General features: G+C 42.2%; 1 long non-coding RNA gene across 1 annotated transcript; it reads right to left on the reverse strand.

The window, feature by feature from the left end:
* Window positions 1-8625: 8625 nt before the first annotated feature.
* LOC107179940 lies at window positions 8626-54237 on the reverse strand. The gene is made up of 5 exons (XR_001510669.2): window positions 54206-54237; window positions 37450-37603; window positions 32116-32240; window positions 10099-10218; window positions 8626-8828 (listed from the first exon to the last, which is right to left on the reverse strand). It is a non-coding gene; the product is annotated as an uncharacterized LOC107179940 (long non-coding RNA).
* Between the last annotated feature and the right edge of the window lie 17852 nt (window positions 54238-72089).

Raw genomic sequence — 72089 nt, forward strand, 5'->3', positions numbered from 1 at the left:
AAATTCTAGTTGAGCGGAAGAAAAGAACAATGAATACCAGAAAACAGTTGACTGCCAGTTATTTGAAACTTTAGAAAATTACTTTAACTCTATCATATGCATATAGCAGATGGGGTAGTTAGCCGGTAGCCAGAGAAGTCCAGAAAATTGTTTCAATGTTCCATTTCACTTTGCTAATGTAATCCTGACTTTGCCACTATAAAAAAAAAATCACTTGCTCTTAAATCTATAACACAATTTGTATTACTTTGTGGGGGAAAACGTTGATTTCTATCAAAGTGGAAGATAAGACAAGTTTTCATAATGCAAATGTTTCTTCCTAATTTCCGTTATGAAATCAAAATACTTTCCTAAGGAGATATTCCCAATATGTAGAAGCCTCCAATGGAAAAGTTAGTGTCTGACCTTAGCATCTAGAAGGCTTTGGCACCATTTTCCCATTTTTAAATTTTTTTTAACGTTTATTTATTTTTGAGACAGAGACAGAGCATGAACGGGGGAGGGGCAGAGAGAGAGGGAGACACAGAATCGGAAGCAGGCTCCAGGCTCTGAGCCATCAGCCCAGAGCCCGAAGCGGGGCTCGAACTCACGGACCGCGAGATCGTGACCTGAGTTGAAGTCGGACGCTTAACCGACTGAGCCACCCAGGCACCCCTACCGTTTTCCCATTTTTATCATCTCCTTTCTTAGATTTTCCCTTCTCTTTTCTAGTCCATGTTAAATTCTTACTGTCTGGGTACCAGACCATAGGATCGTGTAGACCCTGGAAAGGGCTTAGCTTTCACTGAGTAATGTACTCAACATGACATAAAACTAGAGAGTATGTGCATGGGAATGTATGGAAAAAGAAATCTGAAAGATTTATAAACCCAGAAATGTGCATATCCTCCCTCCACGGAAGGAGTAGACATGGAAACCACACAGAGATACCAGTTTTCTTTTACAGAATTACATGTCTCAGAACATCTGTGTGGTGAGAATGGAGAGGGACGGTTACTGGTAGGCATTGCTGGTGGGAGTGTAAATTGTCCAACCCATAGGGAGAAAGACTTAGCAGAAACTACAGAATTTCAAAAATTCACATCACTTTAATTTACCAATTCCATTTCTAGGAATTTATCCTACAAAGATACTTATGCACGTAAAAAAAAAATATGTATGTGTGTGTTGAGATGATTTCCTGATGCCCATTTGTCAAAGGGAAAAAAGGAACCAACCTAACTCTTCATGAGCCAAAGGGGTTATTAAATAGAACACATCATGGGAGGGGCATCTGGGTGGCTCAGTCAGCTAAGTATCCGACTTCGGCTCAGGTCATGACCTCACGGTTCATGGGTTCGAGCCGTATCAGGCTCTGGGCTGACAGCTCAGCGCCTGGAGCCTGCTTCAGATTCTATGTCTCCCTCTCTCTGCCCTCCCTCCCTTGCTTGCGCACGCGCTCTTTCTCTCTCTCTCTCAAAAGTAAATAAACATTAAAAATAATATTAATAAAAAGAACACATCATGGAACAGGATATAGCTGTAAATGAGGAATATATATGGTAAATGATTACTGAAATACTGTACAAAATTTTAAAAAGCAGGGCACAAAGGCCTGGGATGTTATACAGAGTGCTGTCGTCTGTTTTTAAAGGAAAGAGATGTTGGTAAGTAATAAAGCCCTTAGCTGAAGAAAACAAGAGCTAGCCCCAGTGCTAACTTTTTGAGGGAAATGGGAACCAGGCTGATGTAGGATTGGGACAGGAAGGAGAAATTTCCCATAAATGTACTTTTACACTTGGTGGTATTTGAACCACGTGAAGACATTTCCTCTTCGAAGAAAAGGGTTTTGTTTGATTGTTTTAATGAAAAGTACCAGCAAACAATTACCTTTCTTGTTGGGGCCCCTGTGTATGAATGCAGCCTGAGATTACATTTCTTTACTCTTAATCATTACATCATCTTGAGATCTTGGTGATGCTCATCCTCTTGCTCCTGCAGGCACAGTGCCTCACTGCAGATGCATTTGGTTCTTTTGTGCCCTACCTTCCTCCAGGAGCAGTGTCTCCCTATTGCCAGATGCTCTTTCATTGCCCTTTTGTGCCCAAAATATGCTTTCCCCTTTGTTCCCAATATATCCCCCGTGCTCCCACTCCAAGCTCCGCCCCATCATGGCCCAACACAATCCCAGCTAACCTTTCTAGACTCAGCTCAGAACTTCACTCGTGGATGGAGCTTGACCTGACCGTCCCAGCAGAGTGAGTTTCTTTGGCCCCTTATTCTGAAGGCTCTGGGTTGTTATCTCCTTAAGGGCACTGTGTTCTTTGCTTTGCGATTTTTCTCTGAACAGTGGCTGTGGCCAATGGACCAAGGCAAGAGCTCCGCTGGGGCAGGACTCAGTCTTCTTCCCCACCGCACCCCCAGGACCCAGGCCGGTGCCCAACAGAGGGAAAATACGCAATGAATGTTTGCTGAAAGAATGAATGAACTCTATTACGTAAGTGAGGAAATCAAGGCTCAGTGAGATTAACTTGGTAAAGCGGCAATACCCCTTCACTCATACGGTCTTTTCAGTTAGAGAAATACTTCAACGCAAGTTGAATCTGTTAAAATAGGAATGAGAAAGAATGAAAAATACATTGAAAATGTGCGAAGGACGCAGCTTATAAATGGTGACCCAGGACCTGTAGCCACACTTTCTGACTACGAGCTCAGTGCTTTACCAAAAGTGAGTGTATGTCAGCTGGGCTGACTGGCAGAGGTTTATTTCTTATTTATTGTTTAGGTGACTTCAATCTCAAGGGTTGAACCAGAATACACTGGCAAAAAATACAATATTTTGCTCCAGACCCAGCCATGAAACCTATGGCTTCTGTCCAGTGAACCCCTCTGGTCACCACAATTGCACAACGAGGCAAATGCAACGTGTAAACAAAATGGCTTAAAACACAGAACGCAGGGAACTGACAGTTGCATAAAGTGGTAAGATACTTCAGTGAGTTTGTGCCCTTGACAGCCTTCTGAGGAAGCAGACCAGTGCATTTATCCGGTGGCCACTAGCCCCCAGAAAGCAGCTCGCGGACACAACTTGGCAGTGCTCCCTGGGGCTGTGCTCATTTCTGGTGGCATCGGGCAGGGTGCCAGGCATCACCCTCTGTATGTGAGACAGCAGGGCAAGGTGCCCGAGGGTTAGAGACAAAAACATCTGTTGGAGTCACCGAGTTGCTGGTCGCCTGAGTTCACCCGCGGAGAACGCGGGGGGAGCCAGCTGCCAGGCCATTTCCAGGATGTGTCTCGACCCCGTGAGGGACACTGCAAGCTCCAGAACCCAAGCTCAAAGGTCAGCCAACGTGGAAACACATGCAGAAGCCTCCCCATCAGCATCAGCGAGCAGACAAGGGTGGGGGTCAGAAACCAAGCCCCTTCTGACTCAGACTAAGATGCAGAACACCGGGTTTGATTGAGCCAAGCCAGCGACAGCCAAGCAATGGGTGACAAAGGAAAGAAAAAGTCCATCGCAGTTTTTAGTTTTTAAATTTTGTCTTTTTAACAAGAAACAACTTGACGAATTTTTTTTTCACAGAAAATATGGATTCTAAGAGTGGCTATTTTGTTTAATTTTGTTGGTGTCTATGGATTTAGAACGTTTCAGGGATGCAAGAGTCCATAAAGGTCATCTCCTCTGGCCCCTGACCCACGGAGATACTTCTGTCTTTCTGCTCAGTTGGTTGCTCCCCGCCCCCCTCGCCCATATAACAGAGCCATTGAGAGGTGCAAGAGTTGGTCACAACCCATGCCAGCTAAGGCAGATTAGCTCACTTTATTGGAAGGAGCCCACGGGTCAGAATCCCATTCCTCACCAGGGGACCACCCACAAGTCACTTTGCTCTTCAGTGCATTGTTTTGGTTTTTTAAATCAGGATTTATTCCTAATTCATGTAATGCCCATGCCTTCGTTATGATCTGTGGATATAATGTGATCATTTGGAGGGTAAAAACAATATGATCAATTTCTTTCCAAAATAACCTACTTGCTAATCAGCCGATGAATAAATATGTACCGAGTTTTCCTGGGTGGCTTACTTCACGTTGGCAAATCTAAATGCATTCACTGGTTCAATCAAGATATCTCAATGCCCACTGTTCGTGGGGGTATTGTCTTAGTCCATTTGGACTGCCGTAACAGAATACCATAGATCGGGTGCCTTATAAACCACAGAAATTCACTCCTCATTGTTCTGAAGGCTGGGAAGTCCAAGATCAAGGCGCCAGCAGATTTGGTCTGGTAAAGAACCCACTTCCTGGTTCATAGACCGGCCGTCTTCTGGCTGTGTCTCTTCTGGCTGTAATCCTCACATGGCAGAAAGGACAAAGGAGCTGTCTGGGGACCCTTTTATAAGGGCACTAACTCTATTCTTAAAGGTTCCACCCTCATGACCTAAGCACCTCTCAAAGTCTCCGCCTCCAGATACCGTCACATTGGGAATTAGGTTTCAACGTGTGAGTTTTGAGAGGACACAAACTTTCAGTCCAGAGCAGGCACCATGGTCGGCGTTAGGGCTATAATGCTGAATAAAAGCCTGTGCCACCTTCCAGAAAGCTTACAGGTTTGGCAGAAGATTCTTTATCCATCACGTCTAAGAGATCCAGAGATGGAGAAGGTATAGAAACTCTAATTTGGTGAAGTCTGGAGTGGGTAGGGCAGACCCCACGACCACACTGGCTACCAAGAAAGCCCAGCACTTGCCTTGGAGAACTCCGTGAAAACACTGATCTACATAACATGTGTCTTTAGTTGATTTTGTATTTTTAATCCCTCACCTTGAGTCAGGCTATAAATTCTCGAAGATTAAAGGTGTTAGCCCTCACAATGCAATAGCAAGGTTTTATTTACTGCGTAATTAAAACTTCTAAAGCTCCCCAGTAAAAGAGTACTATATGCAAATAGCACTCGGACCAGATGCCAAATCTGGAGCATAAGCCTGAGGCGGGCTGTATGTAAAGCTGGTTGCTGCAAATGTAACAATTGGAACCGGGTGCTGTGTAATTGTGACGGAAACCCAAAATGGGACTTGACTTGGCTAATGTAACTTTTATTCTAATTGCTCCCCAGCTCAGTAGGATCTCTAGATCATGCCGCTCAGCAACTCTTCCTCCCCGTTCTTTCATCTGTATAATTCAGCAGCTATTTTCCTAATGGGGATTTGGCTGTATGGTTCTCAGTATAGCATAACTAGGAAGAATGATCCTGAAAAATCTACATGTAGCCTACAGAGCCTACAGAGACATTCCACTCCGATTGACTGAGTTTCACAGGAAGCTAGCTGTTGGGTTAAGAAAACATATAGGCCAAACATCCAGTGACATCAGGCCTCCTTCCCTGACGCCAGCTGGGTGTTTGATGTGGTGACATCCTGCAGCCCTGTGATGCCAGCTTCAGCTGCATGATTCACGTTGTTAACCTTTGGAAATGCTGAACATAAGTGAATGACCCTCAATTCTACCCAGCTGTATGAGAAACACTCTTTGTAAATAGTCTCTTCCCTGTGGTAGTACTTTGACTTGCAGACAGTTACTCAGCAATTTCGGCAGCTACTTCAATGGTCCCGAAAGTCACCACGGTCACAGTGTGCAAGTGCCTCGGCTTACCTTTCTTGTTGCTGCTGAACCGTAGGCAGCATTTATCGTAATGTATCATTATTCTCCCATTCCTACTTAAAAGAAGCGAATCAGAGGCGATAGCTTCATGATTGGAAGGCCAACTTCCCCTCTCGTTACCACCTCATCAACCAGATGGAAGAAATGTTTAGTTCACGTGACTGAACATTCGCATTCTAACACACTCTTCAATCATGCAACCACAGAGAACATTTGGAATGGCAGGCCAGCACCCTCCTGAAACCATTTGCTGTCCTTTCCGAATACACTAGGAGAAATGCTACTATTGTTTCAATGCAGATTCGATTTTCAGTGACCTGTGTTCAGAAAAGTCACATGTGATAGCGTTGTTTTGAAAATCATTTTTTTTTACGTTTATTTATTTACTTATTTATTTATTCATTTATTTTGAGACAGAGAGAGAAAAAGAAAGAGCATGAGCAGGGGAGGGGCAGAGAGACGGAAAAAGACAGAATCGCAAGGAGGCTCTGCAGTGTCAGCTCAGCCCAGTGTGAGACTCAAACCCATGAACCGCGAGATCATGACCAGAGCCGAAATCAGGAGTCGGACGCTTAACTGACCAAGCCACCCAGGTGCCCCCAAAATCATTTTCTTATATAGATTCACAAAGTGAAAATGGTTTTGATAGTATCTATTTTATATTTATTTTTTGAATAATCTCTTCTTCATGGGGGGTTCGAACTCATGACCCCGTGATCAAGTCACAACCTGCACTGAGCCAGCCAGGCACCCAGGTAATATCTATTTTAAATTTAATTTTAGTACCATAGAATAATAACTAACAGACATGCATCATGCAGCACCCAAGAGTGTTCAGTGAGTCATTTTAATAGAGATAATAGCAGAGGTCAAAGTCCATAACAACACTTCTGAGGACCATTTATAGTCTAATTCTTTTATTACCACTTCTAGTCATAACTTCCTGAGAAGCAAGGCAGCAAGTAGTTTACCCAAATTAGTTCTTTATTGTCTTTCCCGCTCCATATCAATTATTCTCCAAAGACCAGTCAGCTCGATACTTAATTTTTCCCACGTTGAGACGCCTCTCATACACAAGCTTCATACAAAGTATCCAATTTTAAGCCTCTAAGAGACTTTCAGATGTGATCACAACTGCCTATGAAAATAGCCACCTGCTAGAGCCTGCTTTCTCTGTGACAGCCTTCGCATTTAGTGCTTTACAGACCAGATCTTTCAACCTCATACCAGGCCCTATTATTTTGTAGAGTATTGTATTATATACTGTAGCAGGTTCTCATTCTGTTATTCTTCCTGTTCCTCAGATGATGGGACTGAGTCACAGGGGTTATGACAAGCTCACCACAGCCTGACAGTAAGTATATGGCCGAGTTGGGGTTGAGACCCAGTTTTAAGTGGCCGTCAGGTGCCCAAACATTCAACCCCTACCCTGTCTGACATCTTGGTGAAGAGTTCACTTGGTAAAGCCCCTTCCATTGCCTTACCATTTCTTCTGGGGCAAAGAATACCATGCCACTCTGCCTAATTCGTCTCACGTTGGCTGAGAGATGAGGATTTGGTAGGAAAGACAAAGGACACTTACAAATCAGGAAAGCTAAGTTGGTGCTGCTGCCATGGTAACTGACCAGGAGAATTTCCTGATAGTTGGGAAACGACTGGAGGGAGAGAAAGGTCCCTGCTGGTTAGCAGGCTTGCTTAACGCGAAGAAAGATTTTTTTAAGACACAAAGTTGGAGCTACATCCTGATCACAGAGACCATTTTCGGGATGTTCAATATTCTGGTGCTTTCTGATTTTGATTAGATCACTGGTGGAGATAAGCTGTATAAGCTACATGAAAACTACATAGTAAGTGTGACTAAATTTTTAACTAATTGTCTTTATTTTTCAGATAAGAAGCAAGATATGAGTCCAAAGGTAAATTAAATAACACTGAGAAGTTATCTCAATTGTCTACAAATCTAAAACTGTTCAAAAAAATAAAATCTGTCTAAATTTTATTTAAAAAACTGGAGCACCTGGGGCACCTGGGTGTCTCAGATGGTTAAGTGTCTGACTTGGGCTCAGGTCATGATCCTGCAGTTCGTGAGTTCAAGCCCCACATTGGGCTCTGTGCTGACAGCTCAGAGGTTGGAGCCTGTTTCACATTCTGTCTCCCTTTCTCTCTGCCCCATAACACTCATGCTCTGTCTCTTTCTGTCTCTCGGAAATAAATAAATGTTAAAAAAAAAAAAAAAAAAAAAAACTGGAGCACCCAGATGGCTCAGCAGGTTGAGCGTCTGACTTTGGCTCAGGTCATGATCTCTCGGTTTGTGAGTTCAAGCCCCACATTGGGCTCTCTACTGTCAGCACAGAGTCTGCTTCAGATCCTCCGTCCCCCTCTCTCTGCCCCTCCCTCACTTGCACTCTCCCCAAAATAAATATTAAAAAAAAACTCAACTATAACCACACCACCCAGAGCAAAGATGTTAACGTATTAGTATCTGTATTTATAAATGTTTTGTCTATGCATAAATTTCCTTTTATAAACAAAAAAGGGATCACACTCTTTTGGACTATGTTTTATTTTTTAACAACAAATTATGAATGCTGTAAGCATCAAGAAATATTTTTTCTACATCACATTTTAGTGGCTATGCATGCACATGCCTGAATTTATTTAACTACTGCTTCACAGTTAGGCTTTCAGTTATTTCCCACTTTTTAATGCTAATAAGCACCACTGTTTAAGGTTCTGTTTTGTCTTTTTGTTTGTTTTACAAACGGAATCGTATCACACATGGTTGTTTTATATACTGCCATGTCACTCACAGTACATTGCAAACATTCCTCCAACTCAATGAACATGACCTACAACATACAGAGCCAAAATCTGGGCCCTTAACAGCTGCATGCCTTAGCTAGGAATACTCAAAAGTTCTTTCAAGGTGAGACTTCACAAAAACCATAAAAGAACATAGAATCATATCGTGAATTCAGTACAGTTTATTATCAGAGGAGCTTAAGTAGGAAATCACATTAACAACCCACATCCAGAACATTCAGTCAATTAGGATGCAACTCTCCTCTTAACTAGCAATATCTCTCTAATAAGCCATGTGGCCAAGAGCTAGTTCTCTGCTCTGGTTCCGGTTTTTTTCGTTGCCCTATTTTTGGGGTCATCTGCTGATCCTTGTTGCGCTCCATCCGTACCTACAAACCACATCACACGTCATTAGATGGTATCAGAATTTACCTAAAATTTCAGAGAATTTCTAGCCTTTCTGCAATTACTCGAAGGTTGAGATATATATATATATATATATATATATATATATAGTACAGCATCTTCATTTCCTTGGTTCTAACCATGTCTATTTTTATCTGATGCTTCCTTGGCTCTAACCACGTCTATTTTTATTTGCTACTTTATAGATTCCAATCATATGATGAGATAGGCTACATAGGACACTCAGCATGGCACACAGTAATTACTCCATAAGTGTCACTGGTTATTATCATCTGTACAAATGCTGTAAACACAACTGTCCTGTGAATCCACAGAATGACAGCTCTAAAATATCTCACTGCAGTAGGAGAAAGAGTTTTAAAGGCTCTCCTAGCTTTTGGCAGGAAAGGATCAATTTCTGTTCCGTGTAATTCCTAAAAGACCTCCGACTTCTCCATTTTATAGATGTCAGTTACTCTTTATGTATTTTTCATATATCACAGTATCCCTTCCCAGCCACTCTAATTATGGTTGAAAAAACAACCTTTTTGCTGCCTCACCAGGTCCCTTCTGTGGAATGTTAATGGTAATGATCTGCATGTTATATTTGCACATCTGAACAGTAAACTGGATTTCAGACCTACAGGGGTACCAAGAATGTGTACATCTATTACACAAGTAATAGCTGTGCTCTCATTACCCTATTTGTGACCTGGGAATTATAAATCATTTGCAATATCCCTGTTTACACAACAACTTTAGAAATACTGAAATAACAGTAATTAAGTTCTGGTGGGTAAAAAGCCTTCAGGAAGAAGTACTCTAATACATGGGCCTCACTTATTAACATTGGTCTGGTTTTGCCACTACAGTATTTAGATAGCACCATATAAATATAAGGGTTCTATCTGCATAGTTTGCCGTTCCTCAAACCTTGTGTTTAAGTTAAAAGACAATCTATTCCTATTTCCATTCCTTGTTTATTTGCGATCAGTCTGTCCACAGACATTCCAATTCTCCTTCCACTTATGAGTTACATTGCTTTCTTTGTTTTTCAACTCCCCCATATGGATGCTAACCTCTGTGGGTCGTTAGTTATTTCAATCTCTGACCCTCCTTAGCTTCCCCCTTCTGTTCCTGTCATGCTCTTTATTCTTTCTGGGACCCACTTCACACGGAGCTCCACCTGAGCTTTGCACCTGTCACTTTGCTTCTGATTAGATGACATGACAGAACCATACCACCTGCGCCCACCTGAGGCTCAGTGAGCGGTGTCCACATTGCTGGAATCCACTGCCCACAGAGTTCTCAGAGGCCCCGCGGAGAGGCTGGCTGGGTCTGCTCCCGCTCTGCTCCTTCACACAGAAGAGGTCCCTGGGAAAATGGAGAAAACAGAGTGAAAGTATATCCTGGACCCACCTGGTCACCTCCCAGCTGCGTAAGCTCATCATCGTCCTTTTGGACAGCATAAGATTTTACTGTTCTCCCTTCTTAAAATGTACTATTCCCGTATTCTAGTCCGGCAAGGTGTTTACCTGACTAACACATGTTCATGTGTGAATGAAAAGGGACATATTCAATAAAGATAACTGCACCTTAACCAAAACCTGCTGACGCTAATGTTGTAACCCAAAGGCAAGCCAGTGAGGAGATCATTTTCCATCTCTACGAAGGCTGCTGGTGGACAGGTATTTGAAGCAAATAAAGCTTTCAGCACCCCTGGAATGACAGGGCGTAAGCAGTTCTTTATTCTTCTTAAGGGTAGGGCTCCTTACAAAGCACACATGTCCTTGTAAGAAGTGTCACCAGATGCAAAGTGGGCGGGGGGGGGGGGAGGCGGGACAGGGGAGTGTTAATCTTATGCACATTAGGCTGGAGGGGGAGATAATCATTAAGTATCCAATTTACTTTACTGCCTTTGCCTGGAAGGAAAGAAAGGGAATGAACATTTATTGAAACTCAACTGGGGGCGAGCCATTGTGCTAGGAACTTCACAGGTACCATTTCATTAATCCTAAGAATAGCTACCATTCATTAAGTGCTTGCTTTGTGCCATATCCCGGACTAAGAGTTTCACATGTGTTACTTGCTTGAATCCTCCTAATAATCCTATAATTAATCCTATACTATCCTAAAATATTATGCCAGTATTGTCGTCTCCCATTTTAGCAGCCAGGATGTAAGTTTGGAGAAGTCCACTTGCCCAGGACCACAGAGTTAGTAAATGGCAGAGCAAGAGTCAAACTTGGATCTGACTCTAGAACCTGTGCTCTTAACCAGTCCTGGTTATGGTTCCACCTTTCAGAGAAGGAAACGGAGACTCAGAGAGGTTAAGGGGTTTGCTCTATGTCTCAGAGCCAGTCAGTGATGGGCCTTGCTTCTTCAAACCCAATTCTACCCAAATATAAAGCCCATGAGCTCCCGACTTGCTGACCCTGGGCAGTAGTTGAAGAGATCCTGTTCTTCCAAAAACCTTTGTCTAGGTACATGGCAAATCCAAGATAAGTAATATGAGTGCAAATCTACAAAATATGTACAGAAAGCACAATGACCAGTCCTTAACATAAAAATTGACCTAAATATCTGGGGTCTAATCTCTGGGAATATTAATATGCCAATGTCCAAATCTCTCTCTCTCTCTCTCAATTTTATTATGACAACACTTCAGTGCAGGGTGAGGAAGGACTTGGCAGTTGAGAGAAGGCTCTGAATATATTTGCTGCAGGTAATTGCTTATGTTGCTTATTCTGATGAAGTCAAGGATGATAGGAGTACAGAGGACAGAAATGGGGGTAGAGCCAATGTTTGAAATGAAGGGAAAATCAGTGCATATGGGTTTTCACACATATTATTCTGGAGGAGGAGATTGGTGGGGGTGGGAGGGAAGTGCACAATTGAGGAAAGAACCAAACTTGAGAGGGTGTTGGGAAGAGAGGAAGAAACAGATAAGAGAAACAAACAGGCTTCCAACTCTTCTGTGGTGGGGGGAAAAACACCAGCAAGGACCTCACCTCTTTCTCCAGAGCTGTTCCTGAGTGGAAGCTGGCTCACAGCGATCGTGGGGGCATCTGGGTGGCCTTGGTTGCACTTCCCTGGCCTTGATTTCATGACCTCATCTCCCTGAACCCCCAACTGTAACCTAGGCTGGGGGCACAAGGACAGACCCTCCACCAATTCAATGCAGACATTGGTGGGAATGGCTACATGCAGAAAAGAGCAGAACCCGGGGAAAGAGTAGCGATTCTGGGGCCAGCAGCCCTCGTGTGAATCTTAGCTCTAATATTCAGAGTTTAACTTCTGTGGGCCTCTTTCCCTGATTGTAATATGGGCGTGTTGTCCCAGCGTGTAAGGTCAGAGAAGTAAATGCAACAATGTACATGAAACCGTCTCACAAAAAGCCCGGCACATGGAACATTTCCCTCCTTCTCCCTTGCCTGGCACCTTTTAGTGTAAGAAGATATCAGTTCTCCCTACCTTGGCTTTAAATTATGGCTAATTGTTTAACCTCCTCCCATAGGATTTAGGTCAAAATATAGTCTTCTTCAAATTCTGTATCAAATTATTTTAAATATTTTCATGATACCAAATCTTAACTCTTTAACCATGGCCTTGATTTGGAGATATATCCAAAAATCATTCAGCACCAAACCTGATGGACAAACTAGATTTTTGTTCTTGTTGTTTAGTTTAAAAACACAGATGGAAGGAAGAATGGGAAGAAGGGAGGGGGTAGGGGGAAAAGGGAAGGAGGAAGAAAGACAGAAAAACACCCTGACTCAAACTGACAAAATGTTAGCCCAAAAGAGTGTTTCTAAAAATGGCTACGGTAGCAACTATGTGGAATAAGAACCTACTTTGAAGGGGACAAGAGTGCCATATTTATTGGCTAACGAATGTCCTTTTGTACTTGAATTAAGAAAAACAAACAAACAAACATGCGGGGCATCTAGGTGGCTCAGTCAGTTGAGCATCTGACTCTAGATTTCAGCTCAGGTCATGATCCCAGGGTCATGGGATCCAGCCCCACGTGGGGCTCCGCGCTGGGCACGGATCCTGCTTGAGACTCTCTCTCTCTCTCCCCTGCCTTTCTATTCCTCTCTGCCCATCTCCCCTGCTCACACTGTTCTCTCGCTCTCTACAAAAAAAAAGGGGGGGGGGGGGATGCAGTCACACCTTATAAGCCTTTGAAAACAAAATAGAGGGAGTGTTGGAATGATGTAAAAATCCCGTTCTCCCTCTCCCAAAGACCGTACTGGGTTGACATGCCTCTCGGCGGCTTTCTGTATACCTCTGTATGGTAAAATAGACCGCATCATATTTACTCCTACCGTTATCTCTGGTTTTACAAAGTATCCTGAGAAATCGTACAGAAAACACCAGCCTGAAACATGAAGTTAACAGACGTGGATTCAGATGCTAATTATATGTGTAACATTGGGTGTTACTTATCCTCTCTGAGACTTGTTTCCTCACCTATTTATCTGTAAAACATCAGGATTAATTTTAAGGTCCCTTTTGACTAACACTTCCTGTGGTTCCTGCCACTTTGCTTTCTTCCCAGAGAAGCAACATGAATCTCATCTTCTCTAAATGCAGAAGCAGACTTATGAAGAAGTAATGAGGCTTACGATTCAGGGCCACTCTCCTGCACAGGGCCCCTCTTGGCCTCTGTCGGGGGCAGTGTGTATCTTTTTGTAAAATTTGCCAAAGTAGATATTTGTGTATTCCTTTTCTTAAAGAGGACTTCCACTACTGTTTAAGGTTCAAGCTCCACAAAAATCCAGCTCTGTCGCTGTACAAGGACATATTTCTTGCCAAGTTCAGCAATAAAATACAGAGTTCATGGAAACGAGACAAAATCATCACGTGACCATAGAAGAAAAGTCCAGAAGCTAGTTTAAAAAGCAACCACTCTCAAGTTCCTCTACTTGTCATCTCCCCTTTGGCTTTTCAGCTTTTTTTAGGGCAAGAAACTCTGACCCAGAACAGCAAAATGGCTGACCCACATTTACAACCTGAACCGAAATCATAAACTGCATTCCTAGTAATAGGGTACTGTTCTCTGCCCTCATACTAGGGGCAGCTGAAAACATGGGGTTGATCTAATTTACTAACAAATTGCAAACTGCACGGAGCCACCGGTGAAACTGGATGTAGCCAGTCTCCATCCCTAGAAGGCTGTTTGTCAGTTTTCACATTCACCTCGTGTTTTTCTACATCATTTAAAATAGAGTAGCTGGTGGCTGTTTTTCAGGCATGGCAGAGATTATTTTTACTCTCAATTACTGTGACCAAAATAGCAACTACAGCGCTGGGAATAGAGAATGGGCTGGCATGTATTTAATTGGTTTTCAAGACAGAGTCAGTTTTCATAAAAAATTAGTACTTGTTTTTTGGGTTTTTTTTTTTTAATGGTTTTTCCCAGTTGCTTTATACACCTCGAGGCTTGCTCTGCTGGAAGACATCTGCAAATCCCCAGACTCTGGCTTGCCATTGGGGTGTAACCAGCTGTGGGTGCTCTCCTGCCAGAGTTTCACAAGCCCTCTCAAGGCTCTTAGCATTGGCACCAAAGTCCTGGGACCCTGCTCCTTCAGGGGTGCACCCAGTCCTGGGAGCCCGCTCTTCTAGGCTGCACCCAGTCTGTTTTCCAGCTCCCCTCCTCCTAGAGAGCATCAGCAGTGGGGCATTCCATATTCCCAGAGGAGCCCGTCGCCACGCAATTACTAAACACCAATTCTGAGTCCAGCGTGGGGGAGCCAGGAGAGGCGTCCTTGGGGGGTTAACTACACACAAACATATTTATTCAACTTGTTGGGAATGTAAGCTACTAAGTGCTATTTCACAAGCCACTTATGCAATGGTCGGGCTACTTCCCGAAACTTCTACTGCTAGCCGTGCGGGTAGGAAAAATCTATCAAGGAAAATTTTCTAAACCAACAGCAATTATCCAAGTATTAAACTCTACATTCCTTTCTCCTTGCAAATCGTTTCTTCCCCCTATCTTGTCCCCTGATATGCCTCTGGCTTTCTGCTCTGCTTCTACCCGTATTCAATATTGTTCTCCAGGGACATTAGTTGTCAAACACGTTGAGACTTCATTCAAAAAAAAAAAAAAAATACTCATCAAGTGACTACCTTCCACCAACACTGTGTTTTGAAGAAGAACTGATTTCTGCCCTGAGTCTAGTGGGAGTGCTGGAGACATAAAACAGCACACAATTGTGTTGTAGTAAACGTCGTGTTGGACAGCAAGGTTCACTGCTGGGTCATTTACTTCTGAATCCGTGCAAGTGCTTTTGGGGGCTACCTCAGAGGAATGTGCCATGAAGTCATGCCTTACATTTGACTGGAGGAGCTCTGCAGTGATCCAAATACTTCGTCTGAAGAAAATGTCTACTGCTTTTAACAGAAATGATTAATATCTGGTGTCTTGGTTTTCTATTACTGCCATAATACATTAACACAAATCTAGTAGCTTAAAACAACACTAATTTGTCCCCTGACAGTTTTGTAGGTCAGAAGTTCAGCAGGCTCAGCTAAGACTCTGCTCAGGGGCTCAAGAGGTCAAAGTCAGGGTGTCCGTTGGCCTGGGCTTCTACCTGGAGGCTCTAGGAGAAAACCTGCTTCCAGGATCATTTCAGTTGTTGGCAGAATTGATTTCCTTCTCATGGTCCTCATGTGGCCCCCTCTGTCTTCAAGCCCAATAACGGTGAGTTGAGTTATTCTCATACTTCAAATCCCTCTGCCATCCTCTTCTGATCTCAAGGATTCATGGGATTACATTAGTTTCACCTGCACAATTCAGGATAATTGCCCTACTTTAAGGTCAGCTGATTAGGAACCTTAATTACATATGCAAAATCCCTTCTGCTGTGCAACAACCACAGAACTAAGACCAGGGGCAGAGATCATGGACTACCAAAATTCTGCCCACCTCCGTCTACCCTGTGGACCCCCCCGGGTTCACCCACATGCCAAATACATTCATTCCAACCCAGTTTCTCCAAAAGTTTTGAAACCAGTAACCGAAGGGTTAACAGGACGAACTAGTGCAGCCACAACTTTTTACTCAGACTTTTTTTCCATTTGCCTTCACATCTCCCTTACTCTCCTCGTTCAGAGAGGCAATTTGAGGCTAGCCCTCCTGTCTCCTCCTTTGGCGGCCTCCCGAATAATCCCTTTCTTTGCTGCATGCTCGATGTCTCAGTGACTGACTTTCTGTGCATCAGGCAGACGAACTTTGGGTTTGGATATGGTTTCAATCTAGTATAGCATCAAAATCCCACCTGAACTCATCAGTTCAAAAGTCCCACATCTCGGGGCACCTGAGTGGCTCAGTCGGTTGAGCATCTGACTCGTGATTTCAGCTCAGGTCATGATCCCAAAGTCACGGGATTGAGCCCTGTGTCGGGCTCCACACTGAGCGTGAAACCTGCTGAAGATTCTCTCTCCCTCTCCATCTGCCTCTGTTCCTCACTAGCCAAACTCCATTAGGTTTCAATGCTCGGAAATACTTCTCCATAGCTCTCACTTCTGCCTTCTGAGTCATCAGGTAAATTGAAACAGCACGAACTATATTCCGGGCACTGTGCTACGGGTTTTACTTACATTGACTCATTTAGTCCTCCAACTACCCTATGATGCACACTGTTATTAATTACCCCCATTTTATAGATAAGGACTCTGAGGCGTATGTGGGTACAGAGCTTGCCCAAGTTTGTACCGTCAAGCAGCAGAAGATCTGAACTCCACCCAGGCAGTCTGGCTTCAGGACCATGATGCTTAACACTCCACTGTCCTGCAAAATCAGTAATAATTTTAAACCACTAAGTTCTGCTCAAGAAGGAAGGAGACTGGAAAGCATTCCAGACTTTCCCCATTACACACAGTATTACCTCTAAGATGTGTGTGTCTGTTTATATATCAGTTTGCAGGGGTGCCTGGGTGGCTCGGTCAGTTAAGCATCTGACTTTGGCTCGGGTCATGAACTCGTGGTTTGTGAGTTCGAGCCCCGCGTCGGTCTCTGTGCTAACAGCTCAGAGCCTGGAGCCTGCTCCAGATTCTGTGTCTCCTCCTCTCTCTGCTCTTCCCATGCTCATGCTCCGTCTCTCTCTCTCTCTCTCTCTCTCAATAATAAATAAACGTTAAAAAAAATTATAAATCAGTGTGCAGGGCCCAGTTTCAGTACGGGGAATTAAGAAAATACCTGGAATCTCTGTGGTGGGACGTAGTGGCAAAAATATTAAAGGAAATCCCAAGTCTCGGACTACTTACATGCAAAGCTCTTCTTCAGAAAGACTTTATGACCTGAATCTCTATGTGTCTTCCTCCCACCTCAAAATCATCTGTCTCTTCCTTTTAAGAAAAGAAAATCCTAACCCTTTAGGTACATGAAGACAATTATTTTCGAGTTACCTTTTAGTCTCTGCCCCTGATGGAGGAACACACTTGTTCAGTATCTCCTCACAGGGAGGCAGGATCACACAGTGGTTAGGAGTCAGGGCTCAGGGACTGGACTGTGTGTGATCACCTCTTCAGACCTGCCTAATCCTTCACTTCTCTGAGACTCATTTGTAAAATAGGAACATAGTGAACCTATTTCAGGGGGATTTTGTGATAACTAAATACCTACGAACACTATGTGACTGAGATCCAGTAAGGGCTCAATAAATCTTAGTTACCACCATTTTCCTATCTAAAGTCATTTTACTTGTTTTTATTTTGTACCATTTGCAAGTCCCTCCGTGCTAAATTGCATATAATGTAGTTACAAATCTGTGGATCAAAGACCTATTCTCTTTATTTTATTTATGTGTATTGTTTGAAGTACATGTGGCTTAGAAACTTTCACTATGAAAATGTTCTCTACAACGTAGTTTATTCCACGTACTAATAATGACCTGAGCTGAAACACCAAGAGTTTTCCTTAAATTTTATATTTTGCATTGGATACTCATTTTCATACATGCCCAGTTTCACTGTGGCTTTTGAGGAATAATTCACTGACACGCAATACCTTGCAAACCTCTTTGTCTTGCTTAGGGGCATGTCAGTTTTTCCCAATATTTTCTCTGCAGAATTTTTGTCCTGATACTAAGGAGGAAGTTCACAGTCAACCCTCACATAATTGACAGCCAAAATTCATAGAAGTTCAACCACAAGAAAGAAGCTTGTGGTAGAGAAAAATCAAAGGTTTTGAGTTCTACAGCTTACATCCATTAGGATGGCTACTATAAAATCGTGATAATAATTAATAACAATAATAACAGAAAACAACAAATGTTGGTGACGATAGGGAGAATTCAGAAACCTTGTACACTTACAAAATGGTGGCATTATAAAATGGTGCAACCACTATGGAAAACAGTTGGAAGTACTTATAAAAAAAAATTAAAAATAGAACAATCGTGTGATCCGGCATCCAACTTCTGGGTGCATACCCAAAAGAATTGAAAGCAGTGTCTCAAAGAGATATTCGCATACCCATGTTCATAGCGGCACTATTCACAAGAGCCAAGAGGTAGAAACAACTCAAATATTGACAGAGGATGATTGGATAAACAAAATGTGGGATCCACGTATAGTGGGATATTACTCAGCCTTAAAAAGGAAGAAAGTCCTGATACATGCTAGGACATGGATGAACTTTGAGGAAATTATGTCAAATGAAATAAGCACATCACAAAAAGACAAATACTGGATGATTCCACTTATGTGAGTTACCTAAAGTAGGCAAATTCATAGGAACAGAAAGTAGAACAGTGGTTATGAGGGGCTGCAGGGAGAGGACAAAAGAGAATTGCCATTTAATGGGCATAGAGTTTCTATTCTGCAAGATGAAAATATTCTAGAGTCCTCTTTTACAACAATGTGAATATACTTAACACGAGCAACAGTACACTTAAAAAGGGTTAAGATGGTAAAGGTTGTATGTTTTTACCACAAGTAAAAAAATCCAAAAGCCTAGAATGAATAACACCAAGAGTGAATCCTAATGTAAGCCATGGGCTTTTGGTGCTAATGATGTGTCAGTATAGGTTCATTAACTGTAACAAATAGACCACTCTTGTCGGGGATTCTTGATAGTAGGGGAGGTTCTGGGGGGATGAGGGCATATCTGGAAACTCTGTATTTTATGATCTATTTTTCTGTAAACCTGAAAAAAAAATTCAATGTGTTTTTTAGTTGTGAATTCTCCATTATGTAAATGTTGTAAACATCCAACAATACCTTCAGAAAGATTTAGTTTGCTGTGCCAACTAAATGGACGAGGATATCAGCGGATAACCTCAAAGCCATCAGCAGTGTGTTGTAACACAAAACTATCACCTATGGTCAATTCATGCTCATTTGGGACTCACTCCTTTGGAATAGGCAGGACTTCCTGTTTCTTCATCTGCAACATAAGGGGCCACATTAAATGACCACGAAGGCCAATTTGACCAATATACGACCTTATGAGGTTATGAGTATAGGTCTCATACATGATTTTCATTGAGTAAAAAGTTGTAAAATAGATGACTTCACTTGGGATTTGTGTTTGTGATTCATGGTTATGTAATACTTCCCAGATTCGCCATTTAGAGATGAATTAAAAGTGACTGTTTCTATGAATTACCACTTAGCTATAAGTTGAATTTTCACTTGCAATACCGAAAAGCAATTTAGTGGTCCTTGTTTTAAAATAATTCCGGCCACAGAATTACTTTCAATAATGTTTTTAAAGACTGAAATTATACAAAATGCTTCTTCAGATCACAATAAAATGAAAGTAGCAGAAGGAAAATTGGAAAATCCACAAACATGTAGAATTAAACAGCACCCTTTTAAACAGTGGGTCAAAGAGTAAGTCACAAAGGAAATTAGAAAATATCTTTAGACAAATAAAAATGAAAGTTGTAGGATGCAGCAAAAGCAGTGCCAACAGGGGTTTCATAGCAATAAACACATACATTAAAAATAAAGTAAGATCTAAGATCTTAAAGTAATAAACTAACTTTTCACCTCAACAAATTAGAACAAGAGGAACACAACAAACCTAAGGGTAACAGAAGAAAGAAAATAATAAAGATTAAAGCAGAGATAATGAAGTAGAAAATTTTAAAAAATCCAATAAAACAATATAAAAACAGAAATAAAACAAAACCTAAGACTTGGTTTTTTGGAAACAACAAAATTGACAAGCCCTTAGCTAGATTAACTAAAAAAGAGAGAGAGAGAGAGAGAGAGAAGCCTCAAATCACTGACATCACAAATTAAATGGAGGACATTAAAACTGATCCCACAGAAATGAAAAGAATTATGAATATGAACAACTGGATGCCAACAAATTAGATAACCTAGAAGAAATGTATAAATTTCTAGAGCACACAACCTGCCAAGACTGAATCGTGAAGAAAGAAAGGATCTTAAAGAAAGAAAACCTGAACACACTGATAACTAGTTAAGAAAATTGAATCAGTAATCTAAAACCTAACAAAGAAATTCCCAGGACCAAATGGCTGCACTAGAGCATTCTACCAAACGCTTAAAGAAGAATTAACAATAGGGGAGTCTGGGTGGCTCAGTTGGTTAAGTGTCCAACTTTTGGTTTTGGCTCAGGTCATGATCTCATGGTTTCATGAATTTGAGCCCCTCATCGGGCTCTGTGCTGTCAGCACAGAACCTGCTTGGGATTCTCTCTCCCTCTCTCTCTCTCTCTCTGCCTCTCCCTCACTCATGCTGTCTCTGTCTCTCTCAAAAAATAAATAAATAAATAAACTTTAAAAAATAGAATTAACAACAAATCTCCTCAAATTAAAAAAAAATAGAATTAACAAATCTCCTCAAACTCTTCCAAAAAATTGAAAAGGAAAGAATATTTCCAAGCTCATTCTATGAAGCCAGCATTATCTTGATACCAAAGCCAGGCAAAGATACTACAAACTGATATCCCTGATGAATATTTATGTAACAATTCTCAACAAAATACAGTTGACCATCGAAAAATGTGGGAAGTAGGGGCACTGATGCCCCCACATAGTGCAAAATCCATGTATGACTTTTGATTCCCCCCAAACTAAACTACTAATAGTTTACTGTTGACTGGAAACTCTACAGATAATATAGCCAATTAACACATATTTTGTATGTTATATGTATTTTATCTGTATTTTTATAAGGTAGGCAAGAGAAAAGAAAATGTTATTAAAAAATAATGAGGAAGAGAAAATACATTTACGGTAGTGTACTGTATTTATTGAAAACAATCCACCTATAAGTGGATCCTTGCAGTTCAAACCCATGTTGTTCAAGGGTCAACTATACAAGTAAACAGAATTCAACAGCACATTATAAGGATTATACTCCATGACCAATTGGGATTTATTCTTTGAATGCAATGATTGTTTGGCATATGAAAATAAATCAATACAAAGTGTCACATTAACAGAATGAAGGATAAAAACCAATGGCCATCTCAACTGATGCGGAAAAAGTATTTGACAAGATCTATGATTTAAAAAACACTCAAGAAACTGGGAAAGAAGGAAACTACCTCAACATAATAATAAAGTCTATATATGAAAAACTTACAAATAACATCATACCCAATGGTGAAAGATTGAAAGTTTTTCCTTTAAGATCAAGAATGAAACAAACGTGCTTATTCTCACCATTTCTGTTTAACATCATACTGGAAGTCCTACCCAGAGTAATTAGATAAGAAAAAAAAAAAAAACAAAATAAACATATTGGAAAAAAAGAGGTAAAATTATCTCTGTTCACAGATGACATGATTCATATATAGAAAACCCTAAAGATTCCACACAAAATCTATTAGAACAAATTCAGCAAAGTTGCAGGATACAAAATGAACACACAAAAGTCAATTGCACTTTTATACACTAATGATGAACAATCAGAAAAGGAAATTGTGATAATTCTATTTACATTAATATCAAAAAGAAAAAAATATTAGGAATAAACCTAACCAAGGAGTTGAAAGATTTATATACTGAAAACCACAAAACATTGCTGAAAAAAAATTAAGGAAAATACAAATAAATGGGAAAACACCCCACATTCATGAACTGGAATATTTAATATTGTTAAGATGTCAATACTACTCAAAGTGACCTACAGATTCAGTGCATTCCTATCGAAATCCCATGGCATATTTTGTAGAAATAGAAAATTTCATCCTAAAATTCATATGGAATCTCAAGCAATCTTGAATAGCCACAATTCTGAGAAAGGTGAACAAAGCTGGAGGACTTATACTTCTTGATCTTAAAAATTATTAGAAGGCTATAATAATCAAGACAGTAGTATGGTGCTGGTGTAAAGAAAAACAAATGGACTAATGGGATAGAATAGAGAGCCCAGATTAAAATCAAAAACATAAGAAACAACAAGTGTTGGCAAGGATGTAGAGAAAAAAGAACGCTTATACATTGTTGGTGGGAATGCAAACTGGTGCAGCCACTCTGGAAAACAGTATGGAGTTTCCTCAAAAAATTAAAAATAGAAATACCAGGTTATCCAGTAATTCCATCACTGGGTATTTACCAAGAATATAAAAACACTGATTCAAAAAGAAATATGCACCCCTGTGTTTATTTCAGCATTATTTACGATAGTCAAAATATGGAAGCAACCCAAGTGTCTGTTGATAGATGAATGGATAAAGAAGATATTACACACACACATACACACACACACACACACACACACAGGTACATGCATACATACCACAGAATATTACTGTGGTGTATATATAAGATGTGGTATGTGTGGTATCACAGAATATTACTCATCCATAAAAAAAGAATGAAATTTTGCCATTTGCAACAACATGGATGGATCTAGAGGGTATAATGAAATAAGTGAAATAAGTCAGTCAGAGAAGGACAAATACCATATGATTTCACCCTTATGTGGAATTTAAGAAACAAAACAAATGTTCAAAGAAAAAGGAGATAAATAAAAAAAAACAGATTCTTAAATATAGAGAACAAACTGATGGTTACCAAAAGGAAGATGGTGAGGGAATGAGTAAAATAATTGAAGGTAATTAAGAGTACACATATCATGATGAGCACTGAGTAATATATAGAATTGTTGAGTCACTATATTGCACACCTGTGACTAATACAACGATGTACATAAATTATACTGGAATTTTAAAAAAGCAAATAAATAGGGGCACCTGGGTGGCTCAGTCGGTTAAGCGGCCGACTTCGGCTCAGGTCATGATCTCACGGTCCGTGAGTTCAAGCCCCGCATCGGGCTCTGTACTGACAGCTCAGAGCCTGGAGCCTGTTTCAGATTCTGTGTCTCCTTCTCTCTGACCCTCCCCCGTTCATGCTCTGTCTCTCTCTGTCTCAAAAATAAATAAACGTTAAAAAAAAAATTTAAAAAAAGCAAATAAATAAATTAAAAAAAACAAAGAGAGCCCAGAAATAAATTCATATATATAGTCAAACGATCTTTGACAATTGCCAGGATCGTTCAAAGGGAGAAAGAACAATATCTTGAACAAATGGTGTTGGGGAAACTAGATATCTACAAGCAAAGAATGAGTTTTGACTCTACCTTCTGCCGTATATAAAAATTAACTCAAAATGGATTAAGATCTAAACGTACAATTCAAACTATAGAACCCCTAGTAGAAAATGTAGGGGGAAATCTTCATAACATTGGATTTGGCAATGATTTCTTGAATCTGACATAAAAAATATAGGCAACAAAAGTAAAAACAGACAAATGGGACTATTGTGTGTGTGTGTGTGTGTGTGTGTGTGTGTGCACAATGGAATCTTACCCAGCCATAAAAAACGAACACAACTTGCCATTTGCAGCAACATGGATGGAACTAGAAAGTATAATGCTAAGTGAAATAAGTCAGAGAAAGACAAATTCCATAAGATTTCACTCATATGTGGAATTTAAGAAACAAAACAAACGAGCAAAGAAGGGGTAAAAAGAGAGAGAAGCAAACCAAAAAGCAGACTCTTAACAATACAGAACAAACTCATGGTTACCAGAGGGGAGGTTGGTGGAAGGGTGAAATAGGTGATGGGGATTAAGGAGTGCATTTGTTGTGATAAGCAGAGGGTGATGTATGGAAGTGTTGGTTCGCTATATTCTACACCTGAAACTAATACTACAGTATATGTTAACTAACTGGAATTCAAATAAAAACTAAAAGCAAACAAAAAAAAATTTTTTTGTTCATCAAAGGACATCATCAACAGATTGAAAAACCAACCTATAGAAGGGAGAAAATATTTGCAAATCATATATCCAATAAGTTAATATCCAGACTCATACAACTCAACCAACAAAGTACAAATAATCCAATTTAAAAATTGGCAAAGGACTTGAATAAGCATTTCTCCAAATAAGATAAACAAATAGCCAACAAACATATGAAAAGAGGCTCAACATCCCCCTAATCATCAGAGAAAGGAAAATCAAAACAATGCGAGATCGCCTCATACCCTTTAGGATAGTTACTATCTAAAAAATAAATAAATAAAATAAATAAAAATAAAAATAATAGTAAGTGTTGTTAAGAATGTGGGAAACTCGAAACCCTTGTACACTGTGGATGGAATTATAAAATAGAGCAGCCATCATGGAAAACAGCATGAAGTTTCCTCAAAAAATTAAAAATAGAAATACCATCTGATCCAGCAATTCCACTTATGAGTATGTATCAATGAATTGAAAGCAGCATGTCAGTGAGATATTTGCATACCTACCTTCACAGAAGCACTATTCATGATAGCCAAGAGGTGAAAGCAACCAAAATGACCATCAATGGATAAATGAATGAACAAAATGTGATATATACATACAATGAAATACTATGCAGCTTTAAAAAGGGAGGAAATCCGGGGCGCCTGGGTGGCGCAGTCGGTTAAGCGTCCGACTTCAGCCAGGTCACGATCTCACGGTCCGTGAGTTCGAGCCCCGCGTCAGGCTCTGGGCTGACGGCTCAGAGCCTGGAGCCTGTTTCCGATTCTGTGTCTCCCTTTCTCTCTGTCCCTCCCCCGTTCATGCTCTGTCTCTCTCTGTCCCAAAAAATAAAATAAACGTTGAAAAAAAAAAAATTAAAAAGGGAGGAAATCCTATCACATGCTACAAGAAATGAGGAATTATTCTAGGTGAAATAAGCCAATCACAAAAAGATGAATAATGTATGATTCCATTTATATGAGGTATGTAAAGTAGTCAAACTCATAGATATACAGAGTAGAATGATGGGGAATTGTTCAGTGAGGATAGAGTTTCTGTTTGCTAGATTAAACAATTCTTAGATATCTGTTTCACAACAATGTAAATATCTTGAACACTACTAAGTGTACACTTCAAAATTGTTAAGATGGGGGGTGTATGGGAGGCTTAGTCCGTTAAGCCACCAGCTCTTGATTTTGGCTCAGGTCATGATCACATGGTTCATGATTTTGAGTCCCACATTGGGCTCTGCACTGGCAGTAAGGAGCCTGCTTGGGATTCTCTGTCTCCCTCTCTCTCTGCCCCTTTCCCTCTCTCTCCCTCTCTCTCTCAATCTCAAAAATAAATAAGTAAACTTAAAAAATGGTTAAGATGGTAACATTTTTGACATGTGTTTTCTACCACAATAAAAAATAGACTTACAAGTCAGGTTTTTCACTACAGCTGGAGAGTGTCAGTAAGTTTATCACTCTTGCCCCCAAATACACAGACATTGGTTGCGATTTGATGGGAGAGACTCGTCCAGGGTCCCAGGGCTAAAACTACATTTGGGAGGAGGCTTGAAAGCTGTAGAGCTCAGCTGGGGACCAAGGAGACAGGATCACGCCTCCCTCTCTCGCCTCTGTTCCTACCAACCCAGTTCACTGCATCAGTGGGCAAATCCTCTCTTCCAACAACTAGGCAGGATTGGATTCTGTTTCTGTCTTCGTGGGACACAGAACAATGTCTCTCCAAGGTTCTGTGTTCTCCTTGCTACCTTCCCTTCCACCATTTATTTTATTTTATTTTATTTTATTTTATTTTATTTATTTGTTTGTTTGTTTTTGCCTAGCCCTTTGGAGCCTTCATAGTGCTGTAAACACCTCAGACTCTTCCAAAACCACGTCACATTCTCCATCCCCTGGACTTTGAATGGGTTTTAGTTCTCCCGGGAGGATACCCCTTCTGCTGGGAATCCTGTACAAGGAAGCTGGAATTCTCCCAATGGTGGGGCCATAATAAATAGTGAGTGAGTGAGTGAGTGAGTGAGTCTCACAGTGTGGCTTCACATTACTTTTATGGCCTGAGAAGCAAGCTATAACTCCCATCCTTCTCAGAAGCTAGTTGATCTTCATCACCCTTCTTCTACCTACAAGCTCTCCTCTCTCCCCTCTTCCTTTTTCCCTCTCCCTCCCTCCACAGACACATTCAACTCTCTCATCTTAAAAAGGACCCTCCCTCAAGCCTCTTTATCTCTCACTTTCTCGCCTCGTTTTCACGTGAAGTTTCTTTACAAGTGCGTCAGCGCTGGGTGTCCCTACTTTGACCTTTCCTATGGTGCCATGTTGTCACTTTTCGCTGTGACAGAATTATTACATACAGGTGATGATACAGAGTCATAGCACCCTACACACATATTATACAAATTAATAATCTTAACATTTACATTTGCTTCAAATCTTATTTTTTAAGAAATATAGATATGGCTGGCTCGCCTGGGGGGCTGAGTCGGTTAAGCATTTGACTCTTGATTTTGGCTCAGGTCATGAGTTTGTGAGTTCAAGGCCCTACGTCGGGGCTCTCTGCTGTCAGAGCCTGCTTTAGATCCTCTGTCTCCCTGTCTCTCTGCCCCTCCACACAGAGTGTGTGTGAGAGTGCTCACACACACACTCTCCCTCTCTCGCTCTCGCTCTCAAAAATAAACATTAAAAAAAGAAATAGAGATATTGGTTGAAGTTTCTGTGTTTACCTCCATAATTTAATTTTCCCTTCTCCTCCAAGATAATACCTATCCTGATTTTGATGTTTATCAATCTGATGAAAGTTATTACACTATTATTGCAGATATGTATTCATATACACTTTATAATATTTTTATAGATTTCTTTAACTTTTCATAAATTTTTAACTTTTCATAAAATTTTAACTTGTCATAAATTCTTAAGCTTCTCTGTCTCCATTTATTCTTATTTAAAATATATTTATGGCATCCCTGGTATGTGCCATGAACAAGTCTAGGATCTTAGACTACATTAGCAGAGCAAAACCAAAACCCTGCTCGTCTGGACTTTATTGTTCTTGAAGGAAACAGATAATAAACAGTAAGCAATAAAATAAATTATAAAACATTAGAATGTGATAAATACTATAGAAAAGAAAACTGGAAACAGGTAAGGGGGTTCATAGTGTCAGTGGTGGGGGAGTTTGCAATTTTAGATAGGGTAGTCGGGTCAGGCTTCGTTGAATGGTGACATTGGATAAATACCGAAGAAGGTAAGAATGTGGAAGAAAAGTGCGTCAGGCAGAGGGAACATCCAGTGCAAAGGCCCTGAGGCAGAAATACATCTATGTTTAAGGATCAGCAAGGAGGCCAGTGTGGCTGGAATGAAGAAAATCAAAGGAAAAATTACCAGGTTATAATGAAGGCTGGATTACATACAGCTTCATAAATCATGCTAAGAACTTTGACTTTATCTCTTATATGAAAAGCCACTGTAATTTTGAGCAGAATACCATAATTCAGGTAGACACATTCCTGTTAATGAATACTTAAGTTGTTTCCAATGAACATTCTTGTACATCCTTGAACATTCTTCATGAGTCCATGTGTAAGTTCCTCTGGGGGAATATATCCAAAAGGAAACTAGCTGAATCATAGCTATGTATATTTTCAGCTTTATTAGAGGTTACCAAATTGCTCTGAAAGGGGGTTGTATCAGTTTGTTATCTTAATGAACACTGTAATAGAGTCATAGTTTCTCCAATTCTCCACATATTTGTTCTTTTCAGATATTTTGTTAATGGTATGATATGACACTGCTCTATTGTTTTAATTTTTATTTCAGTATTAATGGTAAAGTTGAGCATTTTTTGTATGTCTATTGACCATATGTATTTTATTTTTTGTTAATGTCCTGTTTATATCCTTTTCTAATTTTGTACTGAGTTTTTAAAATATTTTCTTATTAATTTGAGGGAGTTTGTATGTTATGAGTGTCAATCTTCTATCAGTTATATGCATGCATTAGTTTTCTTTTGTGGCTGTAATAAATTGCCACAAATTTAGTGACTTAAAACAACACAAATTCATTATGTTACATTTCTTTAGGTTATAAGTCTGACACAGGACTCAGTGGGCTAACATGAAAATGTTGGCTGGGCTGCTTCCCTTTATGGAGCCTGATAGAAAGAATCCATTTTCTTCCTTCTGGAAGCCATCCACCCTTCTTGATTTTCATTATCTTCCTATGTTCCAGTGCTCTCCTTAACTGTGTTCAGTCTGCAATTCACCGTACCTATTGAAGTCTTTGTTTTGGTTTTGTTTCAGTAAGAGATTCCGAGCACGGCTGTGTCTTCTGGATTTTCTTCTTTTATGTTTTCACCACCATTATTCTGTGCTTAGAGCATCGAAATGTGTGTCAAAATAACACTTTACATAATCATCTTCATCAAGATGACTTCTTCTATTCACTCTTCAAGTCCCTCCCATTAAAAGTCTAACTCCCAGAATTCTGCACTCTTTACCACACCTTTTACTGTGAAACTGTCTTCTCCCTCAATTTCATTGGTAAAGCTCCCTCCTCCTTCTCCTCCTCTTCCTCCTCCTCCTCCTCCCTCCTCCTCTTTTCTTCCTTCTCAGTGACAATGTTCCTTCCTCCTCTTCCTCCCACAGATTCTTTTAACTTCAAGGAAATGAATAACAGCTTGTCAGAGATTCCTACAGAGGAAAGAATTTTTTAGATACTACCATGAGGTAATATGGTAACAGATGTATTTCCACAACAGTAAGTGGTGATATATCTAATCCATACCTTTGGGCTGCTGCAGAATTGAAGGTAATAGACAAAACTGTGATATTTTATGCAAGGCTGGCTCTACATATTCCAAGAGCATAATACAGAGATTTTAAAAAGTGATTTGGTGAGATCTACACTATGGTCTCTGTTTCCCCAAAGTAAGTGCTTGCGATGCATTACTCATTCTGTGATGAGTGAAAAAGAAAAAAGAAAACAACAGCATAGATATTAAAGTATGTTTCACTGTGGGGTAAATTTTGTTTTTAGATCCAATAAAACTAACTCCTCTGAAAACCCTCCTCCTCCTCTTCCCCTTCCTTCTCAGTTTCCTTTAGGTTCCTCTTGCCCTGGCTCTCTCTTCAAATGGTGCTTAATGCCATACGATTCTATCATTCTATAGGCAAGAAGAAGTTATCAGAGGTTTTTGAAAAGAATAGAATGCTTCAGACATCTATGTAACATGGATTTTTTTAAAAGCCTATATAGAAGAAGCTATTTGCTGTATTTGGGTCTGTGTGTGTGTATTTCATGCATATATATGAGAAAAAAACGATACACACAGGAAAATTGCCCTTCCCAGAGCACTAATCATTCTTCTCCCCCGTAGAATTAGCACAACAAATTATCTTGTACTGATGTAGGTTCTTTCTCCATAGCAACTGCAATCCGTCTTCGGGACCTGTCATGAAGGAATGCAAGTGCATTGTAACGGTGGCTCCTGGCAGAAATCAGGCATGGGCTATTCTGAAAAACAGATGCTTCTCTTGGCAATGCAGGTATTTGAGGCAAGATGGGCACCCCAGTTTGGAAAACTATCTGCTGCCCAATACTGCTACCGAATAACAGTCACATGCATAACTCCCTTGGAAAAAGGGTACACAGTTTCGCTTTTTCTACCCTTCCAAATCATGGGAGTGAAGTTAAAGTCCAAAGGAGAGAGAGAGAGAAAAAAAAAAGACCAAGATGCACCCAGTTGCCTTGGAATAATACTAATCGTCCTAATGATAATAATTAATAATGACAATAATAATAATATTAATTAACATGGACTGAGTTTTTAGATGCCAGGTATTGTTGTGAGTACTTTACATATATTGATTAACTAACCCCCAAAACCTTCCTATAATATAGGTACTATTGTTATTATCCTCATTTTACTTAATACTCAGGAAGAGAGAGACCAAATAAGTTCATTTTGGATATAATATATCTTAGAGATCCCAAACCCTTCTGCCTCTTTTCTCTCCTTCAAGAACTATCTTGCGCTCTTCAATCACCCAGAGGAAACGTTGACAAATAAAATACAGGATACCCACTTAAATTTGAGGGTCAGACAAATAGCAAATAACTTTTCAGTACCAGTATGCCTCACACAATATTTAGGACACACTTACACTTAAAATTATTTTGTATTTTTATTTGCTAAATCTGGTAACCCTACCAGAGGCTTTGTGTTCTCTTTACCTCATCAAAATTGCTTGTCAAGAAAATTGTAACTACCTCACTTATTCTTTGAAACCCGAGGTCAATTTGTTTTCCTTTCCAAGTGTAGTTACAATTTAAATTTTATTTCAAATTGTGGAAAGGGACCTGATGAGTTCATTTGGAGCTTCAGTGAAGGAGTGAGGGAGGCTTGAGGGGAGGGCTGAGCGGTTTGTGTCCATAGCTCCTGGAACCCATTGGAGGCCTCCAGGCTTTGAGTCCTGTCTAGAAACATTCTAGGTGGATATTCGGAATGAACATCAGGAGGATGTTTGCCCAGGCTATCCCTGTCAGACCAAGAGCACCTACTCTAGGGTTTCTCAACCCTAAGCCCGTTGACATTTCACTAGATAATTCTCTGTAGTGAGAGGTGCCCTGTGCAGTGTAAGAGGTTTAAGCCCCTTACATTTTGGGCCTTCACCCACTAATATCAGTACCACCCACCCCTCCAAATGTGGAAACTAAAAATGTCTCCAGGCATGGCCAAATACCCCAGGGGGGCAAAATCTCTCTTGACTGAGAACCAATTATTTAGAACAATACCAAAGACAAGAGCCTCCTGGAAGGTAAATCCAAGAACTCTTGAAATGAAATAGGTATTCCTCCATCCTACCTGAAACTGAGTGATCAGTAATCAATGTTGATATCATCGAAGGGTACAGAGCTAACCTTTGCTACATATGCCTTTGTGGGCCTATATGGGGCCCATAGTTTTCAAGGAATGGTCCTATCCATACAAAAAGATAAGGGAGGGATGTAGGAACTGTCTTATCTAATTAATTTATATACAAAACCCGGTGGAGTAAGTCTGGCTTGATAGACTCTATTCTTACTTTGGTTTTGTTTTCTAGAAAGCTCAAGGTCATTAGAACAATGGACACCCCTTAGGAATCCAAAGCAGTTTATTTAGGCCTCAAACAGTTTGGGATGGAAAGCATTAAAAAGAAGTTTATAAAGCTATCCTTTGAAACATAACTATTTTCCTTATATTTATATACTGACTTTTGAAAAAAGTCATAGCATCTTTACTTACAGGTGCAGAGTCCAAATAATGAAGTCTGATGCAATAAGATAATACCTATAAATGTGTAAAATATTAGCATCTACGTAGCCCATAAACACTGTTAATTTTATAGGCTTGGTGCCCCTCTGTCATGCTGAGCTTAGAGAGAGCTAGAGTGGTTTGGATTGCTCTAGAACCCATTCAATTCATCGTTTACTCTTGGTTTTAGTTATGGAATAAACCTCTACTCCCTCATATCTCAAGCTGAAATGATACATCAAATCTCATCTTTACCTCTTCCTTTCCTTCTCACACACACACCAGGCACTGGCTTCAATTCTGTAGCATTTTCTCTAATTTGGGGATCAAAAATGATAAAGTTCGTTAATAATCTTCAGTTCCATTTTTATTGCCAATCTTGAAGAGAAGACAGTGGGACTTCCAGATGACTCAAGCCTCTCCCAGACCCCCCCACTGGGTCTACAGCTGGCTGTTGGTATCAGAATTCTTTATGCAGCAGCCACAATAGTTAATAGTTCTGAGACCTTGTTATATGCCAGACTCCATCCAAAGTGCTCTCCGTGTATCCTCACACTTAATCTTCCCAACAATCCCATGTGGTACCATCATTATCCCTATTTTACAAATGTGATCACTGAGGCCCTCAAAGGTACAACAACTTAGTCAAGATAACAAAGCAATAATGATGGAGCCACCTTTGGATTCCAGTGTAGGTCCCACGGAAGAGCATGGAGTACATCCTGAGGGTAACAAGGGGTCATTGACTACCTGATGTGTACTTCCAAAAGATGACCTTGTCCGCAATGTACAGGGGAAGAACTGGAGGCAGAGGCCAGTCCAGAAGTATCACAGTGATCAGGCAACAGATGAGGTGGCCTAGACTAGGACAATGCCTGTAGGTAAAGAGAGAAGATAAAGTCAAGAATTGCGGAGGACAAGTCAACAGAATTTGGAGATTGGGTAAGTATAGTGAAAGAAGGGAATCAAGGGTGCTGCCCACATGTCAATTTACTGGTTCAGTCATTGGTCCTAGAAACACAAAAGTACAAGGGTGAGAGGGAATGATAGATTTAATTCAGTGTATGTTGGAATCCCCAAAATGATTTCTTCCACACAAGCTTCTACTGCAAAAGATACTTTTAGATGCCTTATTAAATGGTGCAAGGCTGACCTAAAGAACTAATGGACATGAAATATCTATTGACAGGTGGTGATAAAGGTGTATGTGGCTCCATGACAGAAAGTTGCCTGTTTAAAAAATAAGACAAAAACCGTGAGCCTAGTGGAGTGCTAAGAGCCAAATCCTAGACAGGCATGAGCCGGGGTGGAGTAGCGGGGGAGGAACCAATGGCTCCACTATAGATGTGTCTTTCACTTTCAAAAGCCTGTAGATGGTCCAGGCACCAAGCCTGGCAAAGACAAAAGCCTCCTGAGTCAAATTGAGAAAAAGTGATAATGAAGCTTCTTGCCCTATAAGCGGTCAGAAGAATAAGAGGAAAAACAGGAAAGAATGCAGATGGAAATAACTTTTGATATATGGAGGTTTCATAGGCATAAAGGGGATTTCCACAGAAATAGTGCATGATTCTAAGGCAAGGGTTGAACAATCAACTAAGCCCTCATTACCCTTTCTAGCCAATGTTCAATTCCAGAGAGACTCAAGTTATCAGAGAACATCCATTAGAAGTGAACTCCTTTGCACTACAACTGCCTCCTAATGGAATGAAAGTTCAGACATCAAGGCAGGAAGGGAGGAAGAAGTTTTAGAACTTTAGCACACAGAGAATATTAATCATCCCCCCCAAAAAAAAACCTCTAAAATTTGTGTAACTAATACCTAGAATATATTCCAACATTAATTGAATATTAAGTATTGTGATAAAGCTCTATGCTAAGTGCATTTCATTCATTAACCATTTAATTTTCATAGTGGCCCAGGTACTTTTAACGTAACCCCAAATAAGGAAACTAAAGCTTAGAAGGGTCAAGCAACTCATCCCATAACATACAGCTAAGAAGAGCCAGAGTCAGGATTTGAACCCAGGTATGTCTGACTCCAAAGGTTGAGCTCATAACCACAGTGCTATCGCCATAACTTTGTACCTCATGTTAAGGCTCTTGAGCTATTCATACCACCATTGTGAGGAAATCAGTGGAGAGCTATCTTGTGCAGCACTGAGATGAAAAGGGTCTAATTTCTGCCGCAAGAAAATAGCCTCCTTCTTCCTTCTGGCAGTGCAAAGAGCTGCTAGAGGAAATTGAGTTCATTATGTTGATCACACCCCTACTGCTTTACAATTGGAGAACGTGGTTAGGAATGGAGATATTTCATGATGAATATAGCAAAGAAATAAGACCCTGTTATTAAGCCCCCTTTAAAAGGATTGATGCAAGGGAGAAATGTAGATCTTTAAAGACAGCATTTGAAAAGACTTTGAAAGTCTTGGGCTTTTACTAAGCTAGTCTAGACCTTTACTTCTTATCCCTGGACTCTAAAAGGTATTGGAATAAAACCTACGTATGATCAATAGACTTCACTTAGACTTAAATGAAACTTATAAGACTTATCTAGGTCAATTCCACTTTAACAAAGCAACTCAGATTCTCCAATTAGTGGATTGAGCAGGTTTCTGGAAGCCAGTGCAAAATATGGAGAAGAGGGAGAGCTCTACCCTCTCCTGTGGGAGAAGCTTGGGGTTTTGCTCCAGTGATTCTCATCGTGTAGAGGGGAGGCAGGCTCTTCACTTTGCTTGATATTCATTGAGTAGCAAAGGGGCAAGGGCTCCAGGCTTCACATAGTCATTCTGGTTTTTCCCTCTGTTGTCTTCAGAGCAGGAAGAAACAACAGAAACATGCCCTTGTGGACCACATGTACCGTGCACTTGTTTGTATATTGTGCAAAGTTGCCAATGTGCTTTTTTGAGAGGATCCAATTCACCCTCCATTTTTACCATGAAGAATTTCTTACTTTTAGGAAGAAATGGAACACAAATTCTTGTATTCATTTTCTATTGCTGCTGTAACAAGTTACTGCCAACAAATGGCTTAAAAAGCCCACAAATTTATTATTCTGCAGCTCTGAAGGTCCCAAATGGGTGGGCATAATTATCTTCCCTCTGGAGGCTCTGGGGAGAATCTGTTCCATTGCCTTTTCAAGCTTATAAAGGTTGTCTGCACTCCTTGGCTCATGGAGTTCAAGCCTCCTATTGGCATCTCCTAGTCTCTTTCTGACTTTTAGCCTCCTGTCCGTCCCCCTCTCATAAAGATTGTTATGATTACATTAGGCCCACCCAGATGAGCCAGAATAATCTTTCCATCTTATGTTTCTTTCTCCTCCCCCCCCCCACCCAATATTATTGCCATATCTAACTGCAAGGAAGGCTGGCAATTATAGCCTAGCGGTATATCCAGGGGAATAAATGGGTTTGTTGAACAGCTAACCAGTTTCTGCCAAAATGTATGGCCTAGTTGTAGTCAGTTTCCTGTTTGATGTTTACTTTTTTGAATTATTTTTCTTCACTTCTGCTCACCAAAATTTTCCCCCAATTAACAGTAAGTATTTGGCTTGTTGTTTTTCACAAGTGAGTTAGATTAAGTATCTCACGGTAAATTTTCAATTTGCATCATCTTCAATACATAAGTTATATATTGCATAACAAATCACCCTGAAATTTAATGGTTTAAAACAAAAATAAGATTTTATCATCTCACACAGTTTCTGTGAGTCAGGAATTTGGCTGTATGGTTTGGGGTCAGGGGTCAGGGTCTTTTACCAGGCTACAGTCAAGATTTTCGCTGGGGCTGCAGCATTTTTTCCCCCGGTTTATCTAGAGTACAAAAAAAAAAAAAAAAAAAAAAAAAAAATGCTGCAGCTCCCGCCAAAAACAAGATTCTTAACTATCACATCTGCTGAGTCCCTTTTATCATGGAAGGGTAACATATTCACAGGTTCTAGGAATTAGGACATGGACATATGGGGCGGGGGGCATTATTCACCTACCACATTGCTGGTTATTTTTATTGGACTTCCTTGTCAGAATAATAAGTTGGAGACCTACGTTAGTCTCGAGTGTTTTTTTTTTTCACTTTTTTTTTTAATGTTTATTTTTGAGACAGAGAGAGACAGAGCATGAACGGGGGAGGGGCAGAGAGAGAGGGAGACACAGAATCGGAAGCAGGCTCCAGGCTCCGAGCCATCAGCCCAGAGCCCGACGCAGGGCTCGAACTCACGGATCGCTAGATCGTGACCCGAGCTGAAGTCGGACGCTTAACCGACTGAGCCACCCAGATGCCCCTTTTCACTTGTTTTTGTTTTAAGTTTTACTCTCCATGAAATCCAAAAATCAGGTTACTACTGTTATGAGCCCTGGAGCTGAGCATGTGCTTGGAGAAGAAAGAGACTGGCCAACCAGAGAGGAGCTGTCTGGTGGCCACTCAAAAAGGAAAGGATACAAAAAGATTACGGTTTTTATTCATGCTTTCATTCATCACAGTATTTATCACAGCACAACCAGAGACTTTCATCCATTATTTTGTAGGTGCTCAGCACTATGGAGATGCAAAGAAAGATAAAATATGATTCCCAAAAGGCTTCCGATGAAGCCAGAGCAGAGAAGCACCTAAGGACCAGTGAACGACCTAGAGCAGGGTGATCCCTTTATGTTCGATTGTGAATGCAGAGCCTAGCTTTTATCACTCTTTATCCTGGCTACAGCCGGGACAAAGAGCAGTATACCACCCCGAAACAAGGGAAACATCGCTAGCAGCATTTTGGTGGTGGGTACTCAAGAGCTCAACGTCAGTGGAAACAGAACGCATGCATGGCATGCACCTTGGAACTGCAATAATGTTTTGGCTACCAGAAGAGGGAATCAAAACAAACCAGGGTTACTGAAACGGTTTTCATAAATATGGGTTTAAAAAGGGATCAACCATGCTTCTTTCTACATGGCTATCATCCAAGGAGAGCATACAAAGGGAATTTTTTTTAAAGATACTATACCCAAATAAATATAAAACTGGCTTTTTTTTTTAATTGATGACTTTTTTTGCAATGACGAATCTATGGCAAAGCTCTGAAAAGCCTAGTTGAGTTCTGCTCTCAAGCTGTTACTGCACATGGAATCTACAGGAACAGCCAGAAGTCTGAGTTCACCTGACTAGTGCTATATACCCAGGAGTAGATTCTGTGGCTCAGCCACTAGAGAGGGTCTCATCTCAGCTCAGAGCTGTGTCAGGATGGGCCCCATCCAGCTCGTTCTGCAGGGACCTTAACAACCCAACAGAGCAAGAAGCATACGTCACCCCACAGTGTAGCACCTGTGTGTGAAAAATAATTCTTCTTACTCCCCTTCCTTTTCACTTGTGCTGCGTCAGCAAATGCTATGACAGGCATAAAGTGCATGATCCAATCATGATAACAGCTCATATTTATTAAGAACCTACTGCAGAGCAGGCAGCGTTCTAAGTGCTTCACCTGTATTAGGTCGCTTAATCTTCTGGCAGTCTTATGAAACAGATAGCATGATTATAATGTCCCGTGTTTTACTGATGCAAAACTGCAGCATAGAGAACTTAAGTTGTTTGCCCACTTAGTAAGTTGCAGAGTTGAAATCTGCACTTAAATAGTGGAAACCATATTCTCAATCATAACACTTGATCACCTTGCTTTACAGACAGGGTCCTGTGGCCAAGAGCAAGGCTTCGGCCTGGGGTGTGGAGTGGAGTGGCTCCTTAGAGAAACAATCTGAGTCAACGGAAAACAGTCCCGGAGTTGGAGCCACACAGATCCATCCAAGCCATGAGCTCTTAAAGGCTTAGTAGAATTAACTACAACGTTCACGCAATGGTTTTTCAGGCTGCTCTCATCGGGCCTGGAGTGTGGCAGCAGGCAGGGTACCTCCTGCCCTCTGGATGGAGCTCCAAAAGTTCATCTTCAGTGGAAGAACTCAGCTGAAGTCCACGGTGAGGACTGCTTTCTTCATTTCTACGGATCACAGAACTGGAGAACTGCTTCCAATCCCAAAAATAAAACCAAAGCAAGCTATAGACATTCTGATACAAGAGAGGGCTTCTTCTGCAGTGATTACTGCAGTCACTTACCCAGTGAATGGGTAAGTTTCCAGTTTGCCACGATCTGCTCCAGAAGGGTCACCAGGCTCTCATAAACTGCTCAGAAACCTCCATGGGTGTTGATTATAGCCCTTGGAATCCAATGACAAGCAGAAGGAAAGGCTTTCCGAAAGTCTTCAGACATCTGTTCAATTGGGAACCAAAAACAAACAAAAATTTTCATTCATCCGTCAAAATTGTCAGTTAATTCCCCATATCACCACCATTCTGTTGCAATACTCTGTTAATATCTTTTATATAAGATGCTTGCTTGGTTAAATAATTAAAAACACAACTACATAGCATGTATATTCCAGACCCAAGAAATAAAGACCACCTTCTTGTCCATGCAGATACTTGCTATTGCACTCGTCTTAGCGATCTTTCATGGGTGACCTCACTTTATATGGTTTTCAACCACAGAAAAAGTGTCACGAAAATCTGACGCTCTTATAGCTTACGGTGATAATGACCAAAAAGCCACTGATATTTTCATTAAACTCAACCACCGCAGTGAACTCCAGGGCAACCGCATGAACGCTATCATGAAAGATCTATAGAGCTGACATGGGGAGTCATCCATCACCATTAACTACCTAATGGATATCGTTCCCATAGACCAAATAACTTGCAGTTTGTGTTTTTGGGGTTTCTTAGCAAATGGATCAAGCAGGTGCCAGAACTAATTCTAAATTTCCTTTTAATGTATTCATAGAGAAAGTATTGATTCGTTAGAGAGTTTCTAAGTCAAAACTGCATCTTTCATTGCTATTAGATTTCCAATCATGTGTGTGTCTGCATGTGTGTGTGTGTGTGTGTGCATTTTGAAAAAGTATTCAGAACGCCTAAAGTCATTCAAATGGTTCTATAGTTGAAGAAAATATGTTTTGTCTGATGGTTACATATTTGAAGAAAAAGAACCAAACCCTCATTTAAACTACCACCAAAATAGAATGGGAAAAGACCTTAACGTAAATGTTAGTACACTATTATTGCTTTCATTTCATTAAGAGCTAAGAGACTAAAAAAGGTCATCTGTATATAGGGCATAAGGTGTGTGTGCATGTGTGCATGTGTGTGTGATTCAAGAACATTTGATGGGTTTCACTCATATAAAAATCAGAGAAGCATAGGAGAAGAGATGGCGATACAGGAGAGTGGTCTAGAAGCACAAAAAGTAGCCATGAGTCTATAGGGAGGGTATGTAAAGCACAGTTGTGCTGTCCTCAGTGGGAAGAATGGGGACATGTCAGGAATATGGCCCTGAGAAACTATCTGCCAGGCTGGACCCATGGGAACTGGCCCCGAATGCTACCTGGCCTCTGTGTTCTGAGACAGATCGACCGTGGCCCTGACAGAGGAAGAGATGGCAGAGCCTCTGTTCCTTCTAGCTACTTCCTTTGCTCTCCGTTTCTGCAGGAGCAGAGCTAGCACTCTAGCTCTACACAAGCTTTGCTTCCATGGCCATGCGTTCAGGCAGCCAGGTCTTTACAGAGATCCGCCTTGTCTTGGAGCATGCACGTAAATCTGCTGAGCTGCTCCGGGGACCAACAGCAACCAGCAAGCATTCCTCCTTCATTTCTGTTTGGAGGGACACACAGAATCACTAAGTGGCCACATGAAAGAGTACTAAACCTTTCACACCATTTGACAGAACGCTTGCTGCTACAGATTGCATCACCGCCTGCCAGAAACAGAGAACAGTACTGGCGACATCGAATAGCACACAAATGATGAGACATACACCCAGTATACAAGATGATTGCAACTTTTTTGGAGGGGGGGAGGCTGAAATATTTACATTGAAACCCAAACCAAGCTATGAGTAAACTCCAAAGGATATCTACTGGGAGCCATCAACGTCTACTTGGCAACTGAAGTTGCACTGGGTTTTGCTGAGAGTAGTCAGAAGGACATTCACATTCCGGCCTTGCTGACCTCCCCCCAGCTCCTCCCGCCGGCAACCTCACTCAAACCTCTAGGCCTTCGCAGACCCCTTCCCGCAGTCCTGGCTAATGTTAGACTTTCTTTCTTTTTTTTTTTTAAACGTTTACTTATTTTTGAGACAGAGAGAGACAGAGCATGAACGGGGGAGGGGCAGAGAGAGAGGGAGACACAGAATCCGAAGCAGGCTCCAGGCTCTGTGCCATCAGCCCAGAGCCCGACGCGGGGCTCGAACTCACGGACCGCGAGATCATGACCTGAGCTGAAGTCGGACGCTCAGTCGACTGAGCCACCCAGGCGCCCCTGTTAGACTTTATTTCTTACAGAAAGTGTTTTCTGGTTCCTCCAATGTGTTCCTAACCCCTGCTGCATTTCCCCTCCCAGACCGTTTATCACACGGCATTGTAATTGCTTATTAAATCGCCCCCACAATTAGACCAGAGCATTGCAGATGAGAAACTACACACATAACATAAGGTTAAGCTGACTTTCGTCCTGGCTGTACACTTGATTAGCTGTGTGATATTGGATGAGATTCTTAACCTATAATGCCTAAGCTTCCATTTCTTCAGGAATAATAATTGTACCTAACTTCAGGGAGTTGCCAACTGATAAAATGCATGGAAACGCTGGCATGTGCCTGAAAAGGGTTCTGGAAATGCTGAAAAGGTAGGCTGTTATAATTGTATTCCCAGTTGTTACAATTTTTTTAAGTTTATTTATTTTGAGGAGGTTGGGGGGGGGGGACGGGAAGAAAGGGAGGGAGAAAGAGAATCCCAAGCAGGCTCTGCATTGTCAGCACGGAGTCCAATGCAGGGCTCAAACTCACCAGCTGTGAGATCATGACCTGAGCTGAAACCAAGAGTCGGATGCTTAACCGGATTGAGCCACCCAGGCGCCCCCAGTTGTTACAATTTTATTCTAGGTTCCATAAAGGCTTTCATTCACTTGCTCCTAATTGTGAAAACTCATTATTTGTTGCATTTTAAGGGTCACGATAAGGTTTCCATACACTCTACACTCCAATGTTCATTAAATAAGTAAATGAAAAAATGAAAGGTTTATTCATGAGACTAGGACAGACCAGCGAACACTATGTCACAGCTCCACTAATTCTGCATTTCTGAGCTAATCTGTATTAGGAATCAGTGTGTGTGTGTGTGTGTGTGTGTGTGTAAACATATATATGGACAACACGTAAAACTGGTCAAGTTCCTACTCAGGAAATAGTCCATGACTTAAATAGTTCAATAAAATAGCAACTGCCCCTTCAAAATACAGCCTAAATCCTTAGTTAACTTCAAATTTAGATCCACTCATCAGTGGTCACAAGTCTAGAAAAGCCATCATAGAATACAGACTGTGATCCATAGTTTTCCTGCCTCACAGCACATCTTACAATCATCTTCCTGTATTCTGCCTCTGCTTATGCTCTCACTTCCCAGAGTTTTTATCTTGTCATATTATTTACGAGCCCGATCTATAAATACACTGAAATGGGGAACATTCATTGGTTTGGTACAATTTAAATTGCTTTTCAGCATCATATATATTTACAACGTCTTATAAATATTTAAAATTATCATGACAATGGCTCCACTGACTCAAAATAAATTCTGTATTTTGTATAAGGATGATTGCCAAGTTGATAACCTAGAAAATTGGAAAACCCCGTCAAACTTGGTGACCTGTCAGTCCCAAAGGAATATTTTTCTAATTACTGGAAGAGCCTGAGCATTGACTGTCTTAGAAGTTGATCTTATTAGATAAACAATCTGAATTTTACCTCTTTGGAAGACGATAAGTAAAAGAAATACTTTCTGCTGAAGAATTTGCTCATTGGACTGTATTGCTTTTAAAAGCCAGAAAGTTTTCAGTTACCTGACAGTGTGTAAAGAAAAAAAAATCACAAAATCAGGAAGTGACTGCCATGCTTGGGAATGGAGAGTTCTAGGCATGATGGGGAGAGGAACAGATGTGTGAGGGCACACAAGCAAAGAATGCTGCAGAGGCATCATGGGAGCCCTTGGGAAAGACCCTTGAATGCCACCTAAGGAGTTTGGAATTCATGCCACAGGACAATGGTTCTCCAAGCGTGACCCCTGAAACCCAGCAGGTATCAATATCACTTGGGAGCTTATTAGAAATGCAAATTCTCAGCCAGACCTATTGAATCAGAAACTTAGAGGCTGGAGCACAGTAATCTATGTTTCCATAAGCCCTCCAGGTGACTCTGATACATACTGAGTTTGAGAAGCTCTGCCATATGGAAGTTTCTATCGTACTTGAATGATAGGAGCGGGTCTGGGCATGCTGCTGGCAATGTGAAAAATGGAATTTTTCCATTGTATTGATTTCCAAAGTATTGGGTCTTTTTTTTTTTTTTTTACTTTTTTGGAAAAGTTTTATTTATTTTATTTTTGAGAGAAGGTGGGGGATGGACAGAGAGGGAGGGAGAGAGACAGAATCCTAAGCAGGCTCTGCACACTGTCAGCACAGAGCCCTGTGTAGGGCTCGAACCATGAGATCACGACCTGAGCCGAAATCCAGAGTCAGACACTTAACGAACCTAGCCATCCAGGCACCTGAAAGTATTGCTTCAGTAGGGAGTTTTGCACTCAATCTTTTTCTAAGACTTTTGCGAGTCTAAGATACAATCAATATTAGTCATAGTATTATTTTACTTTCCTCTAGAACGAAAAATTCTACCAATTAAATGATAACACAGTGTCCCTTGTCACTTGGAATTTTTATTTTATACTTCTGGAAAGGGCTCTTTTATACTGATACTGACAGATTTTTATCACTTATCACCCCTGTCCGTATATAAAAAGGAAAATACAAGCTCAATAATTTGGTTAAAGTAGTCCTAGCACTTTTTCCCCATTCAGAGTCTGACTTTTCTGAAACACTGCTCCACTCAAAAGCTATGTGGAGTGTTAATGATGCAGCATCTTTTAAGAATGTTCCCCCTTATTGCTTCTGGGGTTTCCAAGTGACTAGAGCCCATTCTGCAAGTTTGGATGCATGTGCACAGGCTGTGCTTTTGACCTCATGATTGCTGCCTGGCCACAGAAACTCGGAGATGCATCCTGATTTGAGAAATGTTAATTGAGAAAGTGGTATGCATGCTAAAATAGATGAATTCCCAAGGAGAGCTAATCCAGGCTTCAGTGAGGGCAGTAGCAGGAATAATAGGAAGGAGTAGACAGAGACAGAGAACAGTTGAGAGATAGATTCTGAAGGAGCGTGATCAGTTATGTAGATGTTGGAGGAGAGGAGAGGCAGATGACTCTGAAGTTTCTTTATTTTATTTTGTTTATTTATTTTTGAGAGAGAGAGTGTGTATGTGTGTGTGCGCACACACGGGGAGAGGTAGAGAGAGTGAGACAGAGGATCCAAAGCGGGCTCCATGCTGACAGCAGCCAGCCCAATATGGGGCTCAAACTCATGAACCATGAGATCATGACCTGAGTTGAAGTCAGATGCCTAAGCGACTGAGTCACCTAGGCGCCCTGACTCTGAAGTGTCTAATCTGAGTAACTAAATGGATGGCGTGCCCTTAACCAATGCAAGAAATTCAATAGAAAGAGTGGGTTTTAAGAAAAGAAGGGAAGAAGTGAATGAGAGCAAAAGACATTTAGTTTCAAACTTTTTGAATTTGGGGATCTTGAGGAATATCCAGCTAGAGATGACTGGGATGCACATGTGAATGCAAATCTATAAGTCAAGATGGAGAGATTGGGGGGGAAGGAGTCATGATTAAAGATGCATAATTTTTAACCAAAACATGTAATTGAAAGCACGGAAATGAGTACTATTTTCCAAGGAAAGTACAGTAGTCTCCCTTTATCCACAGGGGATACATTCCAAGACCCCCAGTGGATGCCTGAAACCACAGAGAATACTGAACTCTATACATACATATATGCTATGTTCTTTCCTATACATACTTACTTACAATAAAGTTTAATTTACAGCTTAGGCACAACAACTAATAATAAAATGGGACAATTGTAACAGTATACTGTAAGAAGGGTTATGTGAATGTGGTCTCTCTCTCTCTCTCTCTCTCTCTCTAAATATCCTGTTGTACCATAACTCACCTTTCTTGTGATGATGTGAGATGATAAAATGACCAGACGAGGTGAGGTGAATGATGTAGGCGCTGGGATGTAGCCTTAAGTGACTACTGAGCTAGTGATACATCAGGAAAAGGATCATCTGCTTCCAAACTATAGTTTACCACAGAGAGCTGAAACCACCAGAAAGCAAAACCATGGATGGGGGGGGGGGGGGGGACTGTTGTATACAAAACATTTGAAGAAAGTTGGTGATAGAACAAAAACAAAATTGAAGAAGTGACTAGAATTAGAAAGGAGAATTCAGAGAGAGAAGAAATTGTTAGATTATGTTTACATATCTTGTGAGCTCATCAAAGACAAAAGCTGTCTTGTTAATCTCTTGAGTCCCCAGGGCAATGCTTAGCCCAGTAATTTTGGTTGAACTAACATGGAAATGGCGGCTCAAAAGCCAAAAAAGGTGAACATTTTAAGAAGGAGGAAGTGGTTGGTAATAGCAAATGTTAACAGTTGATCATTTTAGATCAAAGGGCCACTGGATTTAGCAAATCTAGTTTAAGTTGCACCACTATCAGGAGGCCCAGAAACTTGAACAGACAAGGCCAAGGCCAACAGCTGGTTGATGAGTGAGTCAGAGGCAGGACTCTGGACTCTGGACTCTTGTCCAGGGGCTGTTTCTTCTACACTGAGCTTTTCCTCTCAGAGGACGGTTATGCCCACTGCTAGTAAACCCCTGGATTCAAGCAACTTCAGACAGGCTCAAATCCACCCATAAAAACTAACTCTACTAACATGGCCACATCACTCTACAGAGCAGGAGAAGAGAGCTCTAGAGAACTGAGCAAGTCTAGAGTCAGTCAGGCATTCCAGGACTTGCGTTAACATCTGTACATTGCCTGAGCTTCCCCATAAGAGAAAAGATTCATATGACTTGAATCTCTGGGTCATATCTTGAGCCAGAACTTTCTCTAATTCTCGTTACTTATAACAAGGCAGGAAAAGATGCTACAAGCAGGTGGGAAAAAAAACCAACAAACTTCTCTGCTGTGATATGGGGTATTAAACAGGAAGCTTATATCAGTTTCTATACGTAGATGAGGAAAATTTGAATTCAGTGAAGTCAAAAGAAAGATACTGACATCATCTTCTTTAATGATAATGAAGTGATATTGCTGTTCACACAGCTGATGACATCCGGAGAAAATGAGTGATTTCTCAAGAGCAGTGAGTGATTCTCAAACATCAGAGCACTCCACAATTACCTGGGGAGATATCCCCTTCAGAGACTCTGGGGTAGCCTAAATGGCCTCAGCCATTAAAGTTCAAAATTCTCTGGAAATTTATTCCAAGAGAAATGGTAAACATGAAATTTTCCACATTTTAAAACTCAAAGGTTTCAAAGATCCAGCTCCACAACTCACTTCCCTCTTTGTGATCCTTGCGGAGCCAGAGGGTCTGTAGGATGAGACACTTGTGGTCACAACCCCTGTGGCTTCAGTGTTTTCATCAATAAAGACATGTACAGCAGCTCAGAGATTTCCAGAAGCCCCCATCTGGCAGAGATGACTAATGGGGCTTTCCCACTGACATCCTAGCAAAGGTGCCAGAAGTATATTGGTTCCAGATCACAGCCCTAATAGGGCAGTTCCTCCAGGGACATTGCCCTGATGTATGACCTGTCTTCCTTTTACAGCCTACATGCCCCCCACACTGTGCTACTGACCTATCCACAGTGGTGGACCCAGAAATGCATATCTGATCTGCTCTTCTCAACTGACTCCTTCATAGCAAAGGTCAGCCTCGCTGTAAACAATAGGGCAGTTTTTCTTCCACTATGCAGGTCACAATTGTCACTCACTTTTTTATACCACAGCCACCAAAATTAAAGGCAGAGATGGTCTAGCTAGAATCCTAATCAATTCAAGGGTTCCAAGGGGGTGCAAAGGCAGGTGAAACTCATGCAGTTATTATTGGCCAGTTGCTGAGAATCATCAAAGGCTTTTTTAATAAAGGAGAGGCAAGAAATTGAGTAATGGCTGACCTATTCACTGAAGGCCCTATCCCGTCAGAACTCGTAAAAACATGTTGAGCTACAAAATACAGAATACATTTACTCAAAGCCCACCTTCACAAAGATAGGCAAGATCTCAAACTAGAGATAAAGCCCATGTTACCATTGATCTAATCCTAGTCCATTAATAATTGCTTTCTTCCCCTTCAGTATGTGAAGAAAAGATGAACCAACAGCCTTAATGAGAAGTAGGTATTGTACTATTAACTGAGTGGCCTTGGAAAAGCCTTGTAACCTGTCTGGACTTCAGTTTCCTCATAAGCGAAACAAGGAGCTTGACTTACAGAATCGCTAAGGTCCCTTCCACCTCTGAAGTTCTGGGTCTGTAACAGGGAACACTGGCTATTGATGAGTTTTGCAGACATGAAGCATGGTGAGGTATGCCTTAGAATATCAAAATAATTAATCTTTCAACAAGGACAAGAACACAAGTAAGCATGTAGAAGCAGGAACAGAATTTGAAGAATCGTAAGGGCACCAGAGGTCCTGGAACACCACAACCAGATGTGAGGTCTATGTCTCCAAGGAGGCCAAACTGTATTTTCTAACTAGCATCTGGCAGAATGGAAGCCCTACTGGACATTAAAAGGTTTGCTATATGAACAAAATTAAGTTCTCTTACCACAGGATGCCTCAGAGCCCTTCCTGCACCTGTTTAATAGAACTTTCTGCAATGAGGAAAATGTTCTACATATGCACTTCCCAATATGGCAGCCACTGGCCACACGTGGCTATGAAGCACTTGAAATGTAGCTAGTATGACTGAGGAACTAAGTTTTTTATTTTATTAAAAATTAGTTTCTAATTGAGTAGCCACATGGGGCTACTATGTGTGCATAAGACAGCATAGCTTACGCCGTGCACATTCACAGCATTAACCCTAAGGGGAAGACAACGCATGCAGCATTTCCCAAACTTGTTGATCCATGGAGCTCTGTTTTCAGAGGACTGAAATTCCTTGCAAAACGATTTGGGAAGTACTATGAGCCATCTTGCTGAGTAATTGAAACCCCAAGAGAGCTCTTAAGCTTCGACCTTCTAACTAACCCTCAAGTGCATCAGTCATCACCCAGTGACAGACCAGGATGTCCTCTGTTCTCTACGTGTCATAATGTCACCCCACAATGCGATCATATCACAACTTGCCAAGTCCTGACAGACACACGTTGCCTCCCAGTACAGATCCAGTCAGTGGGATGCTACCTGCTGTTCTTTTCCTCCAGATTGCTACCAGGCTTTGCATCTGGCCCTGCACCCTTACATACACTGGGATGCATCATTATTTCAACAACCCGGTAAGATAAGTGGTATTCCTTTTATAGGTGAGAAATTGGGGCTCAGACGGACGGAAGGATCTTCGTATTTAAATTATGCCTCATCAAGCATTCTAACAATATTATTCTGAGTTGACCTTTTCCTCAAAATGTCCAGAGCCCATTAAAAAAGGTGTTGAATGAACACATTCCAAGATACCAAAAAAATCACACACACCTGAGAAGAGCAGTTTGTTTTACAGGGTTTGTTCGTATGCACCTTGAGAATCATGATAAATGCAAGAAATATTTAATAATCATGGCATAAAAGGCCGATGTGATTATTTACCAACATGTATAATTTGCAGCCTCCAAGAAAGCCTCCACTGGACCTGGAATAATCATGTACTTCTCAACTGAAAATCCACATTGCTGTGTAAATAAACAGTTACAAATTTCATTTGCCCAATTATTTCTCCTCTCCTGAGTATGTGATCAATTTGGTGCTTCTAAGTGCCATTTACTCAGACCACAAGAGTGCACACAACTGCTCATTTTTGCATCTAATTCAGGCTTGGCTCCTCAAGTGGTAGCATGTGGGCCAAAGTCCTTGAATCAATTTGTCGTCACATCAGATATGAGTGCCTTTGACTTTGACCTACACAATTATGGAAATCAAGGTTTTTTTCAGTGAAATATTGCTTCTTGAACCATCCTTTGGCCTTGTAGGAAATTGACTGGGGTCTGAAGTTACACTATGACCCAGAATTCCAAATCCAGCCATTGCCCAAAGAAGACAATGCAGGCCCTGAAGCAGAATGTCAATGAGGTGACCCTCTACAAATTTACGGGCATGGCCAGCTATTGGCAGGGCTCAATACACTCATTTTGGCTCTCTAGATTAAAGTACAATCACTTTCAGTCAGATACATAGCAGTCATTATTTCACCTGCAATAAATCCTTATACATTTAATATAATATTGGACTTTATTATGACATACTATGAAAACAATTCATACTACAATTCAGCTTTCATTACAATGTGGCATACAGGTATGCCTTTGGCTTCATCCCAATGGTCCTGAGGAACCTAAAGGAAAGGAAAAGTGGGGTTAAAAAGTAATGAGTGAAGAACAGAGGGTCAGCTGGAGGGAGATATAAAGGGGTTCAAAGGTAAAGTCTGGGTCATCGGGAAGAAACCTTGAACAAAGGGATCAGGCGCACTGAGAGCCTGGAAAATCTCAGAGAGAGGAGGATTTAAGTAGCCAGCACTCTGAAAGGCACAGTGCAGGAGACAGGGAAGGCTGTGGAAAGGGGTAAAAAGGGGAGACTGAGGGAGAAGAGGAGAACAAAACAGCCCCATGCACAAATCCATTCATCCAGCTGCAAAAGCTCAGAAGGTCCTTGGGAGCTGGGGGTGCTTTGGTACACCATTTCTGGGTCTTACCACATGAGACACTTGTTAATATTGTAGATTCCTGGTCTCCATGACAAAGGCCCAGGAATCTGTATTTTTAACAAGCACCCCCTGATGATTCTCATTACAGGCAAGTTTGGGGAGCCTGATAGTGGAGAAGGACATGAATTGAAGGCTAACAGGCTAAAATTTAGATCCTGGCCCATCCACCTGCCAGCTCTGTGAACTTGGGAGAGACACATAACTCTCTGAGCCTTGTTTTTTTTGTCTATAAAAAGAAAAAAAAAATAAAATAAAACAATTATGGTCCATTAAAGTCCTGCAAGTATCATGTCCATTTTACAGATTAGGTAGCCAAGGCCCAAAGCGATTGGTTGAGTATTTTGCCCAAAGTCACGCTGCTGGTAAATGCAGGATGGTTTCAAACCAGAGGCCACATGGGTCCAGGTGCCAAGCTTTTAAAGAAAAAAATTTTTTAATGTTTCTTTATTTTTGAGAGACAGAAAGAGACAGAGCACGAGCAGGGGTCGGGCAGAGAGAGACGGAGACACAGAATCTGAAGCAGGCTCCAGGCTCTGAGCTGTCAGCACAGAGTCCAATGCAGGGCTCAAATCCATGAACCATGAGATCATGACCTGAGCAGATGTCAGATACTTAACCGACTGAGCCACCCAGGCACCCCCAGGTGCCAGGCTCTTAGCCCCAGTGATGTTCTGCCTCTCCTCCCAGAAAGGAGCACTGCACTGAGAGAGACAGAGGGAAAAGCTTTCCAGAGAGGCAATTTATGTTCATTCTCATTCACGTCAGATAACTTGATGTTCCGTTTACGTAAGTTACTCTGTAAACTGGTGAAGTTCACTCAAATTAATTTTTGAATCAAGCTTTTCTTCCTCACGATTAATAATTTATAAGAATCAAGTCATGGTGCCACCTGGGAAATGGCTCAGGCATATTAATGCTTCAACAAACTTCATAGCTAATAATAATACCACAAGTGGTAGAGATGAATAAATAAGGTACCAAGTGCTCCCCCCCCCCCACACACACACACATAATGGACAGCACAGGTGTAGATTTGGGTCTAGGCGAACAGAATTCACCAACGTGAGACCACCTGCCCAAGTGGGTTCGCTTCTACACTGCTTTACACAGGCATATAGTCTCTGCAGCATATTCCTTGGCTGGAAATTTGCATTCTCTTTCAAATCAGGCCTTACTGGCTCATTTCTGAAGACGCTGCAGTATATATCAAAATGAAGATCTAATCACCCGCTGTTCTGACAGAGAAGATTTATTTTACTAGGATGTGTGAAATGATTGTTTCTCATTTGTCATCATGCTCTGCACTCTGAGTTGAAAGGAAGATGCATCCTCAAAGATAGGATCTGACACCAGAAACTAATTCTGAATTTTCTGGTTAAAAAATACATGTATATATATTGCAGAAGACAGAGTCTATTGGGGGCAGTTTTTTAAAGCACTACTCAAAGTTCCTAGGACAAACAAATATAGAGAGAAGAAAGACAACAGCCAAACTTTGCGGACAAAAGAATTATAAATTTGTTCAAGCAAAGCAAAGCAGAGATCAACAAAATTATTGAGAAAAAGGGAGGATTCTGTGTGACAACAACAAAGTAAATGATTCTAGAGCAGAGCTAAGGGGGTGCCTGGGTGGCTCAGTTGGTTGAGCATCTGACTCCTGATTTTGGTTCAGGTCATTATCTCACAAGATGGAGTTCCCCATCACACTCTGTGCTGATAGTGTGGAGCCTGCTTGGGATTCTCTTTCTCCCTCTGTCTACTCTCAAAATAAATAAACCTAAAAAACTTTTTTTTAAATACCCCAAAAACTAAGGGCAGCAGATAGGAACCTATGAGGTAAGATTTAAAGGGCCCTGGTCTTGAGAAGGGCTAATATCTCCCAGCTAGATATTATTGCCCTCTTTGGCTTCAGGCTATATGCCTCTAGAAGGTATCCTAATGTTTGCCATTGCTCACATACTTCTTAGAGAATCCATCTTCCATCTACTCATGTGATCTTGTGCCCCTAAGCTGTAGCTGATTGGAGCAGCACCAACCCACAGGCTGGGTTGAGCCAGGCTGAATCTTTTCCTCTACACTTACAAGACTAAGAGGCACGGAGAAGCTAATTCTTCAGATGGGAGTTGAAAGATAAACTCAGGTAGAGCCAGGGTTGGAGGTGGTGAGAGATGGTGACATGGCCAGCCAAACTCTATGGGGAAGAGGTTATAAGTAGGGTAGTGTGGAGCTAATCTGAGAAAGAGTAGAGGAATAAAGACAAGTAGAGGAAAAGACCATGTGCCCTAATAATCTTAGTTCTGGAATTTTCAGGTTCAGCTTCCGTGATCAGCCTATACTTTGTTTCTGGCTCATGAGATGGACCATTGTATTCTTACCCTATATCTCCTTTTTACTAAGTTGGTCTCATGGGGTTTTATATTCCTTGTCACCAGAGAAACTTGATTAAGGATAAATAAATGTAGCAGATCTTGACGTTGGTGGGGAACTTACACCTAGCACCAAAGCCAATTCCTAAATCTTCACATTTCCCTCAAGGATTATCTGGCCATACTGAACCAAAAGAATGCTTTCCTTTCATTTCTTCACACTAGCAGATGTTCTGCCTTGCAGAGGTTTTATACCATTCTGTTGAAAATATTTAAAGGAGGCTGTCATGTTCTGGAGCTCTAGGTAGTGAGTTCTGTGTCATAAGAGATATTCAGAGATATTCAGGCCAAGGTTAGTTGATAATCTGGCAGAGATAGGTAGAAGATAAATTCAAACACCAGAGAGGTGTTTAAACTAGGTCAGATTCTAGGATGATTCTGGCCTCTTTAGTCAGGTTGCAAATGCCCAAATCTTCCATCATTTCTCCCACGATACTGTCTTCATATTTTTTATCTGAATGTGCCTCATTTACCAATGTCCCCCTTAAAGGATCCTAAGAACAGACACACGTGATCTGACGAATGCAGAACATCCTGGGATCACCACCTCTTTAAACTGCACTCACTTCTGTACTTGCTGCCCAGGAGAGCTCATCCTATTGTGGGCACTAGGCCTCACCAGTAGCTCCAATTGAACTTGGGGTCTCCTCCAGTGTTTAAAGTAGTGTCAACTTGGACATAGATTTTGATAGGAGGCTGGGGAAGGAGGCCATCTGTGCAATGGGCTTGCACACCATTGCAACCCCACTGGCTTTTGGAAATGCACCATTACCTTGGGAAATAGCATCCAGTAGAGGGGAAGGGAGGTGAGAAACTTCCAGAGGTAAATTTCATTTGACAATTTTGCCTCTCTGTGGCCCTGGGAATTCAGGACCATGGAAACAGCCATCCAAAACCTCCAGAAGAAAGCTTTCACCTGCCTTGAACCTATGTAATATCAAGAAGCATCCCCCCAACACTTCTCCATATCTACACCTCAAGGTTTAATGTCTGATCGTACTTGGATCCTGGATGTCTAAAGGTTCCACTGTAGAAGCATTTTATGATTCAGAATACATAATCAGAGAAAAGGGTGTTTGGCGTGGTGGAATAATGGAATGATGGAAGCTTCCTTCAAGTGAGCCGTGTGCTGCTTCACTGCAAAACAGTGATTGGATCCAATTTCCCACTCCTCCCGCCACACGCACACAAAATATTCATACTCATATTTCATATTGTCTCTTTGAGCGTTAGGGCAGACAAGGAACCTCTGCAGATTTATGATTCCCGTGTTAAATTCAACATATCAACCAGGGATGATTGGCCAAGTAATTGTCTTGAAAATGATCCATGAGGATTCTACAAGGGGTCCTTCCTTCACTTCAGCCCTAGGACTTCCTCAAGCCCAGTCACATTTCCATGTGCACAAATCACAGGTGTACACTCAAAAAATTCCAAAGAATTGATCTCTTTGGCCGTTCATTCAAAACTAACTCTGCATCTACCACAGGCTTTCCCTCCAAAAACTTACTCTGTAGCCAGGGTCACAAGATGTCTCTGTACTAAACTGTTCAGTATAACACAATAGTTGGCAATTGACTTGTAAAACCCTAACATATTGTAGCAGCTTAAGGGAGAGGAAAGATAAGGGTTCACCAGCCACAACCTCCTAAAAACCAGGGGATCTGAGCTGGGTTGCAGAGATTCAATCTAAGAATGAGATCACAGGAGAATGGAGGAGTCTGGCTGCCATTTCGACTGCCAGCCTGGAAGGTTGCAGGGAATCGTGATCATCATTGCAAGCCTGAAGAATTATGTCTTGAGTATTCCCGGCAAGTCAATTACAGCATGCAAATTTTCCGCGGAGTTGACTTCTCGGCTTCGGGAGCCACGCACACGCTCCTTTGGGCTTTTTGCACGAGGAAAACATTGTTGGGAAAGGAGCCTGAAGACCAACCACTGGAAAGTGCACTCAATAGCACTTTGGTTGAGATAATTGCTGCGTTTTTTTTTTTTTTTTTTAAATTGTAGGCTTCGGAGGTGACCACAGGCAAAATTTGTGACAGACATTTGACACTGAGAAACTGCCGTGTATGGGTGAAATTTTTCACAGCCCTCCCCCCCACCCCCCCCCAGCCAGGACTGGTTTATTGACTAACAAAGGAAAATGATGTAAAACCACTGGAGGACCTTAGCCAAGTCTTCTCTTTTGTCGTAATGCTCTTTCACTAGGCTCCAGGAGTTCTCCTCCTCACGGTCACGCAGACTCTCATCCAGGCAAGTCCGTTCAGTCTGCTGCTCGGGTGACACACCCCAGCCCATGTGCAGTGTGGCCTGCTCCTAAGCTCACACATGCAGACTGCAGCGGGACCCCTCACCCATCCTGGGCGCAAGGGACTTTAGACCCCTGCTCAGTTCCTGCAGAGCTGTCTCCTTAGCCACTGGGCCAGACGCCGTCCTGTATCCTTTCTGCCTGGAGCAAGCACCGTCTGGAAGAAAGTTTGCCCGTGACGGTGCAAAGGACACAAGTCCATCAGATAGAAAAAAAAGCACAATCCAGGGAAAAGAAAAGACAGAGCTTGCAGAGGCGTCTCCCTGCCCACAGTAGCAGGATCCCGTGATGTCAGTTCGCATAACAAAGATATAATCAGAAGAACAAGGGGAGAGCTTTAGGGAGACACTTGAGTGGCACGTCTCCAGCTCCAGCTGGGGCCATGGGTCCAGGCCAGCGGGTGAGAGCGGGCCAACAGCTAGCATAGTTATTCCCCGAGGCACACCCAACATGTTCCGGGGCTCCTTACATCGACTTCCTAAGCAGGTTTCCATCCCAGGACAAGGAAGCATCCCTGCCTCCTAGCCTTGACAATCCTACTTCTCACTGTACAGATGGCATGCCATTTCCTGGCTTTGGGGGGACCCCAGGGAAACTATTTGTGTCTTAGTGCCACCACATAAAAAATTCGAATGATATTTGTCTTCTTGGGTCTTTGGGAAGTTTCAGTAAGACAGTGCAGGTGGAAGTGTCTAATACGGCATCTAGTACACAGTTTGCCCTACGTGAGAGTTAACGAATATACAAACTACCTTCACAAATCAATCAGAAAGCATTGCTGGGGTGTCTTCTGTGTGTTAAGCAATGAGGATGACAAAAATGAACAAAGTACTTTTTTTCTCCCTCAAGGAACTTACAGACTAGTTGAGGAGACGATACAAAGGCAAAGATGAATTAAAAAACAGAGAACAAGCACCCAAAATGGATGTGTGCTGTGTTTGCCACGGGAATCTTGAAGGAGAGGCTAGCACAAGCAGGAAACTTAAACGAAAGAAGGATTTTAGCAGCCCCACAAAGGCTGAGGAAGACTTCGGTAAGTCTAGAAGAGGTCCCAGATGAAGAAAGGCTTTTGGGAAAACATTAGGCTCCCGTGAGTTGACACAATACAAGTTGGTCTTCCAAGAGCCCTACTGCACTGGAATTAACTACTAAAACTCAAGACCAAGCCCCACGTATAAAGGAAGAAAGGTATCTACTTACTGTCTCCTCCATGAGGCTGTCTTTGATTCAGTACAGGAGAAAGTATATCTATGCTTTTCCAATCCCAGAAAGGGAACAGAGGCAAGAAAAAGACAAGAGAAAATAAAGCACGCAGAGAGATAACCATCTGTGTTTGCTGGTTTAGTCTTCCTTCAAATGTGTAATTATGACTCCAAGGGCTGAGTTGGCCATTTGGAGAGATGAGAGTCCAGGTCAAGCAAATAACCCACAGAGGAGGCAATGAACCTACGGACAATAGCCTGTATGTGCAGGGCTTTTCCCTTAAAGGAGATTTGCGTTTGCCAACCAAACACAAGATACTTCCTTAAAACATTTTAATTTAGTAGGAAACACCAAATTCAAAAAGTCTTCAGCAAAGTCTAAAGTGGTACCAACCACCTCATCCCTAGAATAAAACATAAGACTGTATTATTTTCATTTTGTATGAAACATTCAAAGTTCAGGGCTGGAAAATTGTGTGTGGGCTGATGCCTGATAGTGCAGCCAGTGATTATATAGTGACTCACGATAAATTTCCAGGGCCACCACACCTTAAAGTCAAACTCACTCAGGCCAGACAGTAAACTATTAGCAGAGATATTTTTGTAACCATAATTTCTAGTCTTTTAACTAATTTTTTTTTTTGTTTTTTAAACGTGCTTCATGGCCAGTTTTCTGAAAGTCGTAGAGCTCTCTTTTCTGGCATCAGGGTCTCGGGATAATTATCCTTTTAAAAACAATACAAAATAAAAACATACCCATGGGGTATTTTAAGGAATTTTTTCAACTGACCAGCTTGGTCAACCAGCATAATCCTGGAGCACTGGCTCCATCGTGTCAGCCAGCCCCGGCTCCTCACCACAAGGAAGATTCAGGGCAGGACTCCTGCGGTTGTGGCCACGTCTACCCCAGGTACCCAAAAGGAAGTCTCTCCATGGCGGGGCCAGGCAGGAGAGGGCACCATGCGGGAAGGGCTGCTGACGAGACATGAGAGCTCTCAGAGAGGTTTTCCGTGCAGAGTGGAAGCTGACAGGTTTTGTCCTCATCCAAAATAAAGCAGCTACCAACATACTCCTACCTCAGGTAAAGCCCTCATCCCGGGGTCTGTGTCCGGTTTCAGTCACCTGCCTTCACACCCTTCACATTTCCACATGGAACCCATGAGGAAGTCATATCATGCCTGTGCCCAAAGGGCCCAGCGTTGGAAGCTCCTGTTTATTTATTTATTTTTTAGTGTTATCTTTTTTTTTTTCATGTTTATTTATTTTTGAGAGGCAGGAAGAGGGCAGAGAGAGAGGGAGACACAGAATCCAAAGCAGGCTCCTGGCTCCGAGCTGTCAGCACAGAGCCTGACGCCGGGCTCGAGCTCACGCGTCGTGAGATCATGACCTGAGCCAAAGTTGGACGCTCAACTGACTGAGCCACCCAGGCGCCCCATGGAAGCACCCGTGTAACATCAATATGTGTCGGAGAACCTTGGAAGAGCCACAGGACAGACGCAGGCTCAAGGTCTCTATGTAGCAACTGAATTGACCAGCTTTTCTTCATGTATTTTTAATTCTCTTCATGACACGCTGTCAGGTTCAGTGATGGAGAGAGTTCTCCCGGGCTACTTTGGCAAGACCTTAGGCTGATTCTGAGCTGGGTTTCACACAACGTGTCTGCTGTTAAACCGGAATGAATGGAACAGAAATAATGTACGTGTGTTGCCCACTTAGTCCCATCTCTGACACCACTGTGAGGACCTCAAACGTGTTACAAAGGTCTTTCCTAGTGTGATATCTCTCACTCTTTTTACACACCGAATTAATGGGGTGAACGATTGGTTTTTGGCCTCCACAAAGTCTCCCTGTTCGGGGAATTGAGGGAAGACCTTGACGGTGTGGAGGCCAGCCAAGGCCTCCTGCCCACGGTCAGCCTGAGGAACTGCATCTGGCAGGGCAGAGGTTGGGAACAGGAGACAGAGGGAGGATGCCGACGCACCGCAGACAGCTCGGAGTTTTTTCCTGGTTAGGAACACAAGCTGTGCGCACACCTCAGTCGTTGGCCCTTGAAAAGGGGAATCTGATGGAGGGGGCTCGAAGGCCATGGACAAAGCAGAAAGGTGAAGGCAGAAGCCATATCTATCTCTTCATTCTTTGGTCCTGGCACCGTGGATTAAAGGCCAGGGGTGGTTGAGGGAATGGAGTGTAGATTATAGGGACATGGATGGAAGGTACCAGCCTCCCGGCCAACGGTGTCTAGACAGAGGGGGTAGGCCAGGCTCCCGTGTTCTCTGTGTGCTCTTTCCTGTCCAAATGTCAATTGTGGCTAGGGCTGGTCAGCGCAGGAGACCTCGCTATGGTAAGAAACCCCACACTTCTCCTCAGGTTTCTTCTGATCCCTGCCCTCTGTGCCCTATGTGGGTCAGGACCTAAGGTCTGGGGGTCTCCCTAAAAGTCTGGCATTCCTTGCCTTCCTTGCACACCTTCAGGGCAGCTTCTGGCTAGGAAACAGTCTTCACTCACCTCTTTTTCGTCCTCCTATGAAACCACTTCCTCTCCTGTTCCATCTTCCTAAGCCACCCCCATGCTCTGCCCCCAGTGACAGTTTCAGTGTTTCTGTTCCAATCCATATTAGGATTTAGGGGTCCCTTCATAACATGACGCACAGAAAGAACAAGATTCTAATCTCGCATCAGTCCTCCTCTTCACATCTGCTCTGCCTTATACACTCATCTCTGCGCCTTCTTCCCCTGTCCCTCCTCCCACCCCGCACAGCCTCACTACAACTGTGTGGGCCTGAGTCAGAAGCGCCGCAGCTTTGGCCCGGAGGTGGCAAGCTCAGGGGTTCCCTGTTCTGTCCTCCTTACCTTGAATTTCTAGAAAGCTTACCTGTTCTACAGAAGCTTTCAGTTGCACAGACCGCACACATTGTGTCCTTCATCTATGGGGCCTTTTCTCTTGCTGTTTGTAGAATCTTGTGCCCACTTACACTTTCTAACTGCTGCTTACCTTTTCCCCAAGGCAGGGAGGAAGTGTGGTCTGATGACTGGAGAAGTTGCCTAGAAGTTGGGAGGCTGTGTGTACTAGGGAAAATTACTTCGACTCCCTGATAAATTGGTATTTCTGCAACTTTGGCTGAGGGAACGGAAAGCAGCCCAAGGGTCCAGGGAGGGGCGTCCTCAGTTGCTGGACCTTCCTGCAATACCTCCGGTTCCTGTGTGGTTCCAAGGATAAGTAGGTGCCCTATTTCATGGCCCTATCCCTCTTCTCCCTCTCCCCAGTTTTGACTTTGGCTCCTCCAGCTTGATCAAATAGTTGACTTATCCGGCAAAATCAATGCTTGCCCAATAAGCTTCATGAGCTGCTAACCTGGGTGTCCCCAAGTGCCAGGCAGCCATCGTAAGTACCTTGGGCCTGGAATGGGTGGATATGTGCATAGAGCTTCCTGTCAAAAATCTTGATAAATGGCTTGCACTCCCGACTTCTAAGCATAAGGGTGAGGACACTTTCAATTTCAAGTGGCAGAAATTCAACTTAAATCTGCTAAAGCCAAGAAAGAAATCCACGCACTTACATACTTGGGTGCATTTGACTTCAGCAAGGCGGAATATAAGATCTCAGGCAATGTCGTCAGAAACTGTTATCAAAAAGCTAAACCATAACAGCCGTGGGTGAGGATGTGGTTGGGCAAGGTGTTGGTAGGGAGGTAAATTGGTATAGCCACTAAGGAAAATAGCATGAAATATTAAAAATTAAAAGATTAAAAATAGAGCTATATATAATATAGTATAATCCAGCAACCCCTATCCTAGGTATTTACCCAAAAGAAATAAAATCGGTACCTCTAAAATACATCTGTACCATTATGTTCATTATAGCATTATTCATAATAGCCAAGATATAAAAACAGCCTGAGTGTCCATTGACAGATGAATGGATAAAGAAATTGTGTGATACATACATACATACAATGGAATATTATTTAGCCTGGAAAAAAAAGATCCTACTATTCGCAACCACATGGATGAATCCATACACGTTATATAAGTGAAATAAGCCAGCCACAAAAAGAAAAGTACCACATGATCTTATTTACATGTAGAATCTGAAAATGTCAAATACACAGAAGCAGGGAGCGGAACAGTTGGGGAGGGGGTGGTGGAAGAGTGGGGAGGTGGGGGGCATTAGGAGAGATTTTGGTCAAAGGGTATGAAGTTGCATTTATATAGGATGAATAATTCTAGAGATCGAATATACAACACGATGATTATAGGTCAACAATACTGTCTCAAATATTGGAAATTTGCTAAGAAAGTAGATGTCAGATATTCTCCCCACACACATAAAAAAAAAGAAAGGTAACTGTGTAAGGAGATATGTTAGCTTGACTATAGTAATCATTTCACTATATACATCAAGCCATCATGTTGTGTGTTATATATCTTAAATATATACGACTTGTATTAGAAATCAATTTAAAATAAAAATGTAAATGTCTTCAGAGCCCTGCCTCTGTCTCCACCTGCTGGACAGGTGTTCTCCAAAAGGTTGGAAGATGGTTCCCAGCGCACAACCCCAGTGGAATGAAAGTATTTTCCAATAATTGCAGCAGAAACGTCCTGTTTGGGTCATGGACCCATTCCCAAACTATTCCTGGACCATGTGGCTTCTTCTATTGCGGGGTAGACCTGGCTCAGGTTGTGGAATACATTCTCCGTCAGAGAGAAGTGTTCAGTTCCTAGAAGGATAGAAATGGATGGTGAACAAGCAAAAACATGCAATGTCTCCTGTACCAACTTGAGCCAGCCAGGAGCCCAAACTGCAGAAACTTGCAGCAAACTGGAATGCCCAGTGCCCCTGGGTCTCAGTCTTCTAAATTTCACACGTTTCCAATAAAGGCAAAGAAAGAGCTGAGGCCCTGTGCTAGATATATAGAGCCATAACAATATGGCAATCTTTTCTTTTTTTTTTTTTCTGTAGTTGGATAAGGCTCTTCCAGCTTGGTGAAGTTAAATACCAAGAGCCATCAGTTTTGCTGCATTCATCAAAATATTTCTATGACTCACAAGATAAATGAGAAAAATACACAGAACAAAGTAACACTGAAGTTAGATTGTAATCACACCCTTGAGTTCTCACAACCCACTGACAAAGTTTCCTGCTGAGAGCATATCACTGACTTATTTTTCTCCACAGAAGGTACTTGATTAGCCTAAAGCAGATTATCTTCTCTATGGATTATCTGAGATCCACGCAGGTTGCTATCCCACCCTCGGTCCCCCATTGAGTTGCCAGCTGAAGGTAAACACTGACCCACTGAGCCATGAACCCATATTTGAAGCTATCAAATCATCTGCTGAAGAACAAATCAGCTTACAGGACATCATTCTCTCTTTCAACACTGACACTGAAGTCTCTTAAGTGGATGAGGACGCTTTTCTATAGTAAGAGGATCAGGACTCTCTCTAGTATTGAGGACACTTTAACACCCCCCGATGGTCCACCAGGAAGTAGGGATTTCTAAGGTAGGCTTTCTATTCGGAAAAGAAAGACCTCAGACGCCCAGTGGAGTATATGAAGCCAAGCTCAACATGCAGAACTTTCCCTGCCTTGGGTTTTCTCACCCTCTCACTTCCGTATCTCCAAGAGGCCCACGTCTCAGTAGCGGCAAACCATCAACATTCGTAGAGCGCCTGAGCGACAAGCATGGGAACACGAAGATAAACCGGAAGAGGCATTTCTGGGCAAGATGCTGCTGTGAGCTCCAGTTCTGAGCTTTTCAACTCTACTCAGTGATATTTGAAACATTCAGTGATATGTGTCCTGTTTCAGAGAACAGAGCTGCTAGATAATTTTAGATGTTGTTAGAATATACATGTATACAAAAAATGTGTAGACGAATTACCAAAAAAAAATTAGATATATAGTTTCCAAAGCAATGGAGAGAAAGGGGAGTTGGGGAAAAATAAAAATATACATATTTTTAAGATGTTAGCAATACATCCAAATGTCATAACAATATCACAAGAAGTGTCAACATATTAAATTCATTTATTAAAAGACAAACTAACAGGTTGAGTTTTTTTTTAAGCTCACGTGTTTTAGAAAGTTTCACTTTCTTGGCAAAAGGAGTGGAGGGAACAAAACCAGATGTCAGGGCATCAGGTAGAGGCTCTTCCAGACAAGAGGAGGCAGGGGCCTCACCTGAGGAAGCCTTGGGATGGGACTGGGGGTAGATGGGGTACAAATACATGCAAGAGGGGGACAGGCATACAATCTAATCTGCTGAGCGTGCCAGCTGATTAGAACAAGCTGAATTAGGGCCACCTGCATGGGTCAGTCAGTTGAGCGTCTGGCTCTTTTTTTTTTAATGTTTACTTATATTTGAGACAGAAAGAGACAGTGTGTGAGCAGGGGGAGGGACAGAGAAAGAGACAGAGACAAAGACAGAATCTGAAGCAAGCTCCAGGCTCTGAGCTGTCAGCACAGAGCTCGATGCGGGGCTCAAACCCACGAGCCATGAGACCATGACCTGAGCTGAAGTCAGACGCTTCATCGACTGAGCCACCCAGGCACCCTGAGCGTCTGACTCATGATTTCGGTTCAGAGCACGATCCCAGGGTTGTGGGATTGGTCCCCACACCAGGCTTTGTGCTGAGCGTGGGGCCTGCTTGAGATTCTCTCACTTTCCCTCTGCCCCACTCCCCCACTCACACACTCTCTCTCTCTAAAATAATTTTTTTTAAAAAAATTAGAACAAGCTGAATTCGAAGGACTTCCTAAGGAAGATCCGCGGTTTTATGCTGGGCATCATCTACATGTAGGCGGTAGTTAAAAGTGAAAGTACCAAATTGCCTAAAAAGATGGGAGAAAGGTAAGCATCAAGTCCTTGGCAACACCAATTCTTCACGGACACAGAAAGAGAACCCAACAAAGGATCCTAAGACAGATAAGATCAATTTTGTTACACAGCCATTGAAAAACAGACTTTGCAGGAGGGTGTCACCAATATCAGATACTTTCCGGAGGTCAAAGCAGGAACCGAAAAGCAAGTGTTGGATTTGACAATAAGGTCACTGGAGAGCTTTGCCTTCACTAACCTAAGTGGGTCTTGACTGAAGTGTCATATTGAATGCAAGCACTGATCCCTCCAGGTCCATCCACAGGGTCTCTCTAGGTGACCTTGGGTGTTAACCGGTTTAATGCCCATAATAAAATGCCACCATCCACTAGCCAGAAATACCTTGGCTTCTCTTGAGGCTTCTTCAAATTCCACTAGTTTCCCAATACCGACCTTTTATTGCCTTCAAAGCAGCTGGCTTAGAGGACAGATCTTTGAGTTCCATTGTCTGACTTCTCTCTTTCCTTTTCAGGACTTTCTCACTTTTTCTCTTTCAAGGAAGGGATGAATCCTTCTTTCTTTTGGAAGGTGGAATGAATCAGCCATCCTGCTTTTTATATTCAGAACAACCAGTATTTACCAAACAGCTTCTACGTGCCAACTGAGCTAGGAGTGTTCACATATTTAATTTACTTCTTCCAAGCCTGTGGTGAGGCTGACAGTATCATCATATTCTGCAGAAGAAATTATCCAGCAAAAAATTTACAAATACTGTCTCTTCTGAGCTAAAGCTAAACGGGAATGCTCATTTCTGGGCCAAAACAGTTCTACGGCAGTCACATGACACACAGGTGGCATCCTATTGGTCCAGTGCCATGAGCTAAATGTTGGAATCAGCAATAATTTTTTAAACATCTTTGGTATTGTGTAGTGAGTGGAACTGCTCAAGGAAGTTGGCTTGGGAAGGGAACTATCTAATCTACTCAGGCTGCTGTAACAAAATACCATAGACTGGGTGGCTTAACCAACAAACATTTATCCGTCACAGTCCTAGAGATTGAAAGTCCAAGATCAGGGAACTGGCATGATTGAATTCTAGTGAAGATCCATTTCTTGGCTTATAGACAGCTACCTTCTCACAGTATCCTCACATGGCCACACAAGAGTTCCGGTCCCCTCATCCCTTTACACGGAAACCAATGTCATCATGGGGGTTCTGCCTCCATGGCCTCATCCAAATCTGATTACCTCCTCAAGACCCCACCTCCAAAACCACCACGTGGGGATTAGGGCCTCAACATGTGACCTTCAGCAGAAAACAAATACAAGGTCTATAGTAGGAGGGAAAGAGGAAGGAAGAAAGAAGGAGGGGGAGAAAAGGACAAAAAGAAAAAGAGAGCTTGCAGGAGCAGCGGAAAAGACTCTGGTACACCAGGGACTTGGGCCAGAAATGCTCAGCCACCACAGGAAATTATCCTCAGGGCCTAGGCAGCGTCCCAGCCAGGAAGAGGAGACAGCTCACACCTGGCTTCAATAAAGAGCTCCTGCAAACCCTGCCTCGGTCTTGCAATGGTCATGAAATGCTGGGTTTTTTAAAACCCAAAATGCAACTTGCCTGGCACGCTGCCACTTGAACTACAATCTCTGTATTTTTTGGAAGCAGTGGATTTATTTCTCTTCCACTCATTAAAATGCTGTTTGAGGGAAAAAAACTTGTCTGCTGTTTAAGACGGCCAAATTGAAATGCCCTTTTCCAAAGAAGAGAGTGCAGGTAGAAAAGCTCATTGATCACTTATTTCTCCTCGATACCCAACGTGTTAATTTTTCAGTGGGCTTTCAAGTTGGACGAACTTCCCACCCTCCGATGTTCTGCTGACACAGGGTCTCGGGGGGCGACGCTTGAATGGCGTTTCTACACCCTTCCTCCTGGCGGCTCTGTCATCAATACCATTTGAATATTCTCTGTTTTATTGTCTATTTTATTTTTATGGACTCGAGCAAAAGCCACTTTTATACTGGTCACTTATGGTTTCCTTAACTTTGTGATTAAGCCAGAAAAATTCGGTTTGAAACGGCATATAATTTAAGGCTTTAAGATCCAACCATGTATTTCCACTTGCCTGTGGTCCAAAATGATTTCAGTATTTCAACTCGTCTTCGAAGCTCCCCGAATCAGTAGACGTGACCTCCCACTGCCCCACAGCAGCAGCCTAAGGAAACCGAGAAGGACTTTTTCCACCTAAGACCACAATTTCTGAAACTGCTTCCTCTCCTCTCTCTACATGAACTTTCTTCAGCATGAGGCCCCATTAACCACACCCGCCGTGAAACGCTCTCTTTGTGTGTGTGTGTGCATGTATGTGCATAAGAGCAAAGATTTTGCATCAATAAATTAGGTTGATTATGAATTGTAGTATGGCACTTGCTTTTTTTAAAAAATTTTTTAACGTTTATTTATTTTTGAGAGAGAGAGAGAGAGAGAGAGAGTGCGAGCAGGGGAGGGGCAGAGAGAGAGGAAGACACAGAATCTGAAGCAGGCTCCAGGCTCCGAGCTGTCAGCACAGAGCCCGATGTGGGTCTCGAACTCAAGAACCGTGAGATCATGACCCAAGCTGAAGTCGGAAGCTTAACCGACTAAGCCACCCAGGCACCCCAAGTCTGGCACTTTCTAACTGCAAGACATTGAAGAAATTGCTTAAAAACTCCGAGCTTCTGTTCTTACATCCATAAAGGAGGGATGAAAATCACTACTTCATAAGAGTTATGGTGAGGACTCCATCAGCTGCTTGTAAAGTGTTTACAAAGGTTCACAGTCTCCGTGAGACCACGACAGGCTGGAGTTCCCCACCTCACATTTGTGTCTCCTTTGCTGGCTCCTCAGTAACGACTTCACCCAAGCTGCTTCAGACCTTAGCCGCCTGCCCATCCCTCTCTTCCCTTGATCAGACCCCCACCCACCACCCTCCCAGACCTTATCTGGAGTATCATCTTATACTCACAAAGTGTCCCTTGGAGAAATGGCTTCACCTCTAGGTCTGTTTCCATGTGTATAAAATGAGATGCTGAGTGGGTGAATGATAAGGCAAGGTTCCCTCTTGTCCCTTCCTAAATAAGTGATTTCCCCTGCCGCTTCCCCAGTTCTCCCCTTGTCCCCTCCTTCTTCCTCCCTCCCACAGCTCCCTCATTTTTGAGGCCTGGATTAGAATTTGGATAGTGTACCAGATTACAATAGTTTAGGTTGGAAAATGCTAGTATAAGGTTCTGCCTCTTACCTCCCAACGCCTAGCATACCTATGGCTTTGGAGATGCAGAATAACTTGGATACTTCTGATAAGAAATGGCTTTGAGAACTTTTTTAAGAACTCTGGATTAGTGAAGGGCATAAAATTCATGAGGATACTGAGGTGTTTCCTTCCTCATGAAGCTGAGCTACATATGTTAATAAATAATTTCCACGAGAGAGTAAGTTTGTGCAGCCATTCTGGAAAGCAATTGGCACTATTTAAGCAAACTGACCAGCTAGTTATACTCTACCCTACAGCAGTTCCACTGCAGGTACAAGGGTATTAAGCTGTATGAGAATAGGCACCATGGCAGAAATTTGGAAGCAGTCTTAGTGTCCACTGGGTGAACAGACAGATAAATTAGATGATACTAGTCAACATGTGGAAGATAAGAGCTAGAGGTGCATATAGTGGTATGAATAGATCTGAAAAACAGTACTGAAAAAGGCATAAACAGAATGCGATATTTAGCACAGTACCATTTACATAATTAATAATACATGCCCACATAATTGGGTCACCATTGGATAATTCAAGGGAATCAACTCATTAGTTTTCAAAACTGGCAAACGAAAGGAAAGAAGCAAGCATTTAGCCTGACTTTCCTCTATGAATTATACCATGGATAACCAAATAATGTGTCAGGGGAAGTTTCTTGTTCTAGAAGTGTTCCAGCTAATAAACAAGGAAGGAATGCGAGAATTAGAACATCGCCATTTTGCAACATCTAATTGTGGCAGACTCTAAGACAGACCCCATTTAACCCTGGGACTCAGGCCCTTGTGTAATCCCCTCCCCTGCATTATGGGCCAGGGGGCGACCCGTGACTTTCTTCTAGCCAATGGAACGCGGTAATGGTGATAGGACATCTCCTCCATGTGACATTACATAAAACTGTACTTCCACTTGCTAGCTGACTCTACTGACTCTCTTGCTGTCTTTGATGACAATAGCTGCTATATGGAGAGACCCGGGTGGCAAGGAACTAAGAAAAGGTGGCCTCGAACCACCAGTCGGCAAGGAACTCAGACCCTCTGTCAGACAACCCCAATGATCTGATCCCACCAATAACCACATAAACTTGGAAATGGATCCTTTCCCAGTCAAGCCTCAAATGATTTAAGCCCTGGCCAACACCTTGTTTTTAGACTTCTAAGAGACCCGGAATCTCAGGCCACAGCTAACTCATGCCTGGATTTCTAACTGTGAGAGAACGAATGTGTTTGGTTGCAAGCCACTGAGTTTGTGTCAGTATTGTTACACACCAATAGACCACTAATATACTAATAAGCTAACAGAATCCCAGGCTTTGGTCATCAATGGCCTCTAATATCACACACACAAAAGAGACAACCAAATATTATGTGCATCCTGCTGGAAGGACTCAAGACAAACCATGAAATAGTCTTGTCATAAAAACATTCGATCAAGTCCTTCGATTCAACTACCGACTCAAAGGAACTACAGAAAACAGACGTACTTGTTAAACTACATCACAGAAATGCAATCAGCAAAATCACACCATGGTAAATTCTATGGACAAAAGCCCGGGTTCATCAACAAATAAGTTGCAAGGGGGAAAAAAACAGATTTAGTGGAAGCCTGTTGATTAAAAGAAAATTTTAAAAATGTCACTTATAGGGGCACCTGGGTGGCTCAGTCGGTTAAGCGGCTGACTTCAGCTCAGGTCATGATCTCGTGGTCCGTGAGTTCGAGCCCCGCGTCGGGCTCTGTGCTGACAGCTCAGAGCCTGGAGCCTGCTTCCGATTCTGTGTCTCCCTCTCTCTCTGACCCTCCCCCATTCATGCTCTGTCTCTCTCTGTCTCAAAAATAAATAAATGTTAAAAAAAAAATGTCACTTATATATGTATACTTATGTATTCACTTATTTGAATCCTGATTCATATACACAAAGTGGAAAGAAATAACATTTATGAGAGAATTAAAAATTTGAGCACTGGTTATTTGATGAGATTAAGGAAATATTATTCTTTTTAAGCTATTGATAAGGATATTGTGCTTATATTACCTTGTAGAGATATACACTAAAATATCTATGGATGAAATGATCCAATGCCTGGGAGGAGGGATGTGGAGGGGGTGTGGATAGGGTAAGACTGGCCATGGGCTGATGGTGGTTGAAGCTGAATGATGGACACAGAAAGTGTATTATACTATTTCACCTCAAATTCCCTATAATACATTTTTTTAAAATTACACACAGACAAGAAAACAAGAGTTTCGTAAGAACACTTGCAAGCAAAAGGATATAACATTAGAGTGGTTTCATATGGAGAAGGAAACAAGATTGGGGAATGGGGATAAAAAGAAATGAGTAAAGCAATCCCGGCCTTGGGTAAATAACAGAAGGAAATGAAATCAAGATTTCAAAGACATACCTGCACCCCCATGGTCATGGCGTCGTTATTGACAAAAGCCAAGATATGGAAACCACCTAAGTGTCCACTGACGGATGAATGGATAAAGAAGATGTGACAGTATATACAATGGAATATTATTCAGCCGTAAAAAAGAAGGAAATCTTATCGTTTGTGACAACATGGATGAACCTTGAGGCATTATGCTAAGTGAAATAAGTCAGACCAGTTAAAGACAACATACTTACCTTCTCACTTGTAGGTGGAATCTAAAAAAGCCAAACTCATAAAAACAGGAATTAGGTTGGTGGTTACCAGGGGCTGGGGGTATGGGGGGAAGGAGGAGAAAGTTGGTCAAAGAGTACAAATTTCCAGTGATAAAATGAAACAGTTCTGGGGATCTAATGTACAGCACAACGGCTGTAGTTAATAATACTATGTTGTATCCTTGGAAGTGGCTAAGAGAGTCAATCTTAAATCTTCCTACCACACACACAGATACACACAACACAAGCAAAACACACACACACACAAGCAAAAAACAACCATGTGGGGAGATGGCTGTGTTAACTAACCTTATTGTGGTAACCACTCCACAATACACACATGTACCAAATCATCACTTATATGTCTTAAAGCTACACAATGTTAATGTCAATTATGTCTTAATAAATCTGGGGGGTGGGGTGCTGAGCAAATAAGTAAATGAACAAATAAAATGCATGGGGGCGTTACCAGCACCAACGATGACAGTGGGTTGTGAACAGAAGGGTATGATTAATTGTTTACTCATTGAGGCCCAAAAGGAAAAAAAAAAAAGTTTCCCCAGAGTTTTCCCTGTTGGCCGTTTCCAATCCTTCCCTTGTCCGGAGCCTGACTCTGGGACTGTATTTCTCTCAGTCCCATCCAGTTTCCTTCATCATCTCTCACATCCATCCCCACCCACCTTTCCACCGCCAACTGCCCGCTGCCACACTCTAGAACAGTCTTGCACCACCCCGGTCCTTCAGCGGTCTCCCGTCCTCTTGCCGAAACATTCTCTCCCCGCGATCCTCCTCAGCCCCCACCACCCCCTGACTGGATAATCATCATCCAATACAACCACATCACTGCTCTGCTCAAAATCCAACAATGGCTTCCAGATAGCCTACAAAATACCGTTAACATTCTCTTCCCAATATTCAAGGGCTTCAGCTACCGGCTGCAACCGTTTCCCTATTGCTAGCTCCCAGTATTTCTCAATATGGACTCAATCCCATGTCCCTTGCTGCCTGGCACACCACTGCTCCCCAGCTCAGCCCAGCCAAACCACCCCACCCACCCACCTGCCCAGAAGGGATAGCACGTGGTGCTTCCCCTTTGACTTCTTTTTGTAATATATATATTTTTATATATTTATATTTATTAAATACACATATAAAATATAGTATGCATATATTATATACATATAATATATAAATATATTTGTCTTTATTAAATATAAATTTATATATATATAGATATATAGATGTTTATTTTTATTTTTGAGAGAGAGAGACAGGGTGTGTGCAGGGCAGGGGCAGAGAGAGAGGGAGACACAGAATCCGAAGCAGGCTCCAGGCTCCGGGCTGCAGGGCTGGAACTCACCAACCCTGAGATCATGACCTCAGCCGAGGTCTGAGGCTTAACCGACTAAACCACCCAGGTGCCCCCTTTCCCCGTGACTCCTAACCATCTCTTTAGCTGGGGACACAAACCCCTTTAACTCTGCCCCAAGAGTGGAGGCTGCTGATCTGATTGGGTTACATCATCAATGCCAGTTCTAGAGGCGTGGTCTATGGTCCTATACCGAGTCTCTGATGGTGTGGCTTCCCATTGGCTGAAGTCAGCAGAATCTGGAGCTGTCACCCGGGGGGCAGCCCGAGTCCCAAACTTGCAGTCTTGAGGTTTTTGCTCATCTCTCACCCCTGAGGCAGCAAGGTAAACTGAACTAGGACTGCCCTGCTCTGGGCTGACCCAACCATCTCTCTGTCCTCTCTCCTGTGAAGGGACAATTTCATTCAGGCTGTGAGCCAGGACAGGTCAGTGCTGCCAGGACCAGAGAACCCCGCAGGTAATGAAACAGCCTGATTTTGGATGACATAGACTGATGGTAAAGCCTAGGTCAGCAATACAACGAAAATTACGAATTGTCAAAGTTACCCTTGAAACTTTCTTAGACTGTCCTAGAATAATGCCTAGAATAAAAAGCTCTGTGTATACGATCTTGTGGCCATTCTCCCAATTCTTGGTTGGTCCCAGCTTCTCTATGACCTTCAATTAATTCTTCAATTTATTCATTGAGGGTGCCAAGTCTTCTGTCATCACCCTCAGCCAATTCTCCTGAGCAAAGTGCTTCCCTTCTTGGTTGAAGGCTGGAAAATCATTAAAAACCATTTACAAGAAGGAGAAGGGGAAAGTGGAGTGGGGTAGGGGAGATGGGGGCACAAGGGGAGCTTCTGGGGTTCTCAGAGTGTTCACCTGGGGCGGTGGTTACTCAGGTTGTTCACTCTGTCATAGTTCATCAGACTGGATGCTTGTGATTGGTGCACTTTTCTGTGTGCATATTATACTTCAGTTGTGTGTGTGTTCCGTTATTTAAAATTTTTTTTTAATGTTTATTTAATTTTGAGAGAGGGAGACAGAGCGCGAGCAGGGGAGGGGCCAAGAGAGAGAGACACACACACAGAATCCAAAGGAGGCTCCAGGCTCTGAGCTGTCAGCACAGAGCCCGCCACGGGGCTCGAACCCACGAACCGTGAGGTCGTGACCTGAGCCGTAGTCGGACGCTTTACAGACTGAGCCACCCAGGCGCCCCTGTTCAGTTGTTTTTTAAATACACATCCTTTCTTTGAATTTTCCAGCAGGTCTTGAGTATTTTAGGCTTGGTTCCCAGGACCCACCGCGTTCAGCAGAACAGGTGAAGCTCCTTCTCTCAGTCTCTCTCTCTGTTTCTCTCCCCACCCCTCTCCCAGCCTCCCTTTCTTTTTTTTCTTTTACCTAATAGTTGAATTCTGGTCAGTTAAGGATTGGATGAGAGTCAGTTAGGAAGAAGTTCCATCACTTGACTTGCTATGAGTTCTGGCAAACTTTGCTTAACCTCTCACACCACACCAGTTTCTTGTTTGCAGAGTGAAGGCTACAACATAACCTGCTACGTACTACCTCACAGAGCTGTTCAAAGAGGATTAAATGGCATGTGGGTAAATTACTTAGGAGAGTGCCTGACACATAGTTAGCGGTCAGTGATTTGAAGATTTTTGTTTTATTTGAAGTTTATTTATTTTGAGAGAGAGAGAGTGGGGGAGGGACAGAGAGAGAGGGAGAGATCATCCCAAGCAGGCTCCACACTGTCTGCAGGGAGCCTGATGTGGGGTTCAGACCCACGAACCATGAGACCGTGAGCTGAACCAAAGTCAGATGCTTAGCCAACCGAGCCACCCAGGCGCCTTTATTTTGTTTTAATTGCCCATTTGTCACTTTTCCCTGAGCATATATTTCCATGAGAAACCTCATCAGGAGGAAGAATGCAGCATCCGGACCAGTCATGCCTCTGGATCACTTGAGTCAAGACTATCAAATAGGACCCAAACCTTAAGAACCCTTCCAACACCCTTTTCCCACCCAAACACCCCTCATCCTCTAGGCCCTGCTCCCATATACCTCTTCAGGAAAGTTTCCCCGAAACTTTCCAGACCCTGGGCTTTGTCCTTCCTCAGAATGCTCACTCGATCGTTGAGAACCAGACCTCTACGGCTCACCGGCTCTGTTGGAGCTCAGCCCTGGGGCAGCAGCGTTCCACCTGTGGCGGCATTCTGTGTCCTGTAGGAGCCAAAGACTAAGTGAACTTCAGTGACTTCAGTCAGCAGTTTGCCTCTGGTCCCAGCTTCTTTCCTGAATCCTTTCCCTCCTTCTCAGCCTCCGACTTCCCCCTTCCTGAACTTCCGGGAAACTTCCTCCATTTTCTCCCTCCTACCAGACCAGCAAGCTCTGTCGACACTCACTCACACTTGCTGGTTGTCTGCTTAAACCCTGACCGATGTTTAGTCACACTTTCTGGGGACCTCAGCCAGATGTTCACGTTTGAAGCCATTGCTATTTGTACTTGAAGTCATTTAACTCTATCTGTAGAACGGTAGCTTTCTCCTCCTTTAAGAAATTTCAGCCATCAGTAGAGTTAATGAATTATTTGGAAGAATGCCCTGAAAGTGATCTATCCCATTGGTGGACATCCTGAACTAAAAATAATTTGTATTTTGTTGAGAACTTACTATGTGCCATTCCTGTGATGCTTTGTATGCATTAACTCACTTAATTCTCAATCAGTGAGATGATTGTTATTCCAATTTTATTGATGAGAAGACTGAGACTTGGGGACTAAGTTACAATGACCAAACCATACAATCATAGATTGTGTGTCTGATGGGACGAGATCCAGAACTATCTAACCCCTACAACTACCCTTTTTGAGTGACTTCTGTGGAGGGCAACACAAGGCTTCTCCTTCCCATCGTATCCCCTGATATCTCTTGTCTCCCTGGAGACCCTCCTGGAGTGCCAGCATTGGGCAGCCCTGTGTCCCTTGACTTCCTGGGAAGCCCTGGGCACATAGCCCAAACTTTTTCTACCAACCCACCTCCCACCACTTTTCACCATTCCCCAAATCTGCTGTGCCCTTTCATTCATTTATCTATTCCATCAACATTTATTGAAAATCTACTATGTGTCAGATAGTAGCACTGAGTTAGTAAGACAGATGCGGTCCTTGCCTCGTGGTGCCCATGGTCTGATGCTTTCCATGACTCTATGCAATTCCCTCCATAGGGAGCATTTTATCGTGCTTTGCTTTATCGCACTTTGCAAACACTGCACTTTTCATAAGTTGAAGTTTTGTGGCAACCTTGGTACCAAGACAGTCCATTGATGCCATTTTTCCAAAACACTTGTTCACTTCTTTTTTCTGTGTCATGTTTTGGTAATTGTAGCAAAATTACAAACATTTTCGTCATCATCATATTTGTTAGGGTGCTCTGTGACCCGTGATCTTTGACGTTACTGCTGTGATCACTTTGGTGTTCCACAATCACACCCACATAAGACGGCAAACTTAACCTGTAAATGTTGTGTGTGTTCTGACTACTCCACTGACAAGGTTTCCCCCATCTCTCCTCCTCTCCTTGGGCCTCCCTATTCCCTGAGACACAACAATATTGAAATTGGGCCAACGAATAACCCTATGATGGCTTCTAAGTGTGCGAGTGAAAGGAAGACCCAATCAATGTGGCAAGCTTCATTGTCGTCTTATTTTAAGAAACTGCCACAACCAGCCCAGCCTTCAGCAGATATCACCCTGATCAGTCAGCAGCCATCAACAGCAGA

This window comes from Panthera tigris, chromosome A1 (assembly GCF_018350195.1).
Source record: "Panthera tigris isolate Pti1 chromosome A1, P.tigris_Pti1_mat1.1, whole genome shotgun sequence".
NCBI classification, from domain to species: Eukaryota; Metazoa; Chordata; class Mammalia; order Carnivora; family Felidae; genus Panthera; species Panthera tigris.